Below are 68,974 nucleotides of genomic sequence, written 5' to 3'. Positions count from 1 at the left end.
TGTTTTTGTTGCAGCATGTGGGATTTTTAGCTGCAGCATGTGAAATCTTAGGTGTGGCATGTGGGATCTAGTTCCCTGATCAGGGATCGAACCCAGGCCCCCTGCATTGGGAGCGCAGACAGAGTCTTAGCCACTGGACCACCAGGGAAGCCCTTTGTGGATTTTTAAAAATAGTAAATACTCAAACTAGTCGTTTCCAGTGGGGAGAGGGAAGGGGGAAGGAGCAATAGAGGGGGAGGGGAGGGAAAGGTACAGATTATTAGGTATAAAATAAGCTACAGGGAATATAGCCAATATTTTATAGTAACTATAAATGGAGTGTAACCTTTAAAAATTGTGGATCATGGGCTTCCCTGGTGGCGCAGTGGTTGAGAGTCCGCCTGCCGATGCAGGGGACACAGGTTCGTGCCCCGGTCCGGGAATATCCCACATGCCGCGGAGCGGCTGGGCCCGTGAGCCATGGCCACTGAGCCTGCGCGTCCGGAGCCTGTGCTCCGCAACGGGAGAGGCCACAACAGTGAGAGGCCCGCGTACAGCAAAAAAAAAAAAAAAATTGTGGGTCATTATATCGCACACCGGTAACTTACATACACTGCACAGCAAATTACCTCGATAAAAAATAGTAAATACTACCACGCTACACGAGCTGCAGTTGGTTGAGTTCTCAGACTTGGAACCATGGATACGGAGGGATCGAGGGTACAGAGGAGCATCTATAAGTTATGTGCGAATTTTTGACTGTGTGGAGAGTGGGAACCCCTAACCCCAGCGTTGTTCAAGGGTCAACTGTATTCTTCTTTCTGCACTTGGATTATGTCATTCCACTGCCTCTGGCCTCCACGGTTTCTGGTGAGAAGTCAACTGTTATTCTATGGAGGATTGCTTACACATGGGGTTCACTTTCTCCTGCTGCTTCCACGGTTCCCTCTTTGTCTTTGTCTCTGACAGTGTGACCATGAGGTGTGTAGGTGTGGCACTCCAGTTTATTTTACTTGGAGTTTGTTAAGTTTCTTGCATACGCAGGTGAATGTTTTTCATCGACTTTGGAAGTTTTTAGCAGTTATCTCTTCCAATAGTCTTTCTCTCCCCTTCTTCTTTTCTCTCCTCCTGAGGCTTCCATTATGCATACGTGGGTATTCTTGATGATGTCCTGCAGTTCTCCGAGGCAGTGTTCATCTTTCTTTATTTTGACATTTTGGTAGTGTTTTCATCACAGTTATGAAGGAGCAGATTTTCAGAGTTCTTAATCCACCACATTCTGGAAGTGCTTCTCTTGCCTCTCCCTTTATCTCTTTGTCAGCGCTTATTCGAGAGCTTTCCAAAAAACGTCCAGGAAACCTGAAATTGCTTTTATTATTGGTTAGAACGTAGCGACTCCTATATGCAAAAGAGGTTGGAATATGAGCATTTAGCTTTTCCAGACTTTAAAAAGTGGATGTGTTCAAAGAAGAAAGTGATTGGAAATGGATGTTAGATTATCAGTTAATAGCGTGTGCCCTGTTACGGTTAGCAGTCTTCTGTGTATTCTTCCGATTTTTAAAAACTTATATAAATACACACACACACACATTTCCCTCCCAGAGAATTGTATCACAGTAATCACAAAATTATCTTCTTAGCAATAATTCTACCCCAGGTATGTATTTTTAGACGTGGAACATACAACTCTTCATCATTCATCTTAATGACTGGAGAATATTTCATTTTGTGAATATTTCATAATTTGTCGATTTTGAGTTGATGAACAGTTAGTTTTCCCCCAACCTTTTGCCATTACAAACAGTGCTGCAATGATATCCTTGCACATGTATTTGTGTTCAGAAGTGCATATATTTCCGTAAGATAGTTCTGTGAGAGTGAGGCTGTTAGATCACGAGGCATGCAGACTTAAGATGTGAATAGATACATAAAATTGCTCCTCAGAAAGGTTGAAGTACTTCAAAATCCTTCCATAGTAGTATAGGCGTGCTAATTTCTACACATTTTTTCTGACACTGGATGCTGTCAGTTATTGACAACTGAGAAAATGCTATCCCGTTACTCTATTTTGCATTTCTCTGATCAATAAAGTTCATCAGCTTTTCACTCATTTATTAGCTATTTTAATTTTTAATTTAATAAAATATCTATATATTTTTCCCTTTTTATATTCGTGTTTAATATATTTCTTTTTTTTTAACATCTTTATTGGGGTATAATTGCTTTACAATGGTGTGTTAGTTTCTGCTTTATAACAAAGTGAATCAGTTATACATATACATATGTTCCCATATCTCTTCCCTCTTGCGTCTCCCTCCCTCCCACCCTCCCTATCCCACCCCTCTAGGTGGTCACAAAGCACTGAGCTGATCTCCCTGTGCTATGCGGCTGCTTCCCACTAGCTATCTACCTTACGTTTGTTAGTGTGTATATGTCCATGACTCTCTCTCGCCCTGTCACAGCTCACCCCTCCTCCTCCCCATATCCTCATCATGTTTAATATATTTCTTATGAGGTTTTTAGAACTTTTAAAAAATAGGTATAGGTTTATTTTAAATATTATCATACTTTTACTTGTTTCATTTATGAAAACATTGTGGCGTCAGGGAGGGAGGAAAAAAAGGAAACTTTCTTCCTGCGCAAAGGGTGTGATATCGACCCAAGAGGACAGGGCAAAAATTGCTCAGTTTGCTCTCGCGGGCTGAGGGCGGCCTGCGGTGAACCTTGGAAGAGAATTCCATCCCTTCCCTGGCAGTCGTACCGCGCCCGGGAACGTTCGGAAGAAATGTTGCCTGGTCCCTGGCCCCCAGTCGGAGGCCCCCAGTAAAGAAATGCGCGCCAAGAGGATCCAGACCAGGCCCTGCGCCAGGGGGTTCGGCGACGAGTCCCAGCCGCCCAGCGATTCCGATGGGTCCCGCTCCCTGGACTGCCGGTTGTCCTAGAACTCTTTATATATCCATATCAAATAAATATTTGTTATTTTCCTGTTTTATGCGTTGAAAATAATTTCTCCCAGTCTCTTGTTTGATTTGTCATATAGACACTTAGATTTTTATGTAGTTAAAAATTTCAGAACTTTTCCTTTATGGCTTTCAAATTTTAAATCATGCTTTAAAAGACTTTCTCAGACTTTCCTGGCGGTCCAGTGGTTAAGACCCCGCGCTCCCAATGCAGGGGGCCCAGTTTCCATCCCTGGTCGGGGAACTAGATCCTGCATGCATGCTGCAACCAAGACACAGTGCAGCCTAAATAAATAGTAAAAGAAAAAAAAAAAAAAAAAGACCTCTATCTTGAGATTACAAAACACGTCTGTTATATTTTTGTCTCTGTTAATTACTTTTTAATCGTGTGATTTAACGCTTGTCTTAAATCAATGTGATCTTGTCATTTCTAAGCTGTGCTGATTTCTCACATTATAATCATGTTTTGTTAAATGCTGCTTTATTTTAAAAGTTACTTTGATATATTCAATGCACATTAAGACTGGTGATTTGGGCTCCCCTGGTGGCGCAGTGGTTGGGAGTCTGCCTGCCGATGCAGGGGACACGGGTTCGTGCCCCGGTCCGGGAGGATCCCGCGTGCCGCGGAGCGGCTGGGCCCGTGGGCCATGGCCGCTGGGCCTGCGCGTCCGGAGCCTGTGCTCCGCGACGGGAGAGGCCACAGCCGTGAGAGGCCCACGTACCGCAAAAAAGGAAAAAAAAAAAAAAAAAAAAAAAAAAGACTGGTGGTTTATCTTTTAACGAATTGTACCTTTTAGCAGCAGAAACATATTTTTGTCCCCTTTGATAATTGTTGACACATATTTTCTTTTGTTCATGCCAGCATTTTAAGATCTCTATGCCATTTTGTCCTTGAGAAATGCCTGGTACAATCCAATAGCTTTGATATAATTAAAAATTCTTTCTTTTTAACAGGAGAATTATGTCACATTTATTGTGACTGCTGGTAAATATGGCTTTATGACATATATCCTTTCCTTATTATTTGCTGGATTTGCCATATTCTGTTTGTTCCTTTTCTTCTGTGATGCTTTGGTGTCTTTATGTTCTGTTGTTATTCTACTAATGATTACCCTTTAGTCTCTAAGTACACTTAGACTTATTAACCTGAAGAGTTTAATCAATATCTTTTTTTTTTTTTTTTTTTTTTTTTTTGCGGTACGCGGGCCTCTCACTGCTGTGGCCTCTCTCGTTGCGGAGCACAGGCTCCAGACATGCAGGCTCAGGGGCCATGGCTCACGGGCCCAGCCGCTCCGCGGTATGTGGGATCTTCCGGGACCGGGGCACGAACCCGCGTCCCCTGCATCGGCAGGCGGACTCTCAACCACTGTGCCACCAGGGAAGCCCCTAATCAATATCTTTTGATCTGAGCAAAAAGAGACCTTTAAGGATACTTTTCTTCTCCACTTTCCATGCAGTATACCACTCTGCCCCAAATCTCAGGGATTTTAGATTCATAATATTAGTTTTACGTTTGTTCAAATGTATTTTCTTTTATTTTTAAGATTTATTTATTATTTATTTATTTAATTTGTTTGGGCTGCATCGGGTCTTAGTTGTGGCACGCGGGATCTTTGTTGTGGTGCACGGGCTTCTCTCTAGTGGCGGCGCGAGGGTTTTCTCTTCTCCAGTTGTGGTGCACAGGCTCCAGGGCGCCTGAGCTCTGTAGCTTGCGGCACGCAGGCTCTAGTTGAGGCACGCGAGCTCAATAGTTGTGGCACACAGCCTTGTTGCCCCGTGGCATGTGGGATCTTAGTTCTCTGACCAGGGATCGAGCCTGGGTCCCCTGCATTGTAAGGCAGATTCTTTACCACTGGACCACCAGGGAAATCCCTATTTTCTTCTATTTTTGTAAGTCAGCTTTTGCAACTGCATGAATATTTATAGCCATCTTATCAAGTCAATGCACCCCACTCACTCGACTGCCAGTTGTCCTAGAACTCTTCTTTATGTATAATTTCCTATTTTATGCGCTGTAAATAATTTCTCCCAGTCTCTTGTTTGATTTGCCATATAGAAATTTAGGTTTTTAATGTAGTTAAACATTTCAAAACTTCTGCTTTAAGGCTTTCAGAATTTAGATCATGCTTAAAAAGACCTTCTCCATGTTGAGATTAGAAAACATTTATGTTGTATTTTTGTCTGTGTTAACTACCTTTTAATTGTCTAATTTGAAACTTGTCTTTAGGGGCTTCCCTGGTGGTCCAGTGGTTAAGAATCTGCCTACCAATGCAGGGGACACGGGTTCAAACCCTGGTCTGGGAAGATCCCACATGCCGCGGAGCAACTAAGCCCGTGCACCACAACTACTGAGCCTGTGCTCTACAGCCCATGAGCCACAAATACTGAGCCCGTGTGCCACAACTACTGAAGCCCGCGTGCCTAGAGCCTGTGCTCTGCAACAAGAGAAGCCACCGCAATGAGAAGCCCATGCACTGCAACAAGGAGTAGACCCCACTCACCGCAACTAGAGAAAGCCCGGGTGCAGCAGCAAAGAGCCAACACAGCCAAAAATAACTTAAATTAAATAAATAAATTAAAAATAAATAAAATAAAACTTGTCTTTAAAAAAATCTATGTGATCTTGTCATTTCTAAGTAAGATGTGCTGATTTCTCACATTATAATCATGTTTTTTGTGTGTGTGTGTATTACTTATTTCAAAGTGTTTATCAAGCCTTTGGGGGAATTTAGGAATACTGCAAGAGGTGCTTGAATCCACATATGCATATGCATTTACTCAAAGAAGGGATATTGGATGTATGGATGCTGTAATGAGTCTCTGTATAGAAAGTACAATTACTTTCATCAGTTATCATCATGAGTAATGTCAACACATATATGTGTATACATATACATACATGCTCACAGATGTAAACACATAAACATATATGCATAGATTGTCTTGAAAAGTTTGAGAAATACTGATATCTATTACTGCCATGCACCGTGCTACAAGTGAGAATTTGCTATTGCTTTAGTTTTAATAACACTGTCTTCTTCCTACTTTTTAATACCCTTTATGTTCTCTATCTATTGTTTTTACTCATGTATTTCTGATTTGCATCCTAATTATTTGTAAATATATTTTATTTTATTTTTTAACATCTTTATTTGTAATCATGTTTTATTAAAAGCTGCTTTATTTGAAAAGTTACTTTGATATATTAAATGCACGATAAGACTGGTGATTTAACTCTGAATGAACTATACCTTTTAGCAGCATAAACATACTTTTGTCCCCTTTGATAATTGTTGACACGTATTTTCTTTTGTTCATCCCAGCATTTTAAGTATCTCTATGCCATTTTGTCCTTGAGAAATGCCTGGTAACATCCTATAGCTTTGACATAATCAAAAATTCTTTCTCTTTAACAGGAGAATTATGTCACATTTATTGTGACTGCTGGTAAATATGGCTTTATGACATATATCCTTTCCCTATTAGTTGCTGGATTTGTCATATTCTGTTTGTTCCTTTTCTTCTGTGATGCTTTGGTGTCTTTATGTTCTGTTGTCATTCTACTAATGATTACCCTTAAGTCTGAAAGTACACATAGACTTATTAACCTGAAGAGTTCTTTTGATCTGAGCAAAAAGAGACCTTTAGCATACTTTTCCTCTCCACTTTCCATGCAATATACCACTCTGCCCCAACTCAGGAATTTTAGTTTCATAATATTAGTTTTAAGTATGTTTAAATGTATTTTCTTCTGTTTTTTTTTTAACATTTATTTATTTGGCTGCACCGTGTCTTTGTTGCAGCACGCGGGATCTAGTTCCCTGACGAGGGATTGAACCTGGGCCCCCTGCATTGGGAGCGTGGAGTCTGAACCACTGGACCACCAGGGAAATTCCTATTTTCTTCTATTTTTGAAAGTCAACTTTTGCAATTGCATGAATATTTATAGCCATCTTATCAAGTCATTATTTTCCTTTAAATATACACTTTACTGGTCTCTTTGCCTGTTAATTTTACATTACATCTTTTTCTTGGATTCAGGCTCCTAGAAGTGTAAAATCTACACTCAAACAAGTCTTACGGGGAGAGGATGGACTACATGTTTGCAATATCCAGTGAGCCTTTTCCCCTCAAGATTGCTCCTGGGCTGTAACCCCCACAGGCTCCTTGACCTCCCTCCATGGGCCAAGCTCTCCTTAGCGGTAGATTCTGTGGTAACAGTATTTTCTACCAGGTTGATTTCGTGCACTGACTTCCCGTTCCTTCTTACTCACAAGAAGACACACAACTATCCCAGAAGTTCCTTAAGAGGCAACCCAGTAGCCATGAATCCTTAGACCACAGACGTAAAAAGTATTGCTTCTCTGGGCACCCAAAAGGCTGTGGATAAGCAAGAAGGAGTGGAGTAGAGTTGGAGCTGAAAATAGGATGCTCTCCTGGAAATTCCCTCTTCCTTTGTAGGTAAAAGGTTTGCGAAGAGCCACATAGAAATATGGGCAGGTGAGTATGTGACATTTAATGCACTCTGGGCTAAAAAGAATGACCTTGACAAAGCCAAAATCTCTTCCAAGTAAAACAAAAGCAGAGAACACACAACCTCCCAGGGTCCAAAGGGTGAGCTGGCTTGGCCCAGGAGGAGAATTTTTCACATCAAAGGGACTGGGGATTATAAGTGTGTGTTCTCTCATCTGTCCCCTGGCTCTGCATTCATCTCAGAGGTGCTGTTTTAAAATTCCGGGAGCAAGCAACACAGTTTCCCTACGTGCAGAAGAGTTAGCCCCGCGTGGTGGAGGAAGGGGCTCTCCTGAATTCCAGGGGTGTGGCTTCTGCTTACTGAGACTCCAAAGGAGATGCCAGCACAGAGCGGTGGTGGGGCTTGGCAACAGAAGGGTCCCCCAAAGGGCAGTGACGCCTGTGGAAGCTGGACGGACCCAGAGAGAGGACCAGCCACTGCAGGACCCACCAGAGGGCCCAGAGGAGAGGCAAAAGGAAAAAGCCTAAAGCAAGCTTGTCCTTTATTATCTTTCATATCATCCTTGGTACATTGAAAAGAATGTATGAGGAATTCCTCATGTAAATCAAGGTATAAGAACAGTGAACACCAAGCAATCCGCTGCTAATCCCAGAACGAGCACCTCGCTTCCAGCTGCACCTGCCTGCCTCCGTCCTGTCCCTGTGCCTCCAGAGGTGACCACTGCCCCGAATTTCCCTTCTGATATTCTCGGTGGTTTTCTTGCCAATGTTTTCACATTGTTTCATTTTTCTTATTTTTGAATTTCTAGAAATGATTCCATCATTACCTCTAGGCGCCCTGTGAGCTGTGGCTGGGAGTCAGTGACCAGGACTGTCCACTACCCATCAGATTATTCCCATGTTTCTGCTGCTGCAAAGAGCGATGCTCAGGCCGTTAATGCATGCTTCCTGGAACACCTTGCAGGAGTATCTCTAGGCCAGGAGTCTCAAGGTCTACGTCATACATGACACCATGTCACTTCTTAAGTGTTTGAACCCATTTAACTCTTACCAGCATGTCCAAGTGTTCCTGTCCATTCACAACACTTAATACTAACGGAGTTCCTAATTTTTACCCGACTAATGGGCACAAAATGGTATTTAATTCTGGTCCCAATTTGCATTTCTCTGATTATGAATGAAGTAGAGAATCTCTTTATATATGTTTATTCATCAGACTTGTATCTTCTGTAAAATGCCTGCTCGTGTACATGCTCTTCTCTTGTGGTTTCTGTCTTATTCTCGTGGTTTGTAGCACTGCTTTATGTATTGTAGCTAATGACCCTTTTTCAGTTTTATGTGTTGCAATGATATGTTTCCTCTTTGGGGGCCTCCTTTTCACACTATGGCATTTTTAAAAAATAAATGGATACTTTAAAATTATTGGTCTTATATTTTGGAGCTAGCACTTTTTTGGGTTTAAAAATCTGTCCTTGCCCTGGAAAGATCAGAAAGATAGTTGCCCATATTTAAAGTTTTACTTTTCACATTTACATCTTAAATCCATGCGGAACTGATTTTTGTGTACGGTAAGGGCTAAGGGTAAAATCTGTTTTTCCCGTATAGATATTAATCATCCCAGGACAATCAACTAGGCTTTATGGCTCGTACATGCAATTTAAGTGTGGCGCACAGACTGATGCTGTCTGTGAATGGTCTGCTCTGTCTCTGCTGAGACCAGGACAGAAACTGAGAGGAAGCAGTGACATAGAAACTTTGACATTGCTGTGCTTACCAAGCACATGATTTTTTTTCCAGTAAGTCACTTCTATTATGTTTTGAAAAAATATTGGCTCATAACAGGTTGCAAAATAACAAAAACCATGCAATACATCAACTCCTTACTACAGATAGTCAGAGAGGCACTGGCCCAAATGAGGCCCATTTATGTAATTGTTCAGGTAACGCGTGAACAGCTACATGTGCTGTGATGGGGAGGTTATTCAAATGTCTTTCTTGCTATTAAAAATACTTGCTTGTTGGCTTGACTTCGTGATGGACAGAGCACTATTTAGTAGCTTCAGATGTCTCCCAGTAGGCCGATCAGGTTTTCGTTTAGAGACTTTGCGACCGTTTTATCAGGCATGTTGACGTTAGTATAGATAATACCTTCTGCCTCATAGTCTGTTTTGTTGGACACTGATGTCGCTACCCTGGTTTCCTGTATAATGTATTAAAGGCCAACTGGCAGAGACCAAAGGGTAACTTGTGAGACCAAAGGGTCACTGGTGGGGCTGCTATTGGCTTCCATATACCCAAAGCCTATCTCAGGGATGGGGGATTTGGGAACGAGACTTACATGTCTCACGAGAGACTCTGGCCCAGTCTAACAATACACAGTCTTCTTTAAATTTCACACCCCTCCACTGAATGGGGGGACCTTAGCTAACCACCCAAGGAAACATGGGGTAATGAACTTGTCAGGGCCGTGCTGTCCCTCATCCAGAGGAGTGACCCGACTTGCTGGCAATCCGTCTTCTCTCCTCCATCTCTGGCGCTCAAAGCGACGTTCAGTTTTGTCAAAGATTACTGTGGTGACTTGTGCATGTTAAACTGATCTTCCATTCCTGGGCCAAACTGAAACTGGTTGTGCTATATTATCTGTTTTATATGTTATATTATCTGTTTTATATGTTGCTAAAGTCTAATTGCAAATATTATGTTCACAAAGTATATTGCTCTGTATTTCCTGGTCGATTTTGAGGGCTGTGCTGGCCTAATGGAAAGATTTGGGAAGTATTTCCTTTTCCTCTATTCCTTGTCTCCAATTTGTGGGTGACTGGCAATATTTTTCCTTAAGTGTTTGACAGAATTCACCAGTGAAGTCATCTTTGTCAAAAGCCTTGTTTTGTATTCCTCATCACTCAAGTTGAAATATTTTCTAATTTCTTTTGTGATTTCTTCTTTGACCCATGGTTTCTGAGAAGTATGTTGCTTAATTTCCAAGTATTTGGGGGAGTTTCTAAATATATTTCTGTTATTTATTTCTAGTTTAATTCTGTGTGGTCTGGGAATATACTCTTATGATTTCAATCCTTTCTAATTTATTGACAGTTACTGTATTGCCTCATACAGTCTACATTGGTGACTATACCACGTGCTCTTGAAAAGAATATGTACTGTGCAGGGGTTCAGTGTAAGGTTTATGAATTTTTATTAGGTCATTTTGGTTGGTAGTGTTGTTTACTTTTCCGAGGAATAACTGACTCTTTTGTCTTCACTTTCTAGCAATGGTTGAGCATGTGGAACAGTAAGTCCTCCAACTATGATGTGGTTTTGTCTATTTCTGCTCTTAGTTATGTCCATTTTCATTTCACGTATCTTGAAACTGTTGATAGCTGCATTCACCTGTAAGATTACCTTGTCCTTCTGGAGAGGTGGCCCTGTTGTCATTACAAGACGCTCCTCAATCTCAGTAATACGCCTCATCTTGAAGTTTATTTTATCTGCCATTCATGTGGCCACACCAGCTTTCATATACTTACTGTTTGCATGGTATACATTTTTCATCTTTTAATTTTTATCCTATTTGTGTCATTCTATTTAAAGTACATCTCTTATAAATAGCATGAAACGTGGCCTTGTTTCTTCAGCCATTCCACCATTTAATTAGATTGTTTGGTCCATTTACAATAAACGCAATTATTGACATGGTAGAGTGTAAGTCTGCCATACCGTTGTTTTCTATTTGTCCAGCTACTCTTTGTTCCTCTTCCCCTAACGTCTTTTGGGTTGCTTTTTTAGTATTCCATTTTATTTCTGTTGACTTTTTAGCTATGTTTCTTATACAATAAGCATCCCAAACCCACGACAGCGTGTCTTGAATTAATATTGTAGTATTTCACATGATCCGTTTATTTCACATCCTACCTGATACTAATTCTGTTAATGATTTTTAATAGCAAATACTATATTTTTCAGTTGGAAGATTTTCATTTGTTTTTCTTCTTGTTTATCCGTGTCTTACTGAAACTCTCCTCTCCTTACACATTATATTCATCTTTTCTTATAATTTATTTAACATATATATATTGTCCCATCCAGTGTAACTTTCATCTCATACATTTGGTTTTCATCTCTAGAAGTTTGGTGTGGATCTTTGTTGTATCTTCCATGTCTCTGCTTCACTTTTTGGACACTAAGTGAGTTGCATGACATGAGATCAATGCACAAAAAATCAACTGTACTTCTATATTCTAGCAACAAACAATTGCAAATTAAAACTTGAAAATACCAATTACAATATCACCAAGAATATGAACTACTTAGGAATATACCCAACGAAAGACATGAAAGATCTACACACTGAGAACTACAGATGACCACTGGGGCAAATTAAAGGCCTAAATAAATCAAGAGATGTTCTGTGTCCCTGGACCAGAAGCCTCAACATCGTTAATACGTCGCTTCTCACCAAACTGATCTCTAGATTCAATGTAGTCTCATCCAAAGCCTCCAGAAAACTTGTCTGTAGAAATCGACAAGTTTATCCTAAGACTCACGTGGAAATTCAAAGGACCTAGAAGAGCCAAAACAACTTTGAAAAAGGGTAACAAATTTGGAGGACTGACACCACCTGATTTCAGATTTATTATAAAGCTACAGGAATCAGGAAAAATGCATTTGTGTTAAGACAGACAAACAGACAAATGGAACTGAATAGGGAGACCAGAAATAGATCCACAAATATATGGACAATGGATTTTTATCAAAGCAGCTCAGTAGAAAACAGTGAACTTTGATCCATACCTCATACCATATGCAAAAATTAACTCAAAATGCATTACAGACCTAAATGTAAAATCTAAAATTATAAAACTTCTAGAAGAAAACATAGGAGAAAACCTTTGTGACCTGGGATTATGCAAGTATTTTTTAGATATGACCCCAAAATAAAGAACCAATAGATAAATGGACTACATCAAAATTTAAAACTTTTCTTTGAAATAGAGAGAACAAAAAGACAAACTACAGACCAAGAGAAAATATTTGAAAAGTATACATCTAATAAAGGACTTATATTCAGAAGATATAATGTACCCTAATACTCAAGGATAAGAAAATCACCCAATGATCTAATAGGCAAATTATTTGAACTTCACCAAAGAAGAAACATGGATGGCAAATAACTCTCTGGGGAATTTCAAATTAAAACAACAATGCAGCCCCTACAGGCCTGTCAGAAGGACTGGAATTCAAAGACCGGCCTAGTGTCGTCGGTGAAGACGTGGGGCAGCCGCGCTCACGGTCTGCAGCCGCCCGGGGAGGGTGTGGCATTTCACAGCTAGTTACACACACCCCACCACGCGATCCCGCCATCTCACTCCTAGGTAGTTACCCAGGAGGAATTAAAGCCTGTGCGTATGAAAGGCCTTGTACAGGAATGTTCACAGCTGCATTATTCACAACAGCCGAAAACTCAAGCAACAAAAATGGCTGTCAACAGGCAAATGTGGCAAATCCATACAACAGAATAAAAAGGGTGAACTACACGGCCACAGGGACATGATCCCATTTACATAAAACTGACTGACAGGGACAGAAAACAGGTCAGTATTGCCTGGAGAGGAGGGGGCGGGGGCGGAGAGGAGGAAGCTCTGGGCTGGTGGAAATGCGTGTTCTCTTGGTCGTGGTGAGGGTTTCCTGGGTGTGCACATACGTCAAAACTGACCAAACTGTATGCTTTATATGTGTGCTATTTAGTGTGTGTCAATTACACCTCAAGAATGCTGTGTTTAAAGAAGGAAAAGCCTCCTACAGAGAAAACCCCAGGCCCAGAAGCAACAGAATCAGCAATGTGTGCAAAACATACTAATTACGTCCAAGCTGGCTTTTCTCCCGGAGCGCAATGTCGGTTTAACGTTAGAAAATCACTGTAAACTCCCACATTGAAATACTACGAGAGAAAAATCACAGTCATCTTCAGAGACGCAAAAAAAGTATATAACATTCAATATACATTTGATAATAAATAAATAAGGTAAGACTTTGTAAACTAGAAGTGGGAGGGAATTTCCTTAATCTGATAAGAAGTGTCACCAGAACACAGCTCACGGCCAACGTCCTACTTTCTGAGATCAAAAACAGGCTACTCTCACCATTTCTATCTGACTTTGCCCTGGAGGTCTTAGCCAGCGCAGTAAGTTAAGAAGAAAATCATAAGTGTTAGAAACTGTCATTCTCACAGACAAGGCCACTGGGAATGTGAAAATCCAGAAGCATCTACAAATAGGTTAGCAGAACTCAGAAGAAAGTTTATCGAGATAACTGGATAACTTGTCAATAAACAAGTCACTCGTTTTTCTATATGTAAGAATAAACAGAAAATGAATTCTTTTAACTAGATACACTTTATAAAAGCAACAAAAATATTAAATATCTAGGAATTACTCTAATGAAAGAGGTGGAGGCTTTATGAGAAAACTGAGTGACACTGAAGGAAAGTTTAAGGAAGGAAGGAAAGGCACCAAGTTCACAGAAGACTCAGTCTTGCAAAGACGTAAAATTTTCCCAAATTAAACTATTGAAGGAGGGGGACTAGACGACAGAATGGTTCTAAAATTTACACGGAATCCAATGAGTGGGAATATCACCCAAGTCAACTAGAAGCAGCCCTCAGCAGCCCCTTTTGGACACGGTCCGTGGTGGTCGGGGGTCTCCTACAAGGGCCAGCTGGGCAGCGTGGGGTGGAAGCAGAGAGCAGCGTCTAGGAGTAGATTCCCTCCTCCCCGCAGACACCACCAGGCACCTCCAGGGGCCAGGCAGGCCTCCGTGGGGTGAGGAAGTGAGGGTGCCGGTTACCAAGGGGCAGAGGTGGGAATTTCCATGCTGATGCTGGAAGGAAAGGAGGTGAAGACCCAGGAGCCGAGATGGACGAGGGCCCTTGAGGTGTGGGGCTGGGGTGGAGAGCTCAGCGTGCCCTGGCGCAGGAACTACGGGGTAAAGATAAGGTCTCTGGGGGAGGCAGGAAGTCCGGCCAGCCTGTGGCTAGTTTTCCGAGAAGGGGTGGGGGGTAGAGTTTAGGAAGCCTTCCGGGAAGGCAGCTCATGCTGCAGAGCCAGAGATGGGGGCTCTGCAGGGGGTGGGTGAGTGCCAACCCTGGAGGTGGGGGGGGGGCGGCGCTCACTGCGGTGGGACCAGGGGTGCTGTGACCCAAGAAACAGGCAGGCCAAGAGCGGAAGCTGTGGGCCATGGGAAGCCGGGGTGTCAGTGCGGAGGGGCTGACGAGGCGTGGGGTCCAGGACCCTGGGAAGTGGAGGTTGAACCAGCGGCCGTGAGCTGAGAGGGCTGTCCACGGACGCCTGGGCTCCCAAGAAGAAAATCTCCAACCGTGCGCCAAAATCGTCAACAAACAAGCGAGAAGTCCCAGCAGTTCTGCAGCCTGAGGCAGCCCGTGCCGAACAGGCCTCCAGGAGAGACATCCGACCCGTGAGTCTCTGTGGGTGCGCGGCAGTGCCAGGTCCCAGGAAGGTGGGAAGGCGCAGCGGTGGGGAGACCTGCCCTAGGAGAGCAAGCCCTGAGCAGATGGGTGGCGCGGGCGGGCAGCCAGGGAGGCTCACGTGGGGCCGGAGCCACACCCCCTGGAAGGTTCTAGCGGCCTCTCTGCCGCAGGCAGAGCCGGGGGAGGCTGAGGCCACGGTGCTGCAGACAGAGGTCCACAGGGTGGGCAGCCCTGCACTGGAACCCACAGCTGCACCGCTGCGCCGCTGCACCCAGGCCCAGCAGGAAGAGAGTGAGAGTGGACACACCGCCCACACCACCACCACGTCTCAGCGTCCTCCCACGGTCATCAGGGCTGGCCACGTTCTCAATCACTTAAAATTACATCCTGAATACATTAGCTCTGGCATCCTGAGAACACGGTGGACCAGGCAAGGTTAAGGACACCATCAACAGCTAAAGAAGACCAACCTCACCAGCCTCGCCGGGGCTCACTCCTCCCCCCAACCTGCCGGCTCCAGGCTCCTTTCCCATCCCACACCCTCGGCCGTGGGAGGCCCCAGGCCTTGGGCCTCTTCTCAGCCTCGTGAGGAAATGCCATCGTGCCCAGATGGACCCCCGAAGGCTCACCTCCACCCCCAGCCCAGCTCTGGACTCCAGTCCCACACGTCCACGTCTCCACCTGACTGTCCTTTCATCTCCAAATAAGCACACAGAAAACTTACTTCTGACTTCCACCGAACCCCTCAATCCCACTGCTCCCAGAGCCTGGGACTCCTGGCTCTTCCACACCTACGTCCAATCCATCAGCCAAGCCCACGGGCCCTGCCCCAGAATCCATCCTGTGATGGATGTGACTGACCCAGCACAGTCACACTAGAGTACACTCTACAACCTGCAACCACAGCCCCAGACCAGACCCTCGGCACTTCGTTCCTTTAAAGCGAAGATGCATCTGGCCGCTCCTCTGGTCAGAGCCCTGCGCTTCTCCCTGAGAAAGCCAAGCGCCGAGGACACCAGCAGGCTATGTGTACTGACCACTGAGGGGCGCCCACCTCTGAGCTCGGCCGTGATTCTGCCCCAGGCCCACGCCGCCCCCACTCTGAGCCGCACCCCCAGCACCCTGAGGCCTTTGCAGTCACCGTTTGCTCTGCCTGGCCCTCCTTTCCCTGCTATCTCCAGTGCCCCTGGGCCCTCAGGAGTCGGCACGAGCCACAGCCCTGCCCTGCACCCGGCACGTGTCACCACCCGTGGGCCCCAGGAGGGCCTGCTCACCAGCCTGCCATCCACCTCCTCCAGCACCCCAGCTCCACGTGGCAGGAACTTGTCTGTTCGCTGCTGCATCTGAAGCTGAGAGCCCAGGCCGAGACCAGTGAGGACCCAGCAAACGCCGCTGAATGATGAAGGAGTAAAGGACTTCTGTAAAATGACTTCGGGGCAGAGGGACACACAGCCGAGCTGTCCCCACCCGGGCCCAGCGGGGCAGCTGGAGTGGCAGCAGGGCCCTCTCCCACCTTTAAGGGGCCGGTAAGCTGTCCCCTGCAGCCTGTGGGACCCCTTCTCTGATTCAGCACAGAGACTGATGGCGAGGTCTGCGCCCCACGTGCCAGGAAGCGGCCGAGGCCCCTTGCGGGCTCCCGGGCGGAGGGTCCTAGGGCCGACACCTCTTCGTGCCTCACTAAAGGGTTTCTCCGTCCACCTCATGTGACCCTCACAGTGGACCACCGGAGAGCAGGGAGGTAGGTGACCATGCGGCCGGCCGGGAGCCCCAGCCACTCGGAGCAGGCAGCGTGGAGCCCACCCAGGACAGCAGGGTCTGGGGCACGGCCCAGGCCGCTCCTGTGCCCCTAGCTCTGGCCAGGGGTGGGCAGTGGTTTCTACCAGAGCCCCCTCTGCTGCACTGAGCGGCCGCTGGATGGTAGGGTGTCCACCTGCACCCACATCCTACCTCTGTCACACCGTCTGTGGTCCCACAAGGACAGCGGGGGAAGGCAGGTTTCCCTCTGGGCTCTGATTCCCAACACTCTGGCTGACAGAGCTAATCACAGGACAGGAAGGCCCCTGGGCGGAGGCCTGGCCTCCCAGGAGGAGCTGCGGGCCGTGTGGGTGTCTTGTGCACCGGCCCCTGGGACGGGCGGGGGGGTGGGAGGAAGAGCCTGGCCCTGTCCTCCTCCGCCTGCCTCTCCCTTCTGTGGCCTCTTTTCACGTGAGAAGAAAGTGACTGAGGACCGACGTCAGCCTCCCATTTAAGACTCGGTTATCCTTTGGAAACACACTCGTGGCCTGGGAGGCGGGTGGTGTGGGCTCCCAGGCTGCCCAGCCCCCGGCCACTCTCCCCGTGCAGAGGAGACTGTGGTCCCCTGTGCTTTCCCCCAGAAGACCAGACTCCCGTTCCTGTGAAACAGGGACCTTGGAGGAGGCACCCGCTTCCATCTCAGGCATCGACTGCTGTCTCCCCTCAGACGGGTCTCTTTATTGTGGAGGGAATCTCTGCAGCCAGGCTCATCCCTTTTGCATCCTCAGAGCTCTGTCCTGGGAGGAATGCACCTGGATGGTCGCAGGGAACACAACAGTCCTGGGATGGAGAGATCCGCAGGCCTGGCGTCCAGATCTGGGTTCAGCTGTCAGCCAGACACACGCTGCAGGAGCCCCTGGTCAGCCTCTGCCTGCCCTGACCCAACCGAACACCCGTGCAGAACCTGAGTCCCTCTGAGCGCTCGGGACCAGGTAAGGAGCCGCGTCTGCCAGGCCCCTGCCCCAGAGAACTGTCGGGCGCCCCATGACAGGTGAGCAGAGCGTGGGCAGGGCTGGGAGATGAACCCAGCCCCACCGCCTGAGACTGCGTCAGTCTTAGCACAGGTGGAGCTGAGGGTGTGTGTGCCTGTGTTCCCGTGTCGAGCGCATGCCTGTGTGTGCCCATTCCCGCAACAATGGGCAGCGAGCCAGCCAGGGCTGTCGGCAGCCGGGTACGTGTCTTGACTGGCTCCCGTGTGCAGGGCAGCGTGTCTGTGGTAGGGGGTTTACCCTTGTGTCAGAGCCGTGTTTGTCCATGTGTTTCTGTGCAGGTGGCGTGTGTACAGGGACGTCTGAGTGTCTCTCTGGGGCCCGGGCTCTGCCGTCTCTGTGTCTTCATCTGCCTGGGGCTGTGGTGTCCACGTGAATGCCTGCTCCGCTCGGGGGCCTGTGGGCTGGGCGCGGGGGGTGCAGGCACCTGTGAGTGAATCTAAGTCTGGGGGACGGTGTGTGGCTCTTGCGCTCGTGCTGGGTTTGGGGAGCACGTGTGTTGACTGGTACATGGTGGTGCAAGACGGGGACCTTGTGGTTTGTCCCCATGCACCTGTGTGATGAGAACTCAGGCCCACCTCCCACCCTATCAAAGAAGTGGCCCTTCTGCTCCATCTTTCAGACTGAGAAACAGGAGCTGGGTGAGTACAGATCTCTGCTCCAAGTCCCACAGCCAGTCAGCGGCAGCTCAGAGCAGACACGGCTGTCAGGAGCCATAGTGGGAGAGTGGAGACGGGGGCCCAGGGTAGTGGTACCCAGGCCCTGGCCACACCGGCGGCTGACACCACACCACCGAGGTCTGACCAGGCTCCCTCTTCTGCCTGGAGTCACCGCCGCCCCTGTAGCCACCAGGCACCCCAGGGTCTGTAGCAGGTGAGCTCAGCCAGGGTCCTGCCATGACCCCGCGGGACAGCTGAGAGAGCAGAGGCGCGGGGAGGGCAGCTGTCCTGTCCAAGGCTCAGGTGGCCGGGGGAGGGCAGGGTTTGAACCCGAGCTGCCCACCCCAGAGCCCACACCCTGGAGCTCGGGGCCCTGCTACCTCCTAAAGTCTTTGCAGGATGAAAACGGGGGGTTCCTGCCGCCTGGAGCAGACACGAAACAAGGGCAGAGATACGAAGCTGAGGTTTCTGTTCTCCAGATACATCCTGCACACGTGATCCAGCCTGTTCTAGCAGGGGGCCAGGGCTGGCGGCAGCTTCTCCCCTGTTACAAGGAATTGTCTTCACAGGCTTGAAAGGACCAGATCCTAAAGACAGAAGTCGGCTCCCCTCCCGCCCTCGCTGGGCAGCCGGCTCTCGACTGGGTGTTACTTCAACGTCAAGTGTGTGGACCCACACAGCGCCCCGTTCTGAGTCCCGTACAGTGCAGACAAAAAGCTAAAACCCCAGCCACACTACAAATGAGTGGACTGACTTTTATTCCGCCCGCGCCACGTGGCATGTGGGATCTTAGTTCCCCAACCAGGGATCGAAGCCGCGACCCCTGCAGCGGAAGTGTGGAGTCCTAACGACTGGACCACCAGGGAAGTCCCTGGACTGACTTTTAAATGGGCTTTGGAGACCTGGAAGCTCACTAGGATGTCTGGAGGGCCCGTTCTTGGGACGGTGGGGCAGGGGGTGGGGACCCAACAGGAGGGAGCAGAGCAGCTGCTCTGGTGGTGACACGTGCCCAGAACTCCAGAGACAGAGGCCCAGGGAGGACACACCCAGATATCTGATGGCGAGACCCCAGTCCTGCACCCTGGTCCCTCCAGATGGGAGCTTGGATGGAACTTCTCTGAGAAAACTTCCCACGAATGCCCAGAACCAAGGACACTGACACTGGGGTGCCCCAGCCCAGTGACCCTTCCTGGGTATAGTCAGCATTTTGGGCCTCTCCAGTGCAGGCTGAGAGCTGAGGGTCACCAGACATCTGATGAGAGCCTCTAGCAGGCAAGATGGAGTGAAACTAAGGAAAGACTGGAAGTCAGAGGAAGCAGAGCTCAAAGGGAGAGAATTTTGTGAATATCCTCGGACATGAGAAAACATGGATTGCGTTGTTGAAACAATAGAAACTTTTTAAAAAGAGAGAGAGAGAGAGTGAGAGGGAGAAACTCTTGCAAACTGGAAATATGATGGCAGAAATAAAATTTCAGTAAGGATTGGAAGTGAATTGAAGAAATCGTTCAGAAAATCAAGGCAAGAATTGACATGCAAAATGGATACCAAACACGTTTTAAAATCAGGGAATTGGCCCGGAGATCTGATATTTAAGCAAGAGTACCAGAGATGCAGAGGAAACCATGGGGAGCTCCAGACCCAGGCTGGAGAACTGAGCACTTCAGATTAACCTTTTCCTGGAGGACAACCAGATAAGGGGAGTGAACCATGTTTTAATCCTAAAAGCAGCAAAGGGACAAGAGTCAGTGAGAAAGTGCCAGGCTGAGGAACAAAGACCACCGGTGTCTAGTGCGGGGAGCCCAGACTCGGCCCTCAGGCCAGCTGAGGCCCTACAGACCCCACAAACACGGTGGCCCTGCAAACCCACAGCCTGCCTAGGGAGGGGCTGCACCCTGGGAACGAGGGTGACTCAGGCAAGATCCAGCTCCCTGGGGCCCAGGACAACCACAAGTCGAGAATCCGCAGAGCATGAAAGTGCAGACTTTGAACTCGGAGTCACAGGATTCTAAACAACCAGCACCACCATGTGTCTGGAAGAAGTAAAAACCAACAAAAATCCCTCCTGGAGGGAGGGATTACATCAGAGTAATGCCAATCATTCCCTCAAATATTGTTTCAAATATCACCTTCAGCACAAAATCAAAGATAAGAGGCGCGTGAAGAAGTGCAAGATGATGAGCAGCTGCCAGCACAGGACTCAGGAAAAACTCGACGAAACAGCTCTGCTTACAAAACCCAAGGAGGTAGAACAAGTAGAAGCGCGAGGACACAGTAGACTGAACAGCCATCGACTTGACCTAACTGACACTTAGAGGACACGCCACAAGACACAGAAGAATACATGCTTTTCAAGTGCACATGGAACACTTACCAAGATAGACCCTTATTCTAGGCTGTAAAACAAGTCTCAAACTTAAAAGAATTGAAAGTGATACAGTGTATGTTTCTGATCATAATAGAATTAAAATAGAAACCAATACAAGAATAAGATATCCGGGAAATCTCCAAATATTTGGAAACAGTACACTTCTAAATAACTTGTTAGTTAAATGAGAAATCAAGAGAAATAAGAAAATGTTTTTAATGAATATAAAAACACAACATATCAAAAATTGTGGGATTCTCCTAGAGCAGTACTCAGGGAAATTCATAGCATCAAACACCTATGTTAGAAAAGAAGAAAGACCTTAAATCAATGATATCAGCTTCCATATTAAGAAACTAGAAATATAATAATAAACTAAGCACAAAAATAAGCAGAATAAAGGAAATAATAAAGATCAGAGCAGAAATCAGTGAAATAGAGCACAGAAAAAAAAGAGAGAAAATCAATGAAACCAAATGCTGGTTCTTTGAGAGTATCAATAAAATTGATGATACGGGGATTTGCCACTTGTACAGACATTCAGGATCGACTGGCACAGACCTTGAAGGAGATTCCTGAGCTCTGGCTGCTGTGCTTCTCCCCTGGTCCTGATCAAGAGCACCTGTGTGGACCTGGAGAGGCGCTGTTGGTCTCAGGTTACTCTCAGTGAAGACCTGCTAAAGCAGACACAGGAACGCCTTTCAGGTAACTGCTGGTTCTAAAAATATTTTCAATCTTACAGCCCACCACCCTTTCCTTCACCACCTATGTTCTTCTACGCTGAGCAGCGAAGCACCACAAACTTAGTGGCTCAAAACAACACACATTTGTTATCTCATGGTCTCTGTGGGACGCTGGCCTAAGCACAGCTGAGCTGGGTCCTGCTCAGGGCCCCCAGGCTGCAGTCAGGTGGGCTGAGTTCTCATCTGAGGCTTGACCAGGGCCGGACCCTCAGGCAGAATTTGTCTCCCTGCAGCTGTGGGACTGAGGTCCCATTTTCTTTCTGGCTGCTCTCGGCCCCGAGAGGCCACCGCCGTCCCCTGCCCTGGGGCCTTCCCACAGGCCTTCTCACGATGGCGGCTTGCTTCTTCAGGACCAGCAGGGCCAAGCTCAGACAGCGTCTTACAGGACGTACCGTGGTTACAGGAGGGACAGCCCCTCACCTTTGCATGTTTACTGGTTCCCATCCACCCTCAGGGGCTTTCTGTTGTCCTCAAAATATTAGTAAAAATGGACTGGAGATGAGCTGGGTTCACTCAACACCCTAGAGCTCCTTTGCCCAGGCAACTGTTGGCCAAATTTATACCTAAGCCCTTCCTTCCACTGCTTAACCTCATAAAATTCCCTTTTCAAAAAATCTTTATGGGACTTCCCTGGTGGCACAGTGGTTAAGAATCCACCTGCCAACGCAGAGGACACGGGTTCAAGCCCTGGTCCAGGAAGATCCCACATGCCATGGAGCAACAAAGCCCGTGCACCACAACTACTGAGCCCATGCACCTAGAGCCCGTGCTTTACAACAAGAGAAGCCAGTGCAATGAGAAGCCTGTGCACTGCAACGAAGAGTAGCCCCCGCTCACTGCAACTAGAGAAAGCCCACATGCAGCAATGAAGACACAATGCAGCCAATAATTAATTAATTAATTTTTTAAAAATCTTTATTCAAATTACAGAGGAGGGGAATGTAAGGTGAATTTTAACAAAAGTAAACCTTGTTTGTTGATAATGATGAAGCTGATGTTACCAGGAGGAAATTTCCTACTATATAAGTGCAGGGTGTAATGTTTTGCCTTAAAATGTTGACTTTAAAGAATGTTCCTTGCAATACAGGCAGCTAAGTCCAGATTTTATTTCTGACTGTGGAGTAATTCCTGAGAAATACTTGGATTATATGCCTCAAATGGACAGGGACTGTGTCTCCTAGTGCTGTATTTACACCTAGTATGGTATACCTAGGACAAGAGCCGGGCCTCATTAAACACTTGGCAACTAGCTGGACAATAGAGACCATGCTCTGAGGGGAGGGGAAGGTTCCTATCCACTCTCGGGATTGTGCAGCACGGGAACACAAGGCTACCCCAGTCCCCATCACCACACCACTGTCCCATTCTTCAAAATTTAGGTGCAAACACACTATTGTTAGCTATAAGCACCATGTGCTCAGCAGAGCTCCAGAATGTGCCTTGCATGACAGAAACTTTATACCCATTGAAACACAGCTCCCCTTTCCCCTCCCGCAGCTCCTGGCAGCCTCCGTCCTCCTCTGTTTCTATGAGTTTGACTCTGTTGATGCCTCGTATATGTGGAGTCACGCAGTATTTGTCCTTCTGTGCCTGGCTTATTTCACCGAGCATAATGTCTTCCATGTTCATCCATATCATCACATATAGCAGGATTTCCTTCTTTTTTAAGGCTGCATAATATTCCATTGTATGCACAGCAAAGAAAACCATCAACTAAATGAAAAGACAACCTAGTGAATGGGAGAAAAATATTTGCAAATGATATTAACCACTTTGGAAAACAGTATGGAGTTTCCTCAAAAAAATTATAATTAGAACTACCATATGATTCAGAAATTCCACTCCTAAGTACATAGCCAAAGAAAGTGAAAACACCAATTCTAAAAAATACACACACACCAGTGTTCATAGCAGCATTATTTACAATAGCCTAGACATGGAAGCAACCTAAATGTCCATCGACAGATGAATGGATAAAGAAAATGTGGTGTATATATATATATACACAATGGAATATTACTCAACCATAAAAAAGAATGAAATAATGCCATTTGCAGCAACATGGATGGACCTAGAGATGATCATTCTAAGTGAAGTAAGTCAGAAAGAGAAAGACAAATATCATATGTTATCAAGTATATGTGGAATCTAAAAAAACGATACAAACAAACTTATTTACAAAACAGAAATAGACTCACAGACACAGAGAATAAACTTACAGTTACCAAAGGGGAAGCGGGGCGGAGGGATAAATTAAGAGTTTGGGATTAACAGATACACACTAGTATATATAAAATACATAAACAACAAGGACCTACTGTATAGCACAGGGAACCATATTTAATATCTTGTAATGACCTATAATGGGAAAGAATCTGAAAAGGAATATATATATATATGTATGTATAACTGAATCACTTTCTGGTGCAAGAGAATTGAAAACTGGCACTCAAGCAAATACTTGTACACGAAGGTCCGTAGCAGCACTATTCACATATTGCCAAAAGGTAGAAACAACCCTAAGAGATGGATAAAGAAAGAAAAGTTGGTATATACTTACAATGGAATATTATCCAGCCATAAAAAGGAATGAAGTATTGATTCAGGCTGCAACATGGATGAACCTTGAAAACATTAAGCTAAATGAAAGAAGCCAGACACAAAATGTTACATATCGTATGATGTCATTTATATGAAATATCTAGGATAGGTAAATCCACAGACAGAAAGCAAATTGGGAGCTGACTGGTTCATTTTATGTTATGTGAATTTCACTTCAATTTTTAAAAAGGAAAAAGAAAAGAATGTCAAAAAAGAAGGAAATACTTAAAATATTTCCATGAATATATAGATGAACATTATTCTAACCTCAGAGTAGCCGAGAATGTCCTTTAAAAGCATGTGAATCAGGGACTTCCCTGATGGTGCAGTGGTTAAGAATCCGCCTGCCAGTGCAGGGGACACAGGTTCGATCCCTGGTCCGGGAAGATCCCACATGCCACAGAGCAACTCAGCCCATGCACCACAACTACTGAGCCTGCGCTCTACAGCCCACGAGCCACAACTACTGAAGCCCATGAGCCTAGAGCCCATATGCTCCAAAACAAGAGAAGCCACCACAATGAGAAGCCCTCACAATGCAACGAAGACCCAACACAGCCAGAACTAAATTTAAAAAAATAAAATAAATTTATTTTAAAAAAAGGAATGTGAATTGTAAAAAAATAAATATTGAAAATTTTGACTGTGTTAAAATTATGACCTTTAACACCTCACCAGAGAAGATATACAGATGAAAAAGAAGCCTATGATAAGATGGTCAACAAAATTTACTAGAAAATTGCAAATCAAAATAAGCAGGGATGGGCTTCCCTGGTGGCGCAGTGGTTGAGAGTCCGCCTGCCGATGCAGGGGACACGGGTTCATGCCCCGGTCCGGGAAGATCCCACATGCCGCGGAGCGCCTGGGCCCATGAGCCATGGCCGCCGAGTCTGTGCGTCCGGAGCCTGTGCTCTGCAACGGGAGAGGCCGCAACAGTGAGGGGCCCGCGTATCGCAAAAAAAAAAAAAAAAAGCAGGGATTTCCCTGGCTGGCGGTCCAGTGGTTAAGACTCCGTGCTTCCACTGCAGGGGACACGGGTTCGATCCCTGGTCAGGAAACTAAGATCCCACATGCCCCACAGCACAGCCAAATAAATAAATAAATAAAAATTTTTAAAAAGGAGATACCACTACTCACCTAGAAGAACAACTAGAATCCAAAAGCCTGACAATGCACAATGCTTGCAAGGATGTGGAGCAAAAGGACTCTGCTTCATTGCTGGCGGGAAAGCAAATGACAAAGCCACTGTGGAAGATAGCTAGGCAGCTTCCTAACAGCTAAATGTAGTCTTGCCATATGATCTAGCAGTCACACTCCTAGGTGTTTGCCCAACTGATCTGAAAATTTATGCCCACGAAAAAACCTGCATGCTAGTGTTTACAGCAACTATATCCATAACCACCCAAAACTGGGAGCAACCAAGATGCCCTTCAATAGGTGAGCAAATAATAAACTGTGGTCCACTTAGTGCTAATTCCATCCAGTGGAATGTCATTTAGCACTAAAAAGAAATGAGTGATCAAGCCACGAAAAGACATGGCTGAATCTTTTTTTTTTTTTTTTAATTTATTTATTTTTGGCTGCATTGGGTCTTCAGTGCTGCACTCGGGCTTTCTCTAATTTCGGCAAGCAGGGGCTACAGTTCGTTGCGGTGCCTGCAGGCTTCTCATTGCAGAGCATGGGCTCTAGGCACATGGTCTTCAGTAGTTGTGGCACGTGGGTCCAGTAGTTGTGGCTCACGGGCTCTAGAGCACAGGGTCAGTAGTTGTGGCACGTGGGCTTAGTTGCTCTGCGGCATGTGGGATCTTCCTGGACCAGGGCTCGAACCCGTGTCCCCTGCATTGGCAGGCGGATTCTTAACCACTGTGCCACCAGGGAAGCCCTGACATGGCTGAATCTTAAAGGTACATTGCTAACTGAACAACACCAGTCTGAAGAGGCTACACACCGTGTGATTCCAATTTTATAACATTCTGGAAAAGGCAAAGCTGTGGAGACAGTAAAGGTCAGTAAGTGCCAAAGGGCCAGGGGGAGGAGAGAGGGTTTAACAGGTGAAGTTCAGAGGATTTCAAGGCAGCGAAACTATTCTGTGATAGTGTAACGGTGGATACATGATATTGACACTTGTTAAAACCCACAGAACTCTACTGTACAAAACGTGAACTTCAATGTATATAAACTTTAAAAAAAATCATTTAGGAGGCTCGGGGACTCTAGATGGAACGCAGAAGGTGCCAAACGATTGAACTGTATAAGGAATGCAAGAAAAACCTCACTGCAGGACGTGGGGTGTAAAGGTGCTAGTCTAAGTAACCTTGGAAATGAGTGGAGTCTGTAAGACCAATGGCAGGAGAAACTACACAGCACTGTGCTCTAGTTGACAAAGATTTTTCCTAACAGAGTACAGGTTAACAATTCTACCACCACTTTGCATGTACACTGGAATTGGACAATTAAGTTAATGGATGATGGGCAGTGGGAGCCAGGGGTTTCACTGTCGGAGTGGACATTTACAGATAAGCACAGCAAGGAGGATGGAATGGTGCATGTGGTGACGGATCAGAGGTGGAGACTTCAGTAAGGTCTCCTGTTTGGCTTAGCACAGATACAGGCGTTACATACAGAAATACGTGTGGAAGTGTGTGCACACAGGTTACTGTACACATAGGTCTCCTTGCTCTGTCAGGCAAGGGGGCCTAGAGATAACAGTATCCTAGTAGCGACAGGCACTGCTGGCACCCAGAGGTTGCTTTCTTTTTTTTTTTTTTTTTGGCCATGCCTCGTGGCACAAGAGATCTTAATTCCCTGACCAGGGATCGAACCTGTGCCCCCTGCAGTGGAAGCTCGGAATGCTAACCACTGGACCTCCAGGGAAGTCCCCAGAGGTTGGTTTCTAATATCATCATATAATAAAAGGCACCAGGGCTCCTTGGGAAAATGGCTGATTCCAGGTATAGCAGGAAATGTGCCAGATGAGCCTGGGGCATCTCAGCACCAGAAAGTAAGTATTCAAAAGAAAAGCCAAAATGATGGGGCATGTCCAAGGGGCCCAGGAATCATCTGAGAGCTCCCAGTGACAAAAGCTGGGATGGTTCGAGCAACAAAATAATTAGAATAGCATCAGGTTATAACCCAAAGTATGAAATAAAATCCATGAGTCTGTACTGATATAAAGGACTGATCGGATAAATAAAGAAATGAGGAGAAAAGACAAATCTTCCATGCAAAAGAACTGCAAGTGATTTAGGTCTATATTCCTTTCTCAAGGAGGGAGAGCGTGACCGCCCCCCCCCACCCCCACTCCTTAAGTGTGGGCTGATGTAATCATCTCCTTCCAGAGAGGACAGTGTGGAAGGCTGGTGGGTAACTTGACAGGAGAGATGACACACGGCCTCAGCCAGGTGATCAAGGTCAGCACCAGCACTGATGATCCTTGTTGACAGTATGGACCTCTGATATGACATGATGAGCAGGACACTTTATCTCTGTGGTCTTCCCCCCAAAGATCCTTAACCCCAGTCTAATCATGAGAAAAACATGAGACAAACCCTAATTTGGGGACATCCTATAAAAGAGATAACCCAAACTCCTCAAAACTGTCAAAAAAAAAGAAAAGTATGAGAAACTCACAGCCAAGAGGAACCTAAGGAAGCATGACAACTAAATGTAAAGTTGTGTTCTGGATGGGATCCTGGGACAGGAAAAGAACATTGGGTAAAAACTAAGGAAATCCAACTAAAGTATGGACTTTAGTTGATAATAATGTATCAATATTGGTTCATGAATTGTAACAAACATACCCCACACTAATGTAAGATATTAGCATTAGGGGAAATTGGGTATGGGGTGTATGGGAACTGTCTGTACTAAATTTGCAACTTTTCTGTAAATCTAAAACTGCTCTAAAATAACTGAAAAATTAAGAACTCTGTTCATCAAAAGACATCGTAAAGGAACTGAGAAAAGCTATAACCTGGGGAAAGATATTTGCAAAACATGGTAAAAATTAAAAAACACTAATGAAGTGAATCAAAGATGAACCAAAAAATGAAGAGATAGACCATGTTCATGTATTGGAAGATTCAATATTGTAAAGATGTTAATTCTCCCCAAACTGATCTAGAGTCAATGCAATTCCAATAAAAATTACAACAGAATTTTTTTCATAGAAATCAAGTAGCTGAATCTAAAATTTATGGAAAAGCTAAGGAACTAAAAGAGCCAAAGCTACTTTGAAGAACGAGAACAGTCAGAGCGCTCGCACCAGCTGCTTCAAGCCTATAAAGCTGCCGTAATCGAGGCAGTGCGGCGTCAGAGAGAGGACGAGCTTAGGGACAAATGGAACAGAACAGAATCCAGAAATAGACCCATGAACACAGATCACTTCCCAATACAGGCCCATATTCTAGAGCATTAAATAAATCTCAAACTCTAAAAGATTCAGAATTATGCAAAGGATGCGCTCTGATTACAATGAAATTAAAATATCTGGAGAAATATCTCCAGAAAATCTCCAAATATTTGGAAATTAAATAACACTCTTCCAGACAACCATGGTCTATCTATATAATGGAACGGGCACAGACACCCTGGACATGCCTCAAAAACATGCTGACAGAAGCCAGAGACAAAAGAGGGGATATTGGGTGGTTCCATTTCTCTTACATTCTAGAAAGAAACAGAATTAATCTATGAAGAAAAGAATCAGAACAGTGGCTGCCTCCAAGTGGGGGATTGAGGGCTGACTGGGAAGGAGCATGCTTCTGGGGGGAAGGAAGTTTGTGTCTTGATGAGGTGCGGGTCCCATGCACGTGTGCATTGGTCAAAACTCATCAAACTTAACACTTCAGGTCTGCGCACTTCACTGTGTAAATTACACCTCAATAAAGAAATTTAGAAAAGGATATAAAGAGAACTCCTGCAAATCAATAAGTAAAAGGTGGCACCATGGAGAGAAATGGGCAAAAGACACACACACACACACTCACACACACACAGAGGCATCTCACAGAAGCAGAAACACTCACTGACACTAACCATAGCAAGAGAAGCAGCGAAAGACATTCACGGTGAGATGTTATTTTTAGCCTCCAAATTGGCAAATATTAGGAAATCCACCAACACCATCTGTTGTAGTTCATGGTAGGAGTGTAATCACCACAGCCACTTTGAGGAAAGAACTTGGCATTTTCTTGCAGTTGCATGTGAAGTGCAGCCCCAGCACCCCCATTCATAGGGGTGGCTGCAAGAGAAAGCCTGGCGCCCCGCACTCAGGAGCTGCGCACAAAGAACAAATGCACAGATGGTGAGGCAGACACGATAGAATGTTACTGCGCAGGTGTCAGGATGAATGCAGCACAGCTGCCACAAAGAGCAAGAATCTTCGCAACAAAAAAAGCAAGACCCAGAAGACAGCATGTAGCATGATACCCTTTGTGATGACGTTTGAATACGAGCAAAACTAAGCAATGTGTTATCTATAATTAAAATGCTTTAGGCAGCAGGGGAACCCCCGTGAGTGGTCCCTCTGAGAGGGAAGGAGGGGTGGCAGAGGGGAGGAACTAAGGTCACTTATTAGCCACTGTGTAGGTCTTGAGTGGCGAGCAGGTTTACAAGAGTCCCTTACCTTATTTTATACCAACGAATAAATAAATGCTCTGCATGGAGAGGAAATAAAACGACTGCTATCGGGTAGCAGCCCCTCCCCTTTGGACCTCAGGGAAGGGCCTTGAGACTGGGAGCCAGTCTCAGGCGTCACCAGGGCCAGGACACCTGGAGGGCAGGTGACAGGCCGGGCTCTATTTTTCCCACCCCTTACATCATATTCCCCCCTCACAGTCCCTCCATGGACCCTGCAAATTGCTCTGAGTCCCGCTGGTGAGAATGCCAATTAGCGTCCTCCAGAAGACAGGGCTGGGGGGGCAAAGCCTCTAATGAGCCTCATAAAAGCCACCTGGGCCCTGAGGCAGCAGGACCCAATGAGACGTGGCACTTCCCCTAGACCCTCCCTGGAGACCTTCTGCGAGGGGAGGGGTTGGGTAGGTTGGCAGTGACCTTGGTCTTGAGGCAAAGGGTCGGGGGGTGCTACGAGGGCAGCACCTTCCGGGTGCCCCCAACACCTGCCACCAAGTTGCACGGCATAGACGGCAGGGCACGGGCTCCTGGAGCCGCCAGCCCCGATGTCCCGTGTCCAAGCTGGCCCACCAACCCCGGTTCTGCAGCCCCTTCTCAGGCCCAGCCTCTTCTGCCGCATCGCCGACGGGTCTCACATCGCCAGGGACTGGGACACAGTCCTCAGTCCCCTCTGCACCCCCCACCAGCTCTGAGCCCTCCTGCAGCCCCTCCCCACGGGGCTGGGCACCGGGCGCCATCAGTGGGGGTCTCCAAGCCCCTTCGAGGTGAGCCAGGAGCAGCCACCAGCTCAGCCCCAGCCCAGGGAAGGTCAATGTAGGAGGAACCGGCTGAGGGTCGCCCAAGAAGTACACTTGCTGGCGGGAATCACCCTCCCCCTCCAGCGCGCCCCCGGTCCTGCTGGACAGACCCCAACCTCGCAGAGCGGGGGAGGGGCTGAAGAGGAGCTGAGGCCCCAGGAGCCCCTCACCCACCAGCGGGGAGCACTGCCCGGCTCCACCCCAGCCCGCCCACCTCCTGCTGCTCACCCATCCGTCAGACACCCAACTCCTGGGCATCCTGGCACGAAAGTCCCAAACTGCGAGGCCCTTGAAAGGCTCTGAGTGGACCGATTCCACCATCCCCCAAAGGCCACTTTGATGCTCAGAAAACACAGGATAAAGACCTCAGGTTGGTTCACGGAGAGTCATGTGGGGACACCAAAAGTGGGGATCAACCCTCCCACCCCTCCCCCCACACCCCCAGCCCTGCAAACCCCTGGCCCAGGTTTTGCTCACCCCTGGAGAGCCGGCTGGCCACCTGATGGAAGTGGTGTCCTTCCTGAGGCCTGAGGGGCCCTGGCCAGAGAGCAGCACAGAGCAGCAGTCCCTGAGGGCCCACGTGGAGGAGGCCAGGGAAGTGCCCAGACACACAGCCTAAGACGGCACACCAGGCAGGCAGAATGGGTCTCCTCTCCTGCTATGTGCACACATACACCTGTGTGTGAGTGTGTGTGCATGGGCACACGCACTCCCACGCCTGTCCGTGTACCTGGTGCTGGGACAGGGAACAGTACGCACCTGAGAGCACCCACATGAGTGCGGAGGTAAGAGGTGTATCTGCGCGCACTGGTGTGCAGGCACCGAGGCCCCCTTGCCAGGTGTTAGCTCAGGGCGAGGTGCGTGCTGGGCTGAGAGGGGGTCAGTGCTGCAGCAGCTTTGAGAAGGGTTACAGTGCCCCCATGCAGCTCTCACGACCCAGCCCCCTGCCCAGCACACATCACACCTGCATCTCTCCGCTGTCCAGGGTACTCAGAAGTGACCCCCCTGCCAGGGAGGGCTATGAGAAACTCCACCAACTCCACTGAGACCTTGGTGACAGATGTCATCCTGCTGGGCTTCCCTGGACTGTGCCACCTTCAGGGGCCACTGCTCGGGTCATTCTTCACGATCTACATGGTGACTGTCCTGGAGAACCTGGCCATCGTGGTGACCATCAGAGCCAGCCACCCACTGCACACACCCGTGTACTACTTCTGGGCCAACCTGTCGGTGCTGGAGACCCTCTACACCTCAGTCACGGTCCCCAAGCTGTGGGCTGGCCTCCTGGCCTCGGCGAGGACAGTCTCCTTCTCAGGCTGCCTCACCAGCTGCTCCTCGTCCTCTGCCTCGGCTCCCCTGAGTGCTTCCTCCTGGCCACCACGGCCTGTGACCGGTTCCTGGCCATCTGTCGCCTGCTGCGCTAGCCGGCCATCACGGACTCGAGGCTCTGCTGAGTCTAGCCCTCAGCTCCTGGCTGGGTGGCTTCCTGGTCTCCTTTGTGTCCATGGCTCTCACCTCCTGCCTCAGGCTCTGTGGCCCCAACGTCCTCAACCACTTCTTCTGTGACATCTCACCCCTGCTGCGGCGCTGCTGCTCCGGCACCATCACCGTCGAAATGCTGGACTTCGTGGCAGCCCTGGCTGTGCTCGCGACCTTCCTGCAGTGGCTGTGGTCTCCTATGCCCACATCGCGGCCACAGTGCTGAGCATTCCAGGAGGGTCCAGCCGCCACGAGGCCTTCTCCACCTGTGCTTCCCACCTGGCGCTGGTGGCCATCTTCTACACCACCACCATCTTCATGCACGCCTGGCCTCACGCCGTCAGCTCCTTCGACTTCAATGAGCTGGTGTCCGTGGTCTGCTTGGTTGTGACCCCACGGCTCAACCCCAACATCTACTGCCTGCCGAACCACGACATCAGCGAGGCCCTGGCCAAACTCCACCAGGCCCCTGGCCCCTCCTAGCACCAGGTGCAGGGGGAGGAACTTCAAATCCGTCCCCCGTCATCTGCTTACAGCCACCAGCCCACACCAGGCAGGCCATGGCTCTCTCCCAGTGCAGCCAGCAAGCTCCTCTCTTCCCCCCTCACCCTGAGACGGGAGCACAGTGAGAGCTGCCGAAACTCCGAAGGCTCCAGCTGCCTCTCACAGGGAGCTTCAGCACCCGATCAGCGGACAGCTCCTCAGCCCAGGACGAGCTCATTCCGAGCGAGCTCCCGGGAAGGTCCCCCTCCACCGTCACTCCCCCGACCACCTGTGACCTGGTCAATCTCTGGCTTTCCCCCACGCCTGGAAGCTTTCAAGATCTTCTTGTTGTGTTTGGTGTCCAGGGTATGCTTGTGTGCGTGTGGAGTTATCATGCTTGGAGTTTGTCACGCTTCTAGAATTAGAGACTTGCTTTCTCTCACCAGCCTTGGAAAGTTATCAGCCATTACCTCCTTAAACACTGCGTCTGCCTCATTTTTCCTTCCTCTCCTTTTGGTTTCAAAAGCGCATGTATGGGGCTTCCCTGGTGGCGCAGTGGTTGAGAGTCTGCCTGCCGATGCAGGGGACGCGGGTTCGTGCCCCGGTCTGGGAGGATCCCACATGCCGCGGAGCGGCTGGGCCCGTGAGCCATGGCCGCTGGGCCTGCGCGTCCGGAGCCTGTCCTCCGCAACGGGAGGGGCCACAGCACTGAGAGGCCCGGGTAACCCAAAAAAAAAAAAAAAAAAAAAAAAAAAAAAAAGCGCATGTATGTTGGAACGCACAGCTTTGCATAACCAATACGGGCAGGCATTTAAAGGCGTCGTCACCTCCACAAAACTTGCAGTTAACCTGGTGAGGACCCACCCTCTGTGATGAACACCCTGATGCAGGCCCCATTCCTCATCTCCCAGGGCTTGCTTCTCGCCGGCCCAGCAGCTCCTGCACGCATCCTCTCGAAGGCTGTCCAGGCTCGGTGGCGTTTCCTGGGGTAACTGCGATGAGGGGAAGCACCCTGCGGTGGTCAACAGCCTGACTGTGGAACCTGACCCCATTGTCATTCCCAGGCACGTGACCATCAATGCTGCGGTCAGGACCACTGTGGGCCTCAAAGATCCTCTGAAGGCGGTATTAGCTCTGGAGAACGAAGTGGCTGGCTTTTGGGTCGAAGTCCCAGGTGTGAAGCAACTTGGTAGCTGCGCCTACGAGAACTTCTGTGATGTGCTTGAAGTGTTAACTCCCCTTGAGAATCCCTGCCCAGAACCCCTGCACACCTGTGGGCTTCCCTGTCACTGTCCCTTCAAAGAAGGCACCTACTCACTGCCCAAGTCTAACTTCTTCCTGCCTGACCTGCAGCTGCCCAGCTGGCTCAGCAGCGGGAACTACCGGTCAGAGACCATCCTAAGCAACGGGAAGCGCCTGGGCTGTGCCGAAGTCTCCGCCTCCCTAAAGGGCAGACAAGGTGGCACTTGTCACAGCAGAATGAAGGGGTGTGAGGAAGGCATCCTCTTCATCTGTCTTACGTTGGCCAAGGCCAGATTCTACTCTCTGTCCTTTCTACAATGATGACACTCCCCCGCTGAAAGTCATTTTACGCCACCTACAAAATTTTTAGGTGTGGGCCAGCAGCCCTAACCGAAGCGAGGATGAGCCTGGTGGTTTTTGACAGGCCAGGACGTCCACTGGGCTGGCCACTGCATTTTCCTCCTCACCCCCGTGGCTTTCTAAGAACTCATTTTCTAAACAGTCAAGGAAGGGGGCTAACGTGTTTTGTGACCCCCTGTTCAGACTGACCCAGTCTTGGTCTCCTGAAGTACCTTTATGACTTCTCTCATTGATTTTGTGTGTGTGTCACCGACCTAAAAGCGGAGTGAGAGTACTAACAGTTTTCATTTTACTCCCACCCCCTCTTACAATGAAGGGTCTGAAGGAGTCGATCTCAGTCTGTTCCTCCATTAACTTCTATGCTCTTTTCTAGACTTGCCCAGCTAACAGTGGGGCACAGTGTATCCTGGAGAGGCACGGCGTGTGATGGGAGAGATATCTGAGAATGCTCTATGTGTTTAAGACGTCTGCGAACTCAGGTGCCTGCAGGGCAAAGCGCAAGACATCAGTGGACCACGCAGAACATCACATTGTTTCCGGGCACATCTTCCATCCTTTCCTTCGTATAACATAACCGATCCGAGGCAGCTGCTGCCCAGTCTCGAGCTGGGGGTATAATCAGGGATGAGGGGACTGGGCACATCCGGTCCATAGGGACAGCTGCTGTCTAGCTCTAGCCAGTAAGCACCACAGGAGAAGGCAGGCTTCGTCAGCTCTGCCTGGCCGTTGGCTGCCCAGCTGCGGGGGGTGGTAAGCAGTCGAACTGCAGAGCCTGTGGCTTCTCCAGTGCACGGCTGTCTCCTGGTCTCAGGCCGGACTTTACTCTGATCGACAGAAGTGGTGAGAGTAGGAAGCTTTTCTTGTTCATATTTTTTAAGGGAACACATTTAAAGGCTCTCCATTAAGTATGATGTCCGCTGAGGGTTTTTTTGAAATACAGCCTTAATCGAGTTAAAAAATTCATTTCAACGACTAGTTTTCTTGGCATTTTTCCCCACCAATGAGTGTTGATGGAAATCAAACGCTTGACAATGGCGATCGTATAGCTATATGTAAATGCACCAAATCAACATGTTGGACACCTTACATTTACAACATGTTACATGTCATATGTATTTCAATTTAAAAAATAGCATTTAAAAATTAAGAAATGGCTCTCTTTTGCTCAGGCCCATGGCATGTCTTCATCCTGCCAGGAAGCTCCGTAGCCACTGACAAGACCAGAAGTGGCCTGATAAACAGTACAAGAAAGCAGAGCCCAGAGGGCCAGCCCTTATGGAGGCGCTTCTCACGCAAAGGGAACTGTGCTCAAAACAGTAGGGGTTGAAGCCAAACAGCCAAATTCTGCCATAGGGAAGTGTGTCAGGCTTCAGTTAATGAAGAATGGCCCAAAAGTCCCAGCCTTTGCACCCAGTGATGGTTGTTTGAACTTTACGGAGAAAAATGATGAAGTTCTGGTTGCCGGATTTGGTCGCAAAGGTCATGCTGTTGGTGACATTCCTGGAGTCGTCTTGTAGGTTGTCAGAGTAGCCAATGTCTCTCTTTTGGCCTTAACGCAAAGGTTAGAAGAAAGGACCAATATCGTAAGTTTTGATGGTGACGGCCCGATAGTAATACATTTTCACATGCAAAAAACGCCCCAAAAAACAAAAGATTAAGAAATGCAATGCTCTGTGTTCTCCTTCTGAGAAAATCACGAGCGTTCTTCTCCGTTGGCGCGGCAGTGAGTAAAGTACGTCCGCATACTTGACGATGTGGAAAGCACCTGGACCTGAGTGGTGCGACCTGCTTCTGATGTACTCTTGGGCTCAGTGGCTAACATTCTATTTAGATTTTTCATGTTGATATTTAAACATAAAATAGTCTAAATTTTTTTCTGTGCTTCCCTTATATATTTTAAGAGAAAAGGTTTAGGGTCTCGAAAAGGGTTAATTAAGCCTCAGCCCGTGGCTCTTTCTACGTGGTGCCCTTGGTTCTTCTCTCTCCTCTGAACAACTATCGGTCAGACTCAGAGCCCAAAACTGTGCCCTTTCTCTCATATTTGCTATGTTTGCTGCTCATCCAGAGAAACTTCCTTAACTTTATAATTCAATTCTCCTGGTTGTTTCTCAGAGGTTCTTTCTTAGCCTCGGCCTTTGTCACAGCATCCTGTTCTTACATGAATAGTATCCCCCCCAGCTTTTCTGAGCCTATGAGTTGGAATATTTTTTGTTTTCTTAGGTTTACTTCTAATTCCTCAAACTTCTTGAGCCTTTCCCCCCCCGCCCCATTTCTTTACCTTGGTCTTTCTCTGTTGTATTGCAGACTTTCTGTCTTTGGATGCCTGATAAACGCTGTTTGCTGTTCACACTTTAAAGCGAAGCAGTGGGAAGGCACCTGGAAGCTCCCTGTGCTCGGCAGGACCCTTGAGAATGAGGGGGCAGGGACGGGCCATCGGGCTGGGGACCCTCTAAGTGCAGGTGACAGAAAGCACTCATCCAGAGAAGGTCCACAGCGTCAGCTGTGGCGCTGCCTGACCCGGGAGGTCGAGGGGGCACAGGGCCCGACTCACTTGCCCTCGGGCTCCATGTGAAGGCTCCACAAGGGTGACGGGTCCTCGCATGCAACGGCTCCAGGCGCAGCCTCCCGCGGAAGGAGAGCGGCCTCTCTCAGCAGCTCAGACCACGGCCAGGGGCCTTACACTGGGAAGCAGGTCCACGTGGCCAGGAAGAGCCACAGGGCATGCCACATACCCTCACAAGACCAGGAGAGGGGGCAGTCACAGTCAGACCCCCATGGGCCGAACATAAGAGAGGGCTGGCTCCCCAGGGCACACACATGGATGCTTTGACCGGAACAGGGAAAGGAAGCTGAGAGGCCAAAGCAGCAGCTGTCCCCAGCAGGCCCCCACACCGTGCCGGGGCTTCCAGGTGCTTCCTGATACCGTCAGAGAAACGCCCTTGTTTCCTTGGGGTGAGCAACACGCTGGGGGCCATTCTGTGCGTGGGACCGGGGGTGGGGGGGGGCTCGGCCAGAGAATGCAAACCTTGGACGAACCCCCATTTCTGTCCCCACCCCTCCTGCCATCCATCACCACAGCAGCCCAGTCCCTGAGGCTGGGCGGGAGGCTCTCTACTTGGCCGCTGCCCCTCTGGCCCAGTTGGCATTTGAAACCCACAGGCCCTGAGATTGCTCAGGAGAACGTGTGGAGCAGCGGTGCTGAGCCCCCAGGGACCACGAGGGTCTGATGGAAGCTGAGAGATCGAATCACATAACAACCCTCTGAAGTTCAGGAGGTCCCTGTGCCCACCTCCGACACCATCAAGAGGGCCTGGTGTCCCCAGGTGGAGTGGTTGGGGTGAAGGCCTAGAGTCAGTGGGTGGAGGGGAAGAGATTCCAGAGGACAAACCAACCTTGGGAAGCAAGACAGCACCATTTCAGACGTGGTCCCAGAGTCCAATCCGGCCGGGACTGGGGAGGCCCGCTGGCTTGAGCAGTCGGGTTACCGGTGGTGGGGCTACCTGAGGACCCCCTGGAGGAGCCTGAACAGTGGGCACTAAAGGGCGGGAGGAGGGGGGCCCACGAGGGGGTGCTGCTCTGGGACTCAGACACCATGGGGCCCTGGAGAGCCGTCCTCCCCTCTCTGTGCACCGCGGTCAGGAGCTCAGGGTCCGACGTCGCATTCTGTGGTCCCTGTGTCTGGGACACACCCACCCCGGGAAGGATGGAAATGAGGAACGGGAGAGGGTGGGGTGGGAGAGGTTAGGGTTTGGGGCGGGTGGAGTGGGATGGACTGTGGGAAGGTGGCGGTGTGCGCACAGGGTGCTGAAGACAGCGGGGCAGAGGGTCCTGTCGAGAGACAGGACCGGGGTGGGGTCGTGGGGGGGGACGGGGGCCGCTAGGACGGGGTGCTGGGCAGCGAGAGGGGCTGCGCCTCGGAGCGCCTGCCTTTATCTCCTCCCTTCCGTCTCCCGGGGGATGCGCCTCCGCGTCTGCCCACCCCCAAGCCTAGGGCGGAGGCCTCACGCAAAATTCAGGCTCCGCGGTCGGCGCTTGGCGCTCGGCGCTCGGCGCTCCGTGCAGTCTCCGCCGCAGCTCCGTCCTTCCCGCTCGGCAGCGGTCCCTGGAGCGCGGCCGCCGCGGTTCCGAGCGAGGCCCGTGGCTGGTAAGGCCGGGCGGCGGAATGTGGGCGCGCACGGGGAGGCTGCGGCTGGCGCCCGCCGGGCTAGAAATGAAGACGCAGCGAGGGGCCGACAGGGCCCGGGCGGAGGGTGGAGCCTCCGGCAGGTGGTCGCATCCCGGTCCCCCGGCCCAGCAGCTGAGCCAGGCGGTGGGGGTAGGTGAGGGGGGAGCGCGAGGCAGAAGCGGGCGGGAGGCGACACTAAGCTGGGCCCGGGCCTGCGGCGGCGGGGCGGGGTCCGCACAGGGTGACGAGCCCGCGAGGCCCGAACCGGCTCTGGCCCCGCGCAGCCCCGGAAGGGGTGGGAGGGCCGGGCCGAGTCTCACCGTTGGTCCCTTCTCCAGACCCCGATCTGGTTCCTTGGGGACCCTCGGTCCCTGAAACCCCAGGGTGGCCTCTGGTCCTGCTGAGCCCTGGAGACCGGAGTCGGTCCTTCCAGAGCAGCCCGGAATACGGGGCCCCCTCCCCAGGCCTGAGCGCCCCCCGTCCACCGGAGGGTGCTCACCACCGCCCATTCTTTGCCCCTACTCCACCCCCACCCCCCCCCCAAGCACAGAATAACCCGCAGGTGCTGAACCCTCTCACCCCCTGCCGCCCCTTCCCAGTTACTGAACAAGAGCCCACGCCCTCCCCAAGCCTGAGTCTAATCCTCAGGCATTACAACCTCCTCCTCTTAGCCCACGCCAGCCTGGGCCGGTAGTGCTCCAAGGTGCTGGGGCCCCATGTACCACCAAATGCTGAGCCCCTGTCCCCAGGCCCCGGGCGCCCTGGGCCTCGCAGAAGCTGAGGTCCCTTCCTCCGTCCTCCCGCAGGTTTTGCTCCACGAAGATGAACTGGACTGCCGCCGCGTGCTGGGCTCTGCTGCTAGCGGCCACCTTCCTCTGCGACAGCGGCGCGGCCAAGGGCGGCCGTGGCGGGGCTCGCGGCAGCGCCCGGGGTGGGCTGCGCGGGGGCGCGCGCGGGGCCTCGAGGGTGCGCGTGAGGCCTGCGCCCCGCTACGCCGGCTCCTCGCTGCGCGTGGCCGCGGGAGCGGCGGCGGGGGCAGCGGCGGGGGCGGCCGCGGGCCTGGCGGCGGGCTCGAGCTGGAGGAGGGCCGCGGGGCCCGGGGAGCATGGCCCAGACGACGACGAGGACGGCGCACCCGGCGGCAACGGAACGAACAGAAGCGTCTACAGCTACCGGGCGTGGACTTCGGGCGCGGGGCCCACGGGTGACCCTCACCTCTGCCTGCTGCTGGGCGGCGCCCTGGGCGCCCTGGGGCTGCTGCGGACCTAGGCCGGGCTGGGCTCGGGGGCCACATCTGCCCCCAGCCCGCGCCTGCCCTGCGGGTCACCACAGAGGCTGCCCAGAACTGAGCGCCCCTTGCCTCCACTGCCCAAGGCCTCTGAGCCCAGAGGAGCTGCGTGGCCAACTCCCGACAGTCCAGCAGCCTCTCCTCCTGTGACCCAGAGGCACCTCCTGTTCCCCCTCCTGCCCGCCCGATCCCCTCCCCAGCCTCCGCACCTCCCACCCTACCAGGGGACCAGTGGCCCCTCAGCTCCAGGATGCCCTGCCTGCCACTTGGAGGTTAGGGTACCCCCCAGCCAGAAAGGCAGGTGTCCTGAGGTTCCTGCACCATCCTGGCCAGCTGCCCACCACTCTACAAGCTGTTCAGGCCACTCCAGCTCCCCTGACCCCACCTGGACACTTGAGAGGTGTGGACGGTGCTGACCACCAGGCAGAGAGGTGGGCCCTCAGGCTGGGCTGGTTCGGCCACACCCCTGAGGACGTGGTGGCATCCCCCCCAGAAACAGCCCCAGTGGGCCAAAGGACTTGAGGATTTGGGGGAGAGGAGAGGTTTCCCTCGCAGGCTGTAGTGTGCTGCCTGCCTGTCCAGAAAGGAAGGGGGCCACATCTGTGGATTAGTGAGCCCAGACGTGGCCCCGTGGTTCTCCAGACGGCTCCCGGGATACCCTCGCCCATAGGAACTGCCCACGCCTTGCCCCTGCCCTTGGGCCCAGGGCCCGTGTCCCCCCACGGGCAGACGCTTTGCGAGACCCGCCACCAGGGGCTCCCTTAAAGCCACTTTGCTCTGACTTGAAACACCTCTTCTTGGACCTATTTTGGAAGAAAAAGAAAATCTGTTTAAACTTGAAGAGTTTTCCATTCGCTCTGAGCTCCAGGTCCACGTTCCAGGATAAGAGAGCCCCGCCTGTACTCGGGGACGGCAGCTGTGGCAGGCAGCCCCTCGGAAGCTGAGGGCGAGGTGGACCGGAGGGGCCGGGGCTCCAGTCAGACCCACGGCCGGCATGGCCACAAGGCAGGGCCCAGTGCCCAGCAAGTACCACCAGACGTGAGGGCACCTGTCCAGCAGAAGCAAGCCCAGGAGAAGCTGAGCTTCCTCCACACCCCGAGGGCTGTCAGAACGAGGCCAGAGCGGCCTCTGAAGAAACCGGAGGGCGCGTCCTGACAAGGGTTTGCGGCTGGCACTCAACACCCGCGCGGAAGGCCAGCCTTTCACCTCTCAGGTGCCTTTCCCTCAAGCCGCCAGCCTGGTCCACTGGCCATGAGCTCAGCCCGGGGCCCCAGCTCTTTCACATGTGCTCTGGCTTGAACAGCCTCTTGCCCCTCAGAAGGACGGCTCCGGGTCTGGCTTCCGGCTCAGGCTCTCCTGTGCTCAGCAGGAGCTCCCCGGCAGGGCTGCCTCCAGAATCTGCCCTCGCCCGCCCCGGGGCTGCAGGGCCTTTGGACTCGGCTGATGGACGCCAGTGCCAAGACCAGCATCTCCCAGGAGCCGTGCCACCTCTGCTCTCCCACAGCTGGCACTCGGCTCTGGTTACAGTGAAGGTCTCCAGACTATCCGTGAGACCTGGACCAAGCACTTTCCTCCAAAGACCCAGGCGCTCGGCTGCAGGAGGCAGCTCCCCGCAGCCCCCTGTGTCCACAGCATCTTGGGTGCGGCGCCCCGACGCGCGCTGTCCTCCCACACCAAGCTCGATGCTCCCAAAGACCAACAGGTCGTGGCCAAGCCCTGGCTGGGGCCTCAGAGGCGGCGTGACCGTTTTAAAATCTTGAACAGGGGGACCCATCAGGGCGGCCCCTGGTTGACTCAGTTCTCCCTGATGGGCCCGGCCAGGCTGTGCTCAGCCTCAGAGACCCACCCGGACCTGGACTGTGACTGGCCCAGACCTTCACGCGCCTCTGTAGCGTGAGCCGCCAGCACGCTCGGGACGTGATGGAAACACCACTCTCGTCAAGCTTTTCCACACACCAGCCCGACTCCAGCGGCATCTGGCGTCTGGCACGCTGCGAGTCTCTGAATGCTTCCCACCCCTATGGGTCAGGGTTCCGGCAGGAGGCCGGGGGGTGTCTCAGGAGACTTGGCAGGTGTGCTGGGTGTGGGGCAGCCACACGGGGCGGCAGGACCTAGAGGGGCGCCTACAGGAAGGGCCGGGGCTGCTGACCAGGTGCAGCCTACCCCATCCCCACCCCTTCCCACCTCCGGCCTCTCCAGAATGCAAGCTCGTGGTCATGTTCCTGCACCCCTTCAGGTGCGACCACAGCAACGCTGAGCACCGCCTCCGGGAAAAAGTCCTGCTGTCTCATTAGCTGGAAGGTGCTGGGAGGCGGTGGGGAGGCCTAGGGTCTCCGCTGACCACACCAGCCTGTGTGCGGCTGGGCTGTGAGCAGAGCGGCCCCGGCCACCGAGGGGACAGGTGGTCCTTGGGTTCTGCCACAGCTACTTGGGACCTCTTGTCCGTGTGTGTGTGCACGTTTTAGTAGTGAAATAAACGCTCTGCTGCCAGTGAGACTGTTTCTTATTGCAGGACCCAGGACTCCGTGTCGGGACTCCTACACAAGAGCCTTGGGTACTAAGTGGTTCACGTTCCGTTTTTCCTCGGTGAGGGGCCCAAGGGGCTGCACAGGTGCACAACGAAAGGGCCAACCACAGAGACAGGCCTTTTAATTTTAAAATTACAGATTACACTTCCAGCTCCTTCTGAGAAGACACCAGCTTCTCCTCAAGAGAATATTTAGGAGATACTGAACATGAGTGAGTTTCCTCCCCCCGCCAGGCACCCAGGGACGTCCACTGCCCTAATGTCCACACCCAGGCTCAGTCCCCTGTAACCAGGGGCTGGGCTGTGCAGCAGGAGGGCATGGCCTCCTTCCTAGAGCAGAGACCGGGGAGTATACAGTGACCAGCAAGGAGCCTGTGGACAGGGGACTCCTGGGCGCCCACCCCTGGCCGTGGAGCCGCGAGGCCCTCCTGCTGGACTAGTCAGGGCTCTGCCGCAGGGGGGCCCTGCAGGAGGTCCCGGTCCAGCATCACGGGGCCCAGCACCCCGCTGCGGAAGGCCCGCAGGAAGTCTCGGGCGGCCGCAGGGTAGTTGGGCTGGACAACGTTGACGTCACCTGGGGAAAGCAGGAGGGCCCAGTAAGGATGGAGCCCCACTCGGGAGCTCTAGCCCACCCACCTCAGGCCCGTTCAGGTGGGCGCCTGCGCTGCACATTTGGGAAGCTGGAGCCTCCAGAAGCCACAGGAAGAGGGTGGGGCCGCCCCCCCCCCCCCCCCGCACACCCTGCCCCGAGCCCAAGCCCAGACCGAGAGCCCCTCCCCCAGAAGCTCCGCCCCCCGAGCCCAGCCTGGAGCCACCAGGTCTCACCAGTGCCCGTCAGCACCTTCACCTTCTGGGTCTTCCTCAGCTTCACAGCCACACGCTTTAGCACACTGGCAATGTCGTCGCAGGCCTCACCCAGGCCATAGTGCTGCACGTACCTGTACACAGGGCGATGGTCAGCAGCTCCACCAATGACCCCTCGTGGGTGCGGGTGACCGCCACGTGGACCTGGGGGCCTCACCGACACCTGCCTTCCGCGTGGCCACGACCAGCTGCCCGAGACCCACTCCCCCACCGGGGTCCTGGGGCGGCGGCCAGAAAGGCTGCTGCTCCCAGCGGTGTCATCCCCTGGCCCTGAGCTGGCCTCCCACGATGGCAGCCCGGCCACTGGCACACACTCAGTTTGCTGCCGAGGCTGCATTGGTGCCTCTAGGCGGCTGGCCGGAGATGGACGGCGGTATTCCCCACTGACTCGTGCTCTGGGCCTGGGGGGAAGAGCCAGCATGGGACGGGTGCGGCACATCAGAGGCTGAGAGGCCAAAGGAGACCAGCGTCTTCCACGGACACGTGCCTCCCTGAGCCCCGGGGCCAGGACCCCTGGACCAGCACCTGCGCTGGCCCCTCCCCCTCACCGCCCGCCGGGCAGGCAGGGCTGCGATGTGAACTGCAGCTGCAGAGTGGGGGAGGCCGGACAGGCCTCAGGCCTCGCGCCTGGACCCCACGTGAGCATCGGAGCCAATCTCGGAACGACAACCCCGAGGAATGCGCGTCCAAAATCAAACTTCCCAGAGCAGCAGCTGCGCGGGACCCTCTGTCCCCAAGAGATCGAAGGCAAGGAAGACTCCCACCCACACACGCCCAAGACCTGCCACCCGCAGGGAGTCGGCTGTCACGCTTCCCAGAAACACCGAGGACAGCGGAGGTCCAAACTGAATGCCTCGAACATCAAGCAAAACATGACATCTCAAATTCTACTTCCAGGACTTCCCTGGCGGTCCAGTGGTTAAGACTCCGTGCTTCCAGTGCAGGGGGCACGGGTTCAATCCCTGACTGGGGAACCAAGATCCCACACGCTTAGCCACGTGCAGCCAAAAAAAACCAAAACCCAAAAAAACCCACATATGTCAAATCCCACTTCCATGCAAATGGGCTAACAGGGACTGGGTCTACTCGCCACCTGGAATAACAAAAAAGGAAGAAACAACCAAAACTTCACACAACAATGGTTTTCAAGGCCCAGACATCAGGCCACAAAGAGTGTAGCCATGGGAAGGAGGAGTGCAGGGAGGGGCCCCGGGGAGCCCGGAGCGGAGAGACGGCGCTGGGGACCAGGGCAGCTGCCGGCTGCAGGCGAGTCAGACAGGGCAGAGCTGCCCAGGGAGAGGGCTCGGGAAACTGGCAGACAGCCACCCTCAGATGGTCAGCAGAGCAAGTTTCCCAAGGCCAGAGGCCAGGAAGAGCCACCCAAGAGGCAGGAGAGGAGCAGCAGGGACAGACGGAACCCAAGATCCACAGGCTGGGGAGGGGGCGGGGCGCCCTGGGAACTATTCCAGGCCCACCTGACAAACCGTAAAAGGAAGGCCCAAAAGGACCAAAGTGTTTCCAAATAACGGTCCCAGAACAGGAATATAAAGACACCTGTCACCAGAAAGGTCCGATTCACGTGCCTGCCCCCCGTCAAAAGCTGTCAGGTACACACAGCAGGAAAACAGAGCCATTACAAGGAGAAAACCAATTACCTGAAACTGCTCCAGATGTTAGAATTCCCAGACACTGAATCAGTTATTAGAACTGCGTTCCCTGTGGTTACAAAGTTAAGAAAACACACAGAAGATAGTAAAAAAAATGATCCAAATCGAGTATCTAGAGGAAAGCACTATGAAACACACACTCAGGGGATTAAAGCAGGTCAGATTCTGCAGCAGAGAGGGTGAGGGAACTGGAGAGCCAGCACTGCCGAGCCGGCAGCCCCTGCGGCCAGCGCCTGGGTAGTGGAGTCCTGGGAGAGAGGAAGAATGGCCAGAGATCATCCGAATGTGACACAAACTACACAACCACAGATGCGAGAACTCAAGGAACGAAAAGCACAAGAAACATGAAGAAAACCACACCAAGGCCCAGCGCCATAAATTGCTCAAAAACTTGATAAAGAGAAATCTTAACAGTAGCCAGAGGGTCATGAATACAGAGAACAAAGACAGACAGACAGACTTCTCATCAGGAACAACAGCCGCTCTGCGGGACTGAGGAAATCCGTCCATCTAGAATTCTACACGCAGGGCAAACGCCCTTCAAAAACTAAGGTGAGATGAGCACATCTTCAGACAAACAGCAACCTGCATCACTGTGAGCGTCACAGGAAACCCTCGGACAGGAAGATGGCCCCAGAGGGAGGGCAGGTCCACACACAGACGAGGAGCTGTGACTGGCGAGGCTCAGAGTAAACTGCCAAGATTGAGTCTTCACTTTACATCTGCGTGTAAACAAAGCTCGGCAGCATGTCTGCTACATAAAAGCAAAACGTGTGACAAGACCGGCCCAGAGGTGAGGGTGAGGAGAGTGGAAAAGCCCTCACACCACACTCGGCATTAACACCCCCGAAAAATGTTCTACAAACCCTAAAGCTACCTCCTCCAAAGTTACAGGTAACAAGCTGACAAAGGGGAATCATAAAACAGGCCAGAGAGAGAGAGGAAAAAAAGAACAAAGAATAGTTGGGACAAATGGCAAGATGACAGGTGTAAACCTAACATCAGTGATCACATCAGATGTAAATGGTCTACCCAAAATGAAAGCAGAGACGGTCAGACTGGGTACACAGCAAGGCCCAACTACAAGCAGCCGATAAAACACATTTTAAAAGTAAAGACGCACAAGCTCAAAGTAAAGCGACAGGAAGGATGAGCACACAGACACTCTCTTGAAGGATAAAGGGGGTCACGTCCTCAAACCACCAGGAGAACCCAATGACCCCCTGAAGCTTTCCACCCCCGACAACGGAGCCTGTAAACTCATGAGGCAGCTGCTGCCAGGCCAGCGGGGAAGAGAGCAGCCCAGGCGGTGGTGGGAGAGCCCGTCTCCCCACGGGCAGCACAAACAGGAAGAGAGTCAGGAACACAGAAACAAGGAAGGAACAGGGACCGAACAGCAATCAACCAACAGCAACCAAGAAGAAAGAGAACAGAGAAAGTCAATGAAACCAAAAGCTGGTGCTTTGGGGACAGTCGATAACCTGTGACTGATGTCCTCAAGGTGATAAAGCAGCGGGTCCCCAACCTTTTTGGCACCAGGGACCGGTTTCGTGGAAGACAGTTTTTCCACGGACGGGGTCGGGGGGGAGATGGGGTGGCTCAGGCGGTAACACGAGCGACGGGGAGCGACGGGGAGCGACGGGGAGCGGCAGAGGAAGCTTCACTCGCTCACGCGCCGCTCATCGCCCGCTGTGCGGCCCGGTTCCTAACAGGCCACAGACTGGTACCGGGTCCCCTGGGGGTTGGGGACCCCTGTGATAAAGGACAGCTCTGGGGCCCCAAGGGACACCAGCGCTCACACCGTCCTCAGCAGCGAGAACGAACCGACCAGATGTCTGCACAATGAAACCTCCCAGTGGTGACCAGTGTTAGAACACGGATGAATCCCGAGACGACGGGGCCGAGCAGGGAGTCCGCACCATGTGGCTCCACTCGTGAGATTCTAGGTGATGGGAAGCAGATGAGGCAGGAAGGGGCGGGGAGGAGGGGCTACAAAGCAGCATAAGAATTGGGGGGGTCTTCTGGACTGTGTAACGCTTTCACACGTCTATTAAACTGTACACTTTAAAGGACTGCACACTGTCTGTCTACAGTACTTTAACGGTGCTGTTTTTTCAGTCACGTTTGTCTGGGATGGGAGAGAAAGGGCCCGCCTTCCCACACTCACCCCAAGAGCTGGCGCTTGTTGAGGGTGTAGAGAAGGTAGTCAGCCAGGGTCTCCTCGCCCACCAGGTGGTCCAGCACGGTTCCTGGGAACGGGCAGCAAGGGTGAGCGCACACACGTGCCGCTGAGGAGGCCAAGCCGTGGCCTGACCTGCCCCCACCAGCCCCGCCCCACCTGTTAAACAGGAGGAGGGCGCCCCTCCAGGGCAGGCCAGGAGGACTGGTGGGGTCAGAGGGTGCAGAGTGTGTCACCTGTGAGCCAGGACCACACACGCTGCCCAAGACATCCTGCACCACAGCTCTGGACATCTCTGTGGCAGCCAGGCCAAGGCTGGCACGAGGCGCCCAGCCTGGGGGCCTGCGGGCCTAATGTGGGGGGCTGGCTCACCACACAAGGCCAGCTTCAGGCCTGTCTCCACGCTTTGGATCCGGGGAGCCAGCACCCCGGGGGTGTCCAGCAGGAACATCAGCGGCCGCTCACACACCTGTGGGCATAGAGGGCAGTCGGTCAGCCGCTCGAGCAGCCTCAAGCAGCCCCTCCCGCCAGGCCCTCTGCTGGGCCCCACAGGCTTGAGGAGGCCCCAGAGCCTGCCCGCCAGTGGCGTCACTGCCACCAGCTCTCAGCTACCCCACAGGATGCCACTCCCGCATGACGTGGAGAACGAATAAGAGCAGGAACCCAGCAGCTGCCCTCCTCCCAGGAGGACAGGCTCTGCCCTGACCCTGTGTGCCCTCGGGCAGCTTCCCTCACCTGTGAGACGCGGTGGCACCTGTGCCCTCCCCCAGGCTTGCTGTGAGGACTGGGGCAGCGCTTGACAGACAGAGCAAAGGGAAGGGGCGGTGGAGGCCCGGCGGCCGAGGGCCCCTACCTGAATCCTGGACATCACAGCTCTGGTGATCCCAGGCTCGCCGCCCACCCTGGTGGCTTTTCCTGCAGGATAAAAGAGGGTGTCAGTGTCTGTTAAACACACAGGCAGGTAACCTACAGAATGAGCAACGACACACGTGGAGACCCGGAGGGCCCCTAACACCAGGAGAGAACTGCCTCCCGGCCCTGAGAGTGGCCCAGCACCTGCTGAGCAACGGCCGTGACGTCTGGACCGGAGCTGCCCGCCGCCATCACCTTCCTCCCTGCAAGACCGGGTCCCAAGCATCTGCCCCCACACCACCCAGAAGAGCCTGTCGGTGGGGCCACTCCTGACCAAGAGGCCGCCTGTGCTCTGAACACTGGCTGCCCTGGGGCCCAGCTCAGGGTGTGTCCCAAGCAGTTTCTGCGCCCTCTGCTGAATCAACACAAGAACAAAGGGACACATGCATCCGTCGGCACACGGATGGATAAACGAAATGTGGTCCGTCCACACCACAGAGTATTATTCAGCCCGAAAAAGGAAGGAAATTATGAATCACGCTACAACACGGATGGACCCTGTAGAGTTAGGCTCCATGAAATAAGCCTGACACAGGTCAAATCCTGTGATTCCAGTTATGTGACACCGGAGCTGTCAAATCCATACAACAGAAAGTAGACCAGAGGTTCCCAGGAGCTCAGGAGGGCGGTTACCATTTATGTCTAGAGTTTTCGCTTGAGACGGTGGAAAAATCTGGAAATAGGTGGTGTGATGGTTGCACAGCACTTAACGTACTTAATGCCAATGATGTTTTTTTAAAGCCACAACTAAAGAAAAATAAACAAAACAACAGCTGACTATAACAGCTTTCCAGTTGGCAGCGAAACAGCCCGAGATGACGGTCTGGCACTGTTCGGGCTTTGGGGTGGTTCCCGAAGGACACGCTCATGCAGACTTGGTCTCAAAAGTTGAGAGGCGTGGGACAAGGACACAGGTCTGGGGCCCCCCCTTCCCAGGTCCCGGCCTGACGTCTCACTCCACGTTTCCTACACACCTTGAGCACAGCGGGTCAGAGACAGATAAAAGAAAGGACGAGATTACCAACGTTTGGAAAAGTCATCGCATATACTAAACACTATAATTAAGCATTTAGTTTTGAAGAGAGAACGCGAATGAAGTATAAAATGTATAAGGGAATGACTGTGTCTCACCAGCTGACTGCATGCCAGGCTGTCACCTCCTCCTGGTGGGAAAAGACCCCCTGACGAGCTGGGGTCTCGGGCTCTGAAGTTCGTCCCAGCACGAGAACCAGAGCCTGCCCCGGGGAACTACCTTTCCTGAGGTGCTGCCTCCGCAGGGAGTTGATGAGCGACGACTTGCCCACGTTGGGGACCCCAATCACCATGATGCAGTACTCCAGGTTCTGCAGGCGCGAGAGCAGGGATCAGCGGCCCAGCCAGAACCCCCAGACCCACACACGCCCAGGCCAGCTTAACAGGAAGGACAGTCGCTGCACTGGCCCTGCCCACCCACCTACTGAGACCCGGAGGACAGGGGGCTCCCCAGGCTGTGCTCAGCAGCTGGGTCTGGGGCTCCCCAGCGGGAGGGACGTCCCACAGCTGGCACTGGCCCACCACCAACCTCTCCTCGGTGATAGCGGTAGCTGCTCCCAACCAACTCCGTGACCTTGGGGATTATCTGCAAGAAACAGACCATAGGCACTTTCCTGGGGGAACTGGCCACCCTTAGCTTCTGGAGGTGGACACTCCAGCGCCCAGCACCGGACAGCTCAGGTCCAAACACATCAAGGTTCAGGCTGCGCTACGGCAGGCGGGGGTGGGGGTCGCCTGTGCCCCACCTCGTCCCTCCACCAGGAACCAGGACAGACCCCATGGGGCGACGGCTGTGACTGCCAGCACCTGCTAACAAGATGCACGTCAGCCGGTGAAATTCTCAAATACAACTGGGAAAACAGGCACTAGACTCTCCACAGGCCCTTCCACCTTATGACCCCGGAACGTGTCTCGCAGGCTGACTCTGCTCCCTTCCCACCATCAGCCGTCAGGCCCGTGCTGCCCTCGGCACCGGGAGATGAGCGTGCCCAGAACCCAAGCAATTACGGGTCGTCTCCGACACTGTGCTTCTTACGGAAGCACAACCTAATTCGTGGCATTTCTTTTTTTTTTTTTTTTTTTTTTTTTTTGCGGTACACAGGCCTCTCACCGCTGTGGCCTCGCCCGCCGCGGAGCACAGGCTCCGGACGCGCAGGCCCAGCGGCCATGGCTCACGGGCCCAGCCACTCCGCGGCACGCGGGATCCTCCCGTACCGGGGCACGAACCCGCGTCCCCTGCACCGGCAGGCGGACCCCCAACCACTGCGCCACCAGGGAAGCCCCGTGGCATTTCTTTAACGTATTTAAGCAGAAGCATTAGAGCACAAAACAGAAAAAAAACCCACCTGCTTGATATTTTCATCCTTCACACAGTTGGTAAAAATGACATTTTTTAGGCCTTCTCCTTCTAAGTGTTGTATAATTTTCTGAAAGAGACAAGACGAAATTTCCATTTTAAACACTAAATGAAGACATGGGCAGTGTCATACGCTAAAGCCCAAGATCTGCTCACCAGCCCAGAGCCGTAGCGGCCGGGGACTCAGGGAGGAGGCTGGGCCCACCGGGCAGCGCGAGGGGCAATGCAGCACCAGGGACAGGCTGCCTGAGGAGACGTCCAAGGAGGGCAGCCTGGCCCCGGGGTGGCCCTGGGCGGCTGGCTCCATGTGAGGACACAGGGAGAGGAGGCCACACCAGGTCATTCCAAGTCACTCCCAGCACTGGAACTGCTCAGCGCTGGTCTCTGTCTGGTCGCACCGCCACGCCCACTCCTAATGAGCTTCCGCACAACAAGCTCCACTGAAACTAAGCTCTGAACCCCATCCGATTACAAAGTACAAGGAATACTTTAAAAGCCCCAAAGTAAACTCAGGTTAATATGAACTTACTGGCCATAACATGAAGCAAAATCAGCGCATGACTGATATTTTTACAACCAGTATTGCACTGTTTGATCAGCTACTGATTTACTTAAAGGAACAAAGAAATCGTTCACTAATTCATTTAGTTCTACTCATTTATGTTATTTGTTATGAGGACGCAGATTAAGGTCAGGCCATCACAAAGACACATGTGAAGCTGTGCTTCAAGTGTACAAATTTGCACGGGACGCTGCCACCCACTCCACAGAGGCAGACACAGAGGGGCCACCCTGGGGGCTTCTCCTCTCCTCTCCTCCCCAAGCCCTTGGCCGCAGCACCTGAGAGGAGGGGCAAACACCCCAGCCGCCTCCCACGGGTGAGACCCCCCCTACCCCCGTGTCCCCTTGTCAGGCCACCTAGTGTGCCCGTCACTCCACAAAAATCAGCATTTTGGAGCAGGAACAACTGAAGGGTGATACGACCCAAGTCTCAGCGAAGCAAAGCAGCTGAAAACTTGTGATCACCAGTAACTACAACTGCCCCTGCAGTGAAACCCGTGGGGTTCTGTTCTCAGAGCGGAGCGCGCTCAGCAGGAGGGATTTCAGTGAGCAGACGCGCAGCCCGCACGGCAGGGGCCGGGTCCTGATGGGCGACGTCTTCCGCTCAGGTTCTCAATGAACGAAGCACCCTGTGGTTTCAGCACTTGCGTTTCCCTGGAAACCGGGCGCTACAGGCCTGTGGCAGGGGTTGAAATAACTCAAGTACCACAGCCAACTAGGAAACCAGGGACGCGTTCCTGCTGCTGTGAAAGGAAAAGCTCCACAAAAGACAAAAACTGGCTTGATTTCAAGATCCTGAAACCTACTCTTTACAAAGGATTTGGTAACAGCAAGAAAAGCAGAGAAGAACACTTCACAAGTAACATTTCCTGAATCTTCACGTTTCTCTTACTCAGGGACAAGGCGAAACATACCCCCGGCCTGCTCACTGTATCCCCATCCCGCAGGGCTCAGGGAAATCCCCTAGCTGCTTTGGGCCACCCACCCTCCAGCTTCCAGATCACTCGGTGGGCAGCAGGCAGCCCACAGGTCAGCCAGGGGTCTGGGAAGCCATGGGGCTGGCCAGAGAGGACAGCAGGGGCAAATGCAGCCACCAGGAGGCCTCCAGGCCAGCGCTGTCCTGGGGACGGCCACTCACCTCATGAGGCAACAGAAACGTCAGCAAATGAAAGTGAAATAAAACGCGGACGTCGGCCTCACAGCAGCAACTACGACCCACGTGCTCACAGCCTCGCGGGTCCAGCAGCCGCCACGGGGGGCGCTCGGCTCCGGCCCAGCCGCACCTCCCGGCCACCTGCTACAGGAGGCACACGCTTCGATCACTTGGATCATGAGTTAAACAAAGGGTAGTTTGCTAAAGCCGGCAGGCCCGGGCGGCCTGACACCACGTCCGCCCAGTGATCCGGTCCGACTCAGGGGCGCTCATGCTGAAGGCCCTGCAGGGCATTACCTGCTGCTCCTTCATATCCGCCAGGTCCATCTTGTTGAGGACGAGCAAGTGAGGCTTAAGCCCAAGGGTCTCCTGAAACAGAGGGTTTCGGCCTGAAAGTGGGATGTGGCAAAATTAAGGCAAAATTCCTTCAAAGCTTTACCAGCCAATTAATGTACTTTGCCTTGTCTCGTTACGCAGACTGGACCACCTTCGAAAGGAAACCTTCAGAAGGCACAGGGCAGAGGAAGCCCGGTCTGGGAGCAAGCGAGCTCGGGCCAGCCCAGCCTCCCAGCCTCCCACCAAGACCAACCCCCCATCGTGCCTGCCCCGCCAGGGCCACGGAGCCACTGCAGGCCCCTCGCCACTTCCTGTGGACAAGAGGCAGAGCACAGACAGGGCGGTGGCTCTCAAGTGGCTTCTCAAACAGGAACGACGGTGGCAAAAACAAAAAACAAAGCTCACTGGAAGGTTTTACGACTAGGCCATTGTTCAGTTGCCAAAATGATCTGATGGCTCAAAAAAAGTCCCTCCCACAGAGTCCTACCTAGTACATGCCAGACCACCGCCGCCACCCTCTGGAGTTCCCACGAAGACCTCCAGTGAGCCTGCCTCCTTACTGCCATGGGCAGGCCCTCTTTCCCTCAGCCAGGGGCCCTTGGCGCTCACTGCCAAGTGCCACCTCCTGTGACACGGACCCAGGCAGGAGGGAGGTCTGTCTGTGTCTTCATCTCGTGAGCACTCGGCCCCTACCTGGTGCTTGTCTACTACGAGGCCAAGGCCTCAACGTGCCCTGGGTCTAGGCACCCAGTCAAGTGCTGTGTCCTCACCCACACAACAAAGGGACTTCCCGTAAACAGCCCTCTTCCCTCAGAGGTTAACCAAGCCTGTGCTAATTCATAACGCTGAAAGCCTCCAGACTCCCTCACAGCGCCGACCTGGAGGAGAAATCAGAACGTCTAGAGACTAAAGGAGCAGAGGTGGCTTCTCATCACAGCACACGGAGCAGTAAGGGCAGGTTTCATTGTTTTTCAATAATCAGACATATAACTGCCAGTAAGCCCTTCTGACTGGCATGAGGTATTGTACGAACTGATACATTTAGCCTACAGTAGAGAAATTCCCACAGGCCTTTGAAACAGAGAAAACAGTCCCTCGCCCTCCACCCTAGAGATGGCAATGACTCTCAAGCCAACACCTTCGCCATACAAGGAAAATCTAAACACAGCTCAGATAAGTACAACAAAAGCAGGCTCTGAAAAGTATACTGAGCGAGATGGTTACATCTTGCCAATCCACGCCTCAAGTACAGCGGGAAAAGTCTGGTTGGCAGGAACGTTTTAATGGAGGTTTTATATCCCACCTGGACTGGGTTGGAAGGCCTGGGCGTGCCAGGCAGAGGTCTGAGAGAAACGATGCCACCTGCGTATCAAAGGGGAGCTTTCTGGGCCCCACAGAGATTCTGGTTCACTGGCCTGTAAAGGGGCCCAGATATCGGTATTTTCAAAAGCCTCCTGGGGGAATTCTCGTGCGGAACGAGGACTGAGAACCACCGCTTCAAATGCCAATAATTATGACAGGTGACGCCGCTGACCACTGTGGTGCTGACTGGACCAGAGCAGGGACCAGAGGAGGTAGACGGAAACAAGGTAACAAGCCAGGAACGCCTCCTGCTTGACTCAGGAGGGTCTCCCCTGCACTACAGTTCTGCACCCAATGCCAATGGGGCTGGGGGACGTCCCTCACCACCAAGCAATCCTCCACCACCACCAGCTGGGTCCTAGTATTCAACTCAGTTCTGCCACTATCTACCTGGAGATGACATCAGACCCCACAGGTTAAGGGCTCAGGACTGCTACCACCCCCCACTTCAGACACCAACTGCAAGTCGAGGTTGTCACCTGGTGACAACCAACATGCTGTCTGACCAACGGGCTATGGAAGGAGGGTTCCCACGACCCCCTCCTTGGGTCCTAGCAATATCAGTCTGCCAGACCGGCTCAAAGAATTAAGAGAAACATTTTACTTACTAGATCAGGCTTATTATAAGAAGACCTAACTCTGGAATAGCCAGATGGAAAACATGTATAGGGCGAGGGACGGGGAAGGGACCCGGAGCTTCCATTCCCTCTATATGCCACTATGCCTGCATCTCGACACCTCACCAACCCAGAAGCTGTCCCCAGCCCACCCCTCAACCTTTTGGGTTTTTACAGCGGCTTCATTACACAGGCAGGACAGAATGAATCACTGGCCTTGGGTGACTGAACTCAATCTCCAGCCCCTCTCCTTTCCGTAAGGTCAGAGGGTAGGACTGAAAGTTCTAAGGCTCCCATATCAAGGTTGGTTCCCCCAGCAACCAGCTCCCCACCTTAGGTGACTTAGGGTCTTTTCCAAAATCACCTCATTAACATAACAAAAGACACCTTAAGGAGCTCCTCACTTAGGAAATTCCAAGACTTTCAGGAGCTCTGTGCCAGAACCAGGACACAGACCAAATACGTGTTGCTTATTATAAGTCACAATGTCACAAGCACCAAAGGATATCCGGGCATCATGGACCTCGATGATACAGTCCACCAGCTTTAGGCTGCTCTGCATCTTCTTCAGCCCTGGAAAACAGAAGAAGGATGCTTAAGGGAAGAAAGGGGTCCATGGCCTTTTAAGAGAGGTAGAAGATTTAAGTTGAACTGTCAAGAATGACACACCATCATAAACAACCTAAAATGAATACATCTGAGTGCAGTGCTCTACTAAACAATAACTGTGTCTCCTTCAAATTCAACCCTGGTGGCTGAGGAGAGAAAGTTCAGGTCCCTGCCTGAGGGACACCTGCACATCACAGGGTGAGGTCAGAGCCCATCCGTCTACACCACTTCCACAAGTGGGCGACTCTAGGTGGAATATTTAACCTCTATGGGTCTTTATCTATAAAGCAGAGAAACACTGACTAACTGACTCATGGGGCCCTCAATACTGTGTGGAGATGACGATGGTGTAGGTACCAACCTCAGCCACTCACCCTGGACGACGCACACACAAGGCACTGAACTCACTCCGCACTAGGAACACAACAAGGCTCCTCTTCTGCGGCTCAGCAGTGACACCGCCCCTCAGCCTCCCCTCCCACAGCCAAGCCCTGTCATTTATGCACATCCTCAGACATCTCACCTCACCCCACATGCCGCCCCCCGCGGGCGCCCCGTCCCTCCCGAGCACCGACGCGCGGAGCATCCGTCACCGAGCCTGGCAGAGCAGGCGCCAAATGGGGGCGGGAGCAGGGGGAGCGTGGCAATCCGTCACACGGGGAAGGGCTGGACCCGCCCTACATGTCTTCTTGGGACCAAACTTTGACAAATAAACGGTAAGAAACTCCCAGAGAGGTTTGGGCGGAAGACAACAAACTCGATCTACGTCTCAAAGGTTTTGAGGTGACTGAATAGCTGAATACAACTTGTAAAGTGCTTTCCTACCCCTACTTCATCTAGTCTCCAAAGTAACGTCAGGAATTTATCTTTTCCAAAGCAGATGTGTATACTGAGGCTTCAGGAGCCGAGTGGCAGAAGGGCCTTGCGACCCCCGCCCTCCCCGCTCGCGGGCGACCCGCGAAGAGCCGGGTAAACAGCGTGGGCCCCGCCGCGTCTCGCCAGACCTCACCCTTGGCCATGTGGCCCGGGAACCAGCGCGCCACGTCGCGACCGTCTAGGGGGAAGCTCTCCCGCCAGGCGGCCCGGGCGGCGCCGCACAGCGCGCGCGTGGTGAGCCTCATGGCGCCGCGTCCCGAGCTCCGCGCAGCGCCGCGGACCGCTCCATCAACGGACTTCTCCGCCGGGCCCGCGACCCACACAAGGGTTCCGACGCTCCAAGCTTCCGCAGCGCGGCCCGCGCGTGCGCGAACGACTCTGCCTCTAGCGGCGGACCCCGAGAGGGGGCGGGGGCCCGTGGGCGGGGCTATGAGCCAGGGGCGTGGCTCCGAGCCAGGGGCGGACCCACGCAGTCCCGGGGGTTATCCGGGTCCAGGGTTTAGTAATTCATTAAATTAAAAAATCCTGGTTCTTCCTAAGCGTATCCTGAGCATAAGTAACAAAATTTAGCAGTCCGGTGTCAGTTTGGTCCCTTTTTACAAACTTGGTCAAAATTTTTCAGATATTTAACATTTAACTTACAAGTGTAACATCCTTTTCTAAGTACTCTGGATTTTAATGTAACAAACAAACTCTTTGCAAAAACTGACTGCAGTTCTGCTAAATTAAACCTATTAGTACAAACAGCCTCAAAATTCCCTTCACTGTTCCAATACTCTGTATAAATGTAGTCAGATTTTAACTTTTTTTTTTGGCGGCGCAGCATGGCTTGCAGGATCTGAGTTGTGCAACCAGGGGTTGAACCTGGGTCATGGCAGTGGGAGCCCAGAGTCCTAACCACTAGGCCACCAGATTTTAACTTTATATCTCAAGTCTGAGTAACTACTGACTGCACTTCGAGTTACAAGAGTATGACAATAATGTAATTTTTTATTTTATTTTATTTCTTTTTGTCTGCGTGGGGTCTTCGTTGCTGCACATGGGCTTTCTCTAGTTGCGGCGAGCGGGGGCTACGCTTCATTGTGGTGCACGGGCCTCTCACTGCAGTGGCTTCTCTTGTTGTGGAGCACGGGCTCTAGGCATGTGGGCTTCAGTAGTTGTGGCACATGGGCTCAGTAGTTGTGGCTCATGGGCTCTAGAGCGCAGGCTCAATAGTTGTGGCACACGGACTTAGTTGCTCTGTGGCATGTGGGATCTTCCCGGACCAGGGCTCGAACCCGTGTCCCCAGCATTGGCAGGCGGATTCTTAATCACTGCGCCACCAGGGAAGCCCTAATGGAATTTTTTAAAGAAGCTCCTAAAACTCCAAAGATGTTCAGATTCTCAGCACAGAGATATCATTACTGTCATCTTGATGGCCTTAAACCTCCTAATACTCAGAGCTAATGGTTCCTGGGGCTGAGACAAGCCCTCCAGGTGGCTGACTGAGACCATCTGGGCCTCCTGCCAGGCCTCCCAGCACCCCTCCTGAGCCAGCCCAGACAGTCTGAGTCCTGCACCCAGACTCATGAAACCTGAGACATCAACAACACAGAACTCTGTGCCTGATGCACACTGTGTTCTTCCATGGCCCTAGGACCAAAGAACGAAAATAAAAACCCTCCTGAAGCCCAGATTTCTCTCACAGCTGTCTGACAGGCAAGTGCCCCAAGTGAGACAACTCCAGGGACACAAAGCAGTGGACACACAGACAGACCTCTGGGGGCAGAGGGAAGGTCCCTGGGACGGCGATTTGACCCAAGATGAGAAGTCGATAAGAAGGTGCCAGGATGGAGGATGGAGGGCGTGTCTGGCACCACAGCCCAGAGCCTGGCCACTTGGGGCTGAAGAGAAGCCCAGAGGCAGTTCTCCAGGCATGCATATATTCCTCCAGGGAGCCAGGGCCCCAACCCGAAGCAGGACACACCCTGCAGCCCAAGGTCTGAGGAGGGTCAGGAGCCACTGACCTCGAGGTGGGTGCCAGGCCGGTGGGCGCCAGGCCGGTGGGCCCCGTGCCTGCCACATGGAGTCCCGGCCTCTGCAGCTCCTGCACCTTCCTGTACAGGCTAGCCTCCAGCTGCACCGCCTTCCCGGGACGGTCCTGGAAAGATGCCCAAGCTCTGCCGTGGCAGCCATGAGACTGGCCATTGCCACCCTCACCTGAGGCTTCTGTCCTTTCCTCAGTTGTGAGATGGGGGCCGTGCAGCCCATTCCCTGGGGCTCTGAGGATGCAGTGAGGGAAGATGGGAGGGTCTGAGCACAGCACCCAGGCCCCTGACACACTCCCCACCATCTACCCAATCACTGCCCAGGAGACCCTGACACGCTCACCCCAGCGCCGCCCAGGGCACCCTCACACGCTCACCCCAGCGCCGCCCAGGGCACCCTCACATGCTCACCCCAGCGCTGCCCAGCGCACCCTCACACGCTCACAGCAATGCCGCCCAGGGCACCCACTCCTCTGCACCCTTCAGGCCTCACTGTTCACCTCCTCCAGAAAGCCCTGGGCCCTCGGGTCAGAAAAGGGCGCCCCCTCCCCCGCGCACTCCTGTCTCACACTCACTGGCCCTCGCCCAGACCGTAGGGCAGCCAGTGCCTGAACAACGGGGAGGTCCACTGGCTCTGCTGCCACCAGCAACGAGAATTCAGACACCCGTGAACACACCCAGGGTCCAGGGTGGCCGGGGTAGGCGGGCCACGTGCTGGGGGCACAGGGCCCTGCAGTGACCGGAGCCCGGGGCACGATGAGGACAGAGCAACCCATGCTGCAGCTCCGAGGCATAAGGACGACTCTGGACAAAGGACACTTTTACACAGTTTATGTTCTTCCAACCACAGCAGCAGCAGCATCCCACCCCTCCCTTCTCCAGGAAGACTTAACGCTCAGCTCAAGCTCAGCCCTGGCCGGACTCCAGCGACTTGGGAAAGGAGGGAGCTGACCCCAGTGACATTAACATCCCAAATCCCAAGCCCGACTGAACCTTGTCCATCAAAGGAAAGGGTGGGGCCAGCCTCCCCGGGACCCGAGAACTGGGGGAGCAGAGCCGAGCTCAGAGCCGGGCTCAGGCCGCTGTGCCTGCGAATCCCACAGAGCGATGAGCCGGTCAGCCTCCCTCCAGCCGGACAGCAGAGCTCCGTGCGTGGTGGAGTAAAACGTCCGGTGTGTGGCTTCCCCTGCAAACAGGACCTGGAGCTGCAAAGAAGGGTGGGCTTAGGGTGGGTGCCAGGGGTCGGCCACAAGCCTCACACACTCCTCCCCAAACACAGAGCGAAAAACCAAAAAGACAGAAATCAGCAGGAAAAAGATAAGAAAATTCAAGGGCCAACTCAGAAGCCCACCATCCAACCAGAAATCCAGAAAAAGAAAAAGGAAAAAAAAAAAAACCACGGTGAGGTAATTCAAGAGCATCCCAGACGAGTGAATGTGTGCCAGAAGGCAGCGCCGCTGGGCTCGGAGTGAGCGTGAGCGCGGGGCTTCCTGCTCATTCAAGCTTCCTCAGAGATTTGAAAACCAGGTGACAGGGAAGAAAGGCATCAGAACGGCCTCAGGCTTCCAGCAGCAACGCTGGAGAACGTCTTCAAAACCCTAAGGGACATGGCTCTCCAAGTAGCATTTACACCACAACGTGGGGCTTTACACGGCTGTAAATCCTTGGACACTCCTCCCACAGAAAGTGCGGTCTGTGTCCGGCCCCTTGAATCTGGGCGGGTTCCTGACCACTTTGTCCAGCAGGTGTGGCAGGAGTGGTGCTTCCTGACTTCCCAGCTCCGTCACTAGAGCGATGCAGCTGCCCCTCCCCAGAAGGCCTGCGCTGGAGCCCCAGGCGGCCACAGGGCAGCGTGACAGCCACCACTCTGTGAGGAAGCCACATGGAGAGGCCTGGGGCAGGTGCTCCAGCCAGCGTCCCAGCCATGCTCAGGACAGACATGAGAGAGGCAGCCTCACATGACCCCAGCCCCAGCCCTGAGTCACCCCAAGCCCGTCATCTTCCCAGCTGAGACCCCAGATGTCGTGGGGCAGAAACAACCGTCCCATGGTGCCCACCTACAGAATCCATCGGCCCAGAGAAGTGGTTGTTTCCACAGGATGTGTCAACAGTGAGTAGCAGTCTTAGCAAAATTACTGCGTCACACCTTGGAGGGTGGGGAGAGGTCTGAGGGCTGGGTGGGCAGATGAGTGCAAGAAAGCTAAAACTTTATGTGCTATGGTGAGAATTCAATCAGCGATTCTTAAAACTGAAAAATCAAAGAGCACTTAGAGGGACTTCTCTGGCTGTCCAGCGGTTAAGGCTCCACGCTTCCAGTGCAGGGGGCGCGGGTTCGATCCCTGGTCAGGGAACTAGGATCCCATGTGCCTCGAAGCGCAGCCAAAAAAGAAAAAGGCTTAGAAAACTGAACACAGAATGTTGGATGATGTGGAGCAACTATTGTGAATTTTTAAGTGTGATAACAGTGCTGTGTCCTTGATCTTTTAGAGACGCACACTGAAATAGCTGCAAATAAAATGACATCACCTGTGGGACATGCCTAGTAACAGGTATGGGTGAGGCCAGGGCAGTGGGACACCAGGAACAGACAGCTGTGAAGCTGGAGACAGGAACCCAAAGGTTCTGCCAACCTTTGTAACATTTAAAGTTTTACACAGTTAGATGTTTTGTAAAAAGTGGTAGCACTATAATGGAAAAGAAACTGAGAAAAAATACGTGTGTGTGTGTGTGTCCGACTCACTTTGCTGTACACCTGAAACTAACACAACAATGTAAACCAACTGTACTTCGATTTTATAAAACGGCTTTAAAACAGTGGTAGCATAAGCCTGTTATTTAGAGATCAGAATCAGCCTGAAGAACAGTCTGGGAAGGGGCCACGGCATGCCCCCCACCAGAGTGCTGTATTTTGTTTATTTTATTTTGTTAGCCAGCACCATAGAATCCTCTGACGCTTTAAGCCACATGTATGTATAATTCTGATAAAAATAACACATTGTAAAATTACTGTTAGTTTCAAAAAGAAAATGGACTCTGAGTCTCGGGGCCCCAGCCCCCCACTTGATCGCACCCAGCATCCCTGGCCTTCGTGGGACCTATCCCGGGTCCTGGGCCTTCAGCGGGACCCCAGTGCCCTCGCCAGGCAGCCGCGTCCTACCTGGGCACCCCTGCCGTCCGCAGGGAGGGGCTGGGCCAGCAGGTCCAGGTCGTCCCCGGAGCTGCCCACAGCCACGTAGCTGTAGGAGCCCCGGGTGTATGGGGCACTGTGCCAGCGGGACCTCAGCACACTCCTGGGTGCGGGGAGCCGGGGATTCCCTAGACCAAGAGACACTCGCATTAACAAGGAGCCTCTGGGGCTTCCCTGGTGGCGCAGTAGTTAAGAATCCGCCTGCCAATGCAGGGGACACGGGTTCGAGCCCTGGTCCGGGAAGATCCCACATGCCGCGAGCAACTAAGCCCGTGCGCCACAACTACTGAGCCTGCGTTCTAGAGCCCGTGAGCCACAACTACTGAGCCCGTGTGCCACAACTACTGAAGCCTGCGCGCCTAGAGCCCATGCTCCGCATCAAGAGAAGCCACCGCAATGAGAAGCCCACGCACCGCAATGAAGAGTGGCCCCCGCTCGCCACAACTAGAGAAAGCCCATGCAGCAACGAAGACCCAACGCAGCCAAAAGTAAATTAATTAATTAATTAAAAAAAAAAAAAAAACAGCAACGCCAAGGAGCCTCTCACCTTAAGGACTCTTAGCAGCTAAAAGCGAGAGATACTGCCCGGGAGAAAACCAAGGCCCAGAGGGTGTTAGTAAGGGGCTCCCCACATGAGGCCCTAGAAGCAGAGCCCCCGACAGGCACCGCCGCCTTTCCCAAGCCTCAGCGTCTTGTCTGTGAAGCTCTGACTAGGAACAACTGCGTTCATCTTGGTGGCAAATTTTAGAAAAGAGAAGTGGGAAGTGTCCCTCAGAGACAAGAACTCTTAGTGATGCACTAATGGGAAGGACAGTCCCCGGACACTCAGGGCTGAACCCAGTTCCTGTCTGGTGAGAGGTCTGGTTCCTGTCAGAGACCAGCCACCAGGGCAGGAGGCGGCATGGCCCCTGCAGTCGGTACCTGTCACCCTGCGGAGCACCTGTGTCAGAGACAGGAGCACGTCCTCGTCCGATAGCGTCTCCATGAACTCAGACTCGAGCCCTGCAATGAAGCCGCAAAGCACCTGGCTGGCCCTGCTGGAGAGAAGCAGCGCTGGGACCAGACCCGCAACACCCAGACGGCCTCCACCAGGGCCAGTGGCTCCGCCAGTGTGGCCGCGAACTCCCAGGGCCCCTCGACATGGGGTCTGCAAGGTCAGAACTCTCGGGGCACTAAGACGATTCCTTCTGTCTCCACAACTGAGCGCCGGTGGGGACGGCCACCCCCAGCACATTCGGGGACTCGACAGGACCTATGAACAGAGCCGGTGACTTCCCTGCCACCCACACGCACTGGGAAACGCCCCACCACTGCAGTGTCCCATGAGGCAGCGAGTCACTAACCGTATCAAGTCCTGACCCTCGGGTGCGTGTCCTCCTAATACCCTGCGTGACGGGCCGGAGGGGACGGGGCACACCATGCGGACCCTGGCTCGGCTGCCAGGGGCATTCGGGCCTCGGTATCTGGCAGACACTTTCTTGTAAATGAGCAAAGTGTGTCTCTTACAAGGAAAACAACTGCAAGTATTTATTACACGTTCCAGGTCCCAAGAGATGCTGACAAGCTGCACACAGTGGGTCTCCATCTGTCCCTGCAAGGGGTGGGCCCAGGGTGTCTGTCTCACTACTCAAGGTGCCCTTGGGATCCCTACCCATTAAAACTCTCCAGAAACACCTCACAGAGAATCGACATAGCGCTGGGCCCCACGCAGAGCTCACACCAGGTTTCCTTGGAGAAACCTGGGAAGAGCACGTACCCGAAGGAAGGCAGGACCCAAAAGCCAACAAGCTTCTTGAACCAGGCATCCTGCAACTTGGGGGCGGCATCCTCCAGGGGCGACGTCTCCCTCCACACCACCTGGATGTGCTGGCAGTCTGGCTGCCAGAAAGGCTCCTCAAACTCCAGGAAGATTTTATTGTTGGTCCCAAAGCCTATTTTCCTGATCGCTTCCGCCTTCTCGGTGGGCAGCGGTGGCTCAAAGAAGGTGTCCAGACGTTCTTTAAGAAAACCTGGAATTCATAAGTAGACTCGGTTTACACCACGTCAATCGCTTAAACCAGAACTGACAGCCACAGGAAGGCACCCTGACCCCGTCACAGGAGTCAGAGAAAGAGGTGTCTGGGACCCACGCAGGCTGGCCATCGGGAATCCTGGCCAGCACCTCAGCGGAGGGACACAACAGGCCCCCGAACACCTGGCCAGGCAGGAACAGGTCGCATGGCCCCCGGACTCCTCTGTGGGGACAGTTCTCCCCCCTGAGCCTTCTGCCGCTCAGTCTGCCCAGGGTTAGCTTGGAGGGGCAGCGAGACGTACCGGCTTTACCCAGAAGCCACCTGAAAATTAAGCAGGTTCAGCCCAAAGTCAAACCGCGAGGAGATGAAACATTCGCAGCACAAGCCAACCTCGCAGGTCTGCAAGAAAAGGGCGAACAACCCCACAGGAAACAAGGCACCAGCCGTGAGCATCCACAGAGGGGACCGTCCCTCCACGGCCGTCCTCTCAGTGCAGAGCTTCAACTCAGTAGTTCCTGCTACTGGAATTGATCCTACACATATGTGCCCACAAGTGTTTTTAAACACACACGTGTACAACACTGTGTGCAACAGAACAAGTGAAAACCATCTAAACTTGCATCAGTATCAAGTAACGACACCTACATACGAGAAAACACAGTGTGGCTGTGAAGAACAAACGGGACAGGTGCCTGGCCCCCTGTGAACAGTGAGCACACAGCCGCAGCGGTGCACCTACTGCAGCAGCTTCAGTGACCACGACCACAACTGTGCATGAACGAGGCCGTCCACGTAAGAGAAAACACACCACGATAGACCCGTCTGTGCTGATTCGGAAACGAAGGAGCAGCAGAACACTGTGCTGACACGTCTGGTGTGCTTCCACCGTGGGAAAAAGAAGCCGGCACTGAGCAAGCTTATCCATACCCAACTCTGCGAGGGGACAGGCGGGACCTGCGGCCACCGCCCTTGGGGTGGGGGTGGGGGAGGTGGGCAGAGACTCTTGCCCTTCATCTTCCATCCACTCTGGCACCTGCTAGCTTTGTGAACTTGGGCAATTAAGTGGCTCATCTCTGTTCGCATTTGTCCCATGGGGATGGGGCGGATGTGTCCCCGGCTGCCTCAGGAGTAAATGAGATGAACAGGCACAGACTTGCTTTCAGCCATCTCCACCTTTTACCCAACTGCCCGCTCCTACTCCAAGACTTGCGTGTGAAGCATCAGATCTGGAAGTAAATAGGATTATACACACGACTCCTTCCTCGATTACCACCGGGACCTAAACTCGAGACCTGGCTTTCACGCCCTCTCCACCGCTAAGGAAGCAGTTTGGTGAACCTCCCAACCTTTCCATAAATTACCTCCAAAGGGAGCAAGACACTTGCTGCCCTGCATTTTCTCTTCCTGTGAAACTTTATTCCAAAGCACTCGACTGCTACAAAGCACAACCAAGTAACTCTGTCCTAAACTCAGAAAGAAAACGCAGGCTTAGCAGCCAACAAACGCCCCAGAGCCAATGAGGCTGAAGAAAGCCAGAGGCCAGGGGCCCCTGGGATGGGAACTGGAGAGGCTTTACCTAATGGCACGGTGACGACCACATGGTGCGCTGGGAAGCAGCCTCCATCCTCACATTCCACCAGCACCGGAAACGTCTCCCCAGGAGCAGAAGCTTCCTCGAAGGACCCATCCCAGTGAATGGTCTTCACTGGCTTGTTAAAAACCATCACGTCCTTGGGCAAGGAGGCCATGATGCGGTCTGTGAGTCCTTGGTAGCCTCTGGGAGAGACAGAGGTGTCCCGTGGTTCGACCAGGCCCTGGAGGTGAGTCTCTGAAACAAGCCCTCCAAGCTCACACCAGATCAAGGAGCTGCAAGGGTCTGTGGTCTTGGCCTGGGGGCCTGGCTCAGCCAGGGAGGAGAGCAGGGAGGGAGGGGGTCTCATGGGAGGATTAAACGAGCAAAGGGATGCGAAGCTGCCTAGGTAACCTGTGGAGAGCAGGTTCCTCCTCACCAAGCCCAGGGCTCTTGTTCTGGGCATCTGCCTGGTCACAGTGCCCTCCCTGTGCAGGGCAGTCCTGGAGAGTCTTGTGAGTGCCCCATGGGGGAACAGCCACACCGACACAGAGGAGGGCCTGTCTGCCCATCTCTGAGGTCGAAGCCCCCGCACAGTGCTTACAAGCAGGAGGCCTCCTAAATGTGGGAGGAACAACGCATTACAAGATGCATTTTCTTCTTCTTTTTTTTTTTTTTTTTTTTTTTTTTTTGCGGTACACGGGCCTCTCACTGTCGTGGCCTCTCCCGCTGCGGAGCACAGGCTCCGGACGCACAGGCCCGGCGGCCATGGCTCACGGGCCCAGCCGCTCCGCGGCATGTGGGATCTTCCCGGACCGGGGCACGAACCCGTGTCCCCTGCATCGGCAGGTGGACTCTCAACCACTGCGCCACCAGGGAAGCCCTTAATCTCGTTTTTGAGAACAATTCTTTTCTTTTTCGTAAGTGAGCAAAACTAGGGAAGTAAATGACCAATCTCCCTAAAACAGGGAAGACAAACAGCCCCATGTCTCTCCCACCCATCCCCTGCCTGCCAAAGCTTGGCCTGAGGTACGGGTAGGGACCCCTGGGAGGCACGGAGGGGTCTGGGTGGGTGGGGCGCACACATACCCAGGAAAGGTGCAGTCCAACCCTGGTAGCACAGCGTACTCCCCGAAAGGTGCGAGGGCCACCAGGTCCATGCTGTGGGTACCGCTCACACAGCACTCCACGTTGAACAAGTTGTTCAGGATGGCCAGCTTGAGCCTCTTGGTCTCCTCCTCCTCTGTCCAGCCGGCCATGTGCTGGCGGATCTCCTTCTTGAGGTACTCCCCGACACTGGGGGCGGGGGTCTCAGCCGCATGCAGGAACTCCCTGGTCTGGTCTATGAGACTGTAGAACAGTCTGGCCACCTCCGCCACCAGCTCAGGGCTCACACTTCCCCCGGAGCTGGCATAGGACACAGAGGGCAGGCCCACGTGACCCCCAGTCTCGATCAGCTGGTTCTCCTCCGACAATGCCTTCTCCCCCAGAAGCCCGTACTTGGCAGCCAGCTGGAAGACGGGGTTGCCCTGCGAGGGCCCATGGATCCAGTGAGCGCCCACCTCCACCACACCACCTGGGAGGGAGCAGGAGAGGCCACTGTGAGGCTCCCTCACCTGAGCCCTCCTTCTGTACACGGAGCCCTGCCCTTCCCAAATATGCTTTGAAAATCAGCCGGAGGCCCGCACGGTCCCTGAGGACCACAGACTCTCCCGGCAGGGCCCATCAGACCTAGTTTAAGAGGAACACCCGGGAGGGGCGACCTGGAGGCTGGAGGGGGAGCCACCTGCGGGGCCAGAACCGGGGGCAACTGTGCATTGCCACGGGTTCCCCATGCACGGCAGGGGCCGGCCCTGCTCATGCGGGCAGCTGAGTTTCGGGGACCAGTGAACTTTGGTTAATTAACTGAAGCAGTGCGAGGATTCACTCAAGGGGCCAGATAAGGGTTCCGGGTCGCTTAACCCCGGACGCAGGCAGAGCCAGGAGACGGCAGAGCTCTGGCGGCACGGATTGGGCTCTGGGAAACGGGTCCGGGAAGGAGTTCCGGGAAGGAGTTCCGGGAGGGCTGTTACCGAAGCTGCGCTCGGAGCGGATGCGGCCACCGGCGCGGGCCGTGGCCTCCAGAACCCGCAGGTGCGGGAAGGCCGGGTGGCAGCAGAGCCTCTGCGCCGCGCCCAGCCCCGCGATGCCGCCGCCCACCACCAGCACCCGCGGGCCGCGGCCAGGGGCCTCCGCCTGACGGCCACTCGACTGCATCGCGCCGTCCCGGGTAGTTCCCGCGCGTCCCCGCCGCTCGGAGGCTCAGAGAGCCGGGAAGAGACACGAAGTTGGCCCGGGACGCGGGGCGGGGCCGGAGTTTGAAGGGGGCTCGGGGCGCGGGGCGGGGCAGAAGGCGGGGCCAGAGGTGGACAGAAGCTCAGGGCGCGGGGCGGGGACACGGGGCGGGGCAGGGCACTTGGGGCGGGGCCGGAAGTGGATGGGGCGCGGGGTGGGGCCAGAAGAGGAAGGGGGCCCGGGGCGGGGCGGAAGGCGGGACTGGAGGTGGAGCAAGGGGCGTGGGGCAAGGCTGTCCCCCGCGTCGGCCCCCCTTGGCTCCGCGCGCCCCTCTGGTTTGGGCCTGTGGCTGCCCCTATGGGTCTGGCCCACGCCCTAGGATGGTAGCGGAAGGCCGCCGGGGAGGGCGAGGGCGAGTGCGGAAGGGTCCGTGAGTATCCCCCGGTACCGGCCGGTGTGGGCAAGCGTCCCCACCGAGGGAGAATCGGGGCGGCCGGCTGGCCAGTCGGGTTGTGTCCCCTTCCTAAGAAGACGTGGGGACGGCGACCAGAAGGCGGAGGAGGAGCCTCCTAGCTTCAGACGCGGAGGCGAGCGCCGTCACCTCCCGACCCGGTGGAGCGCGTGGACGGTGGGTGCTGAGATGTCAGGGCGGGACGGGGAGAAAGCCTCCAGGCGACGACACTTTTGTGTGTTGTGTGTGTGTGTATATACACAGTCACAAGTCTACAAACACAGGATGCAGCACACATAAAGTACAAAGTTCAAGATAAACGGTAAATGGAGAAACAAGTCTTACGTCCCCCCCTCCCCCTCCGGCCCCAGGAGAGGAAGACATATTCAAGCCTGCGTTATTTCTGGAGAATTCCTCCAGTTCCCGCAGGTCTCCCCTACTGCCTTGCAGGGATTAGAAAGCTCCTGCCTTCTGCTAAAAGGGTCCTCAGGCTTCCCTGTAAACCCAGTTAGGGCACATCATTCCTTCTCAGCCACACTTGGGTACCGCTGCTCCAAACCACAGCACACCCGTGCCTCCGTGGACTTTCCGTGGCCACCTGTTCCCTGTGGGGTGAGGGTAGTCAGGGAGGGGAGCTAGCTCCCAGGCTGGGTGGGTAGTCTTTCTGTTTGGGGTGTTCCTCCTTCTCCAGGAGGAGCCCGTCTCGCTCCCTGTGTTGCCCTCCTCAGCCATATATTCTTGTTCTTGGATTCACTTTCCTGTTTTGGTGAAGCTGAAAAGAGGTGTCTGGGAGATCATTTTTTTAAAGATATTGCAAAGCTGAAAATGTCTTCATTTTGCTCTCATACTTGATTTGTAGTTTGCCTGGACATAGAATTCTAGGTCAGAATCCCCTTCCTTCAAACTCTGAAGGCATTGCTCCCTTTCTCTTCCCTCCTAGGAGTGCTGTGAAGAAATCCACAGCTATTCTAATTTCTAATCCTTTACAAGCAGTGGGGACATTTTCCTCCCTGGAAGTTTTTAAGATCTTCTCCTGAAGTTTCACAGCGTGGTGGTTCCATGTCCCTCGGTTGTTACTTACTGTGTTGGGCACTCAAAGGGCCCTCAGTCTGGAAACTCCTGTCCTTCAATCCTGGCAAATGATGTCATTGATTATTTCACTAATCAATTGTTTCTGATGACTCATCCCTAAGCAAAGTCTTGAGGGTTTACTCTTACCTCTTCCTAAAGTCCTTAATTCAGGCTGTCAGACTTTGAGCCTGGCCTTTGAATGCTCACGTGTGTTCTCTCCTGTTTCCCACCTTTACGTTTCTGCTCTCCTTTGGTTAGGTAGTTAGTCAGACATTTAGCAGCAAGGAGGTGACAGTGGCGAGAAAGACAAGAAGAAGCAATCGAGTCACACCCAACCATCTGGGGACTCTCCCCTGACCCCACCCAGAACAGTTGAAACTATGGTCATATTGTGGGCAGCTTATCCTGTTAAAGAGGGGCACAGTAACACAAGGGAACTTCCCTGGGCTGCGCATGCCCAGACCAGACAGGTGTATAACCTATAGTAAACCCAAACTCATTATACCATCATTATAATAAAATCTATGTATGGTTTTGCCCCCCGCCCCCGTGGGCGTTTCTTAGCGATTGAAGGATGAGAGCATGCGCAGCAGTAAACTTGTTACATAGCTTGGGACTGTCGATCAAATAATGATCCCCTGTCACTCGCCCCCGCCTCCCTGCAAAATGCTCCTTAGAAGCACCCTTAAGCCTGGGGGCTTCCCTGGTGGCGCAGTGGTTGAGAGTCCGCCTGCCGATGCTGGGGACACAGGTTCGTGGGTTCGTGCTCCGGTCCGGGAAGATTCCACATGCCGTGGAGCGGCTGGGCCTGTGAGCCATGGCCGCTGAGCCTGCGCGTC

At 52.8% G+C, this 68,974-nt stretch overlaps 4 protein-coding genes, 1 long non-coding RNA gene and 1 pseudogene across 13 annotated transcripts; 4 read left to right on the top strand and 2 right to left on the bottom strand.

The window, feature by feature from the left end:
• The first annotated feature begins 14,574 nt into the window (after window positions 1-14,574).
• On the top strand, window positions 14,575-22,184 carry LOC116742002. Its single transcript, XR_004346327.1, has 3 exons — window positions 14,575-14,879; window positions 15,063-16,630; window positions 17,415-22,184. It is a non-coding gene; the product is annotated as an uncharacterized LOC116742002 (long non-coding RNA).
• A 9,310-nt stretch (window positions 22,185-31,494) lies between these two features.
• On the top strand, window positions 31,495-32,436 carry LOC116741354 (annotated as a pseudogene).
• An 872-nt stretch (window positions 32,437-33,308) lies between these two features.
• LOC116741353 (ganglioside GM2 activator-like) lies at window positions 33,309-33,999 on the top strand. The gene is given in 2 exon segments (XM_032607614.1): window positions 33,309-33,401; window positions 33,403-33,999. Coding segments are annotated over 2 exon segments (690 nt in total).
• Window positions 34,000-38,070: 4,071 nt separating this feature from the next.
• On the top strand, window positions 38,071-39,618 carry SPRN (shadow of prion protein). The gene is made up of 2 exons (XM_032609167.1): window positions 38,071-38,182; window positions 39,010-39,618. Exon 2 carries the CDS (start codon window positions 39,026-39,028, stop codon window positions 39,470-39,472), a length of 447 nt encoding a protein of 148 aa, XP_032465058.1. The 5' UTR covers window positions 38,071-38,182; window positions 39,010-39,025; the 3' UTR covers window positions 39,473-39,618.
• Window positions 39,619-42,119: 2,501 nt separating this feature from the next.
• MTG1 (mitochondrial ribosome associated GTPase 1) lies at window positions 42,120-58,452 on the bottom strand. Of its 4 annotated transcripts, XM_032609156.1 has the most exons (12): window positions 58,146-58,452; window positions 57,550-57,683; window positions 54,567-54,631; window positions 52,041-52,145; window positions 50,019-50,099; window positions 49,202-49,258; window positions 48,893-48,983; window positions 47,582-47,643; window positions 47,101-47,197; window positions 46,717-46,798; window positions 42,844-42,956; window positions 42,120-42,592 (listed from the first exon to the last, which is right to left on the bottom strand). In XM_032609156.1, the coding sequence occupies exons 1-12, from the start codon at window positions 58,430-58,432 to the stop codon at window positions 42,459-42,461; spliced, it is 1,308 nt and encodes a 435-aa protein (XP_032465047.1). In that variant the 5' UTR covers window positions 58,433-58,452; the 3' UTR covers window positions 42,120-42,458. The 4 variants fall into 4 exon arrangements, with proteins under 4 accessions (XP_032465047.1, XP_032465049.1, XP_032465050.1 ...); XM_032609158.1 differs by lacking the exons at window positions 57,550-57,683; window positions 58,146-58,452 and adding an exon at window positions 55,677-55,916 and having other exon boundaries at window positions 52,041-52,132; window positions 54,557-54,631; XM_032609159.1 differs by lacking the exons at window positions 57,550-57,683; window positions 58,146-58,452 and adding an exon at window positions 55,677-55,916 and having other exon boundaries at window positions 42,866-42,956; window positions 52,041-52,132; window positions 54,557-54,631.
• Window positions 58,385-66,704, bottom strand: PAOX (polyamine oxidase). Of its 6 annotated transcripts, none has more exons than XM_032609152.1 (8): window positions 66,412-66,704; window positions 65,429-65,915; window positions 64,346-64,545; window positions 64,131-64,232; window positions 62,514-62,766; window positions 61,679-61,794; window positions 60,728-60,885; window positions 58,538-58,775 (listed from the first exon to the last, which is right to left on the bottom strand). In XM_032609152.1, the coding sequence occupies exons 1-8, from the start codon at window positions 66,593-66,595 to the stop codon at window positions 58,572-58,574; spliced, it is 1,704 nt and encodes a 567-aa protein (XP_032465043.1). In that variant the 5' UTR covers window positions 66,596-66,704; the 3' UTR covers window positions 58,538-58,571. The 6 variants fall into 6 exon arrangements, 4 of the variants coding, with proteins under 4 accessions (XP_032465046.1, XP_032465045.1, XP_032465043.1 ...); XM_032609153.1 differs by having other exon boundaries at window positions 61,679-61,791; XR_004346320.1 differs by having other exon boundaries at window positions 58,640-58,775; window positions 61,698-61,794.
• Window positions 66,705-68,974: the final 2,270 nt, after the last annotated feature.

The sequence above is a fragment of the Phocoena sinus genome, chromosome 16 (genome assembly GCF_008692025.1).
Source record: "Phocoena sinus isolate mPhoSin1 chromosome 16, mPhoSin1.pri, whole genome shotgun sequence".
In the NCBI taxonomy this organism is placed as follows: domain Eukaryota; kingdom Metazoa; phylum Chordata; class Mammalia; order Artiodactyla; family Phocoenidae; genus Phocoena; species Phocoena sinus.
The sequence above is the reverse complement of the archived record's forward strand: the minus strand, read 5'-3'. Positions and strand labels throughout refer to the sequence as shown.

What these genes read in the sequence shown, in the direction of transcription:
- SPRN (XM_032609167.1), top strand. Translation starts at nt 39,026, where the DNA reads ATGAACTGGACTGCCGCCGCGTGCTGGGCTCTGCTGCTAGCGGCCACC.
- MTG1 (XM_032609156.1), bottom strand. Translation starts at nt 58,432, where the DNA reads ATGCTGCTGCTGCTGTGGTTGGAAGAACATAAACTGTGTAAAAGTGTC. An exon ending in TCGAGGTCCATGATGCCCGG is followed by an intron (nt 52,146 to 54,566) that starts ATATCCTTTGGT and finishes TAATTTTGCCAC; the next exon opens with ATCCCACTTTCAGGCCGAAA. An exon ending in AGGATGAAAATATCAAGCAG is followed by an intron (nt 49,259 to 50,018) that starts GTGGGTTTTTTT and finishes TGTTTCTTGCAG; the next exon opens with ATAATCCCCAAGGTCACGGA.
- PAOX (XM_032609152.1), bottom strand. Translation starts at nt 66,595, where the DNA reads ATGCAGTCGAGTGGCCGTCAGGCGGAGGCCCCTGGCCGCGGCCCGCGG. An exon ending in GTGTCTTGCTCCCTTTGGAG is followed by an intron (nt 62,767 to 64,130) that starts GTAATTTATGGA and finishes TATGAATTCCAG; the next exon opens with GTTTTCTTAAAGAACGTCTG. An exon ending in GGTGCTCCGCAGGGTGACAG is followed by an intron (nt 60,886 to 61,678) that starts GTACCGACTGCA and finishes CTCTTGGTCTAG; the next exon opens with GGAATCCCCGGCTCCCCGCA.